The sequence below is a fragment of the Chamaea fasciata genome, unplaced genomic scaffold (assembly GCF_029207755.1).
Source record: "Chamaea fasciata isolate MVZ Bird 193981 ecotype frontalis unplaced genomic scaffold, bChaFas1.0.hap1 SCAF_6, whole genome shotgun sequence".
Lineage (NCBI taxonomy): Eukaryota > Metazoa > Chordata > Aves > Passeriformes > Sylviidae > Chamaea > Chamaea fasciata.
Genome location: NW_027094091.1, coordinates 69344876 through 69414805, shown reverse-complemented (window position 1 = coordinate 69414805; position 69930 = coordinate 69344876). Strand labels below are relative to the sequence as shown.

The 69930-nt window shown below is 49.3% G+C and overlaps 5 long non-coding RNA genes across 7 annotated transcripts in view; 3 read left to right on the top strand and 2 right to left on the bottom strand.

The window, feature by feature from the left end:
- The window catches only part of LOC136291555 (uncharacterized), a 4050-nt gene extending 2540 nt beyond the window's left edge, over positions 1-1510 (top strand). The window contains exon 3 of the long non-coding RNA XR_010721617.1: positions 1432-1510. This is a non-coding gene — a long non-coding RNA (uncharacterized lncRNA). The remainder of the gene's footprint in view (positions 1-1431) is intronic.
- LOC136291554 (uncharacterized) lies at positions 685-1449 on the bottom strand. 2 transcript variants are annotated; one of them, XR_010721616.1, is made up of 3 exons: positions 1365-1449; positions 1103-1225; positions 685-998 (listed from the first exon to the last, which is right to left on the bottom strand). It is a non-coding gene; the product is annotated as an uncharacterized lncRNA (long non-coding RNA). The 2 variants fall into 2 exon arrangements; XR_010721615.1 differs by having other exon boundaries at positions 1361-1447.
- Positions 1511-40427: 38917 nt separating the features above from the next.
- On the top strand, positions 40428-43759 carry LOC136291553 (uncharacterized). Its single transcript, XR_010721614.1, has 2 exons — positions 40428-40555; positions 42453-43759. It is a non-coding gene; the product is annotated as an uncharacterized lncRNA (long non-coding RNA).
- Positions 41701-42792, bottom strand: LOC136291552 (uncharacterized). 2 transcript variants are annotated; one of them, XR_010721613.1, is made up of 4 exons: positions 42720-42792; positions 42386-42524; positions 42124-42246; positions 41701-42019 (listed from the first exon to the last, which is right to left on the bottom strand). It is a non-coding gene; the product is annotated as an uncharacterized lncRNA (long non-coding RNA). The 2 variants fall into 2 exon arrangements; XR_010721612.1 differs by lacking the exon at positions 42720-42792 and having other exon boundaries at positions 42382-42468.
- Positions 43760-56282: 12523 nt separating the features above from the next.
- Positions 56283-59219, top strand: LOC136290747 (uncharacterized). The gene is made up of 2 exons (XR_010721361.1): positions 56283-56418; positions 57602-59219. It is a non-coding gene; the product is annotated as an uncharacterized lncRNA (long non-coding RNA).
- Positions 59220-69930: the final 10711 nt, after the last annotated feature.

Genomic DNA, 69930 nt, shown 5'->3' with positions numbered 1-69930 from the left:
ACACTGTGAGCTCAAATCACAGACTGAGCTGTTCCCCATCCCGAGCGTTGTGCAAGGCAGCAGTTCCAGGGAACAGCAGTGTCCCCATGTCCTGCACCCAAGTGTTGCAGAGACGCGCTTGAACAACCCTGCTCCTCAGGGAAGGAGGACAGCTGCCCACTGCCCAGCCAGGGTAGGTGGTCTTGAGCGAGTTCTGAGTTCTTTAAGTGTGGACAAAGGTGCAGAAAGGCTGGTGTGCACAAGTTCTGCTCCAGCCATAGAGGTGTGGGGAGCAGCAGCTTCCACAGTGACTCCTGTGTTGCAGCCTTCATCTTGCCTAGCAGTGAGTGTAGAAACACACTCTACTCCCTTCCTTCTCCCTCTGCCTGTCCCTTGCACCACCCTTGCAGAAGAGGAAACACAAAAAAATCAAGAGGATTATGTAAAAACAAGCTGGAGCCTGTTTTTTTAACTTGTTTCCAGGTAACTGCACTGACCTTCCTCCTCCCAGGGGCTTTGTTGTAGTTGCTCTTTTAGTGTCTGCCTCTGAGCAGTATCTCACTCCTGGGACTGGGGAGGCTGAGCTTACCTTTATTTTTTGGGGATGAGGTGGAGGGGAAGTCTGCTTCAGCCCCTGTGGGGAAGAGACTGGGCACAGGGATTTATCCTTCCCGTGAAAAGGCACGCACGGTGATTTCTACGCAAAATACTTTATTAGTCAACTAAAAGCAGTGGATCCGCAGCCGGAAAGGGAAGAGGGAGAGGAAAGAGTCAGAGTCCAGCACAGCATGTGGTTTTCACCCTTTTCCCCTGAAATGCCTGTGGCCGGCCATAAAAAGCCCCACCACCAGGCTCAGCTTCTCCCTCCCACACTGGCAGGGTGCAACAGTAGCAAAGAAGCGTGAGCACAGGTACAGGGCAGCTCCGTCTGTGGCCAGGCCCTGCCTGAGCTCCTCTTGGCCCCTTAAATGTCCCTCAGGAGGTGGCAGCAGGTGACACTCACATGGCAGGGGCTGCACCTGGAGAAGGAAGAGGGAAATGAGGAGTCAGAGGGCATATCTGGCTCTGCCCCATGGGCTGTGGGAGAGCTCCCCACAGCCCCCACAGGGACTGCCAGTCTCACCTTTGGCCCTGCGAGCAGATGTCCAGCAGCTTCTTCTGACACTTGGAGGCACCTCAGGCAAGGCTGGAGCAGCAGTCACTTTCCTCCTCCCACGAGCACGTCCCTTCCTTGGCCCTTCAGCTACTGGCGATTGAAGGAGACACAGGAAGACTGATTCAGTGATCAGAATTTGATTTCACTGAGGTTTTCCAAAAGCTTGTATACCATTTCAGGAAGGTTAATAGTTTCTACTACAATAATTAGGTTAAAAGATCATACAAACAGCTCATGCATTTTACAGCATCTTTTTCGTAGGGGGTTGATTGAATCTCTCCTCTTCCCATAAACAGGTTTAATCCCATCTTCTGTAATCTCAAAGTTCTGTTTGTTCCTGCCATGGCATCCTGGTTATCAAGCCAAGCCTGCAAATGAATGGTGAGCGGTCTGGGGCAGATGGAGGGAATGGCAGGGCTGTTTCAGAACTGCAGAGAGAGGACGGAGATGTGGGGGAGCTGCTGGTATTGCAGCATCCCTTCCAGCATCCCCTTCCCAGCGTGCCTCCCACAGCACCTTCCCCTGCAGAATCCTCCCTGCTGCCACCCCTCCGGGCGCCTCACCTGCCAGCAGCACCTGGAACTTGTTGGCCGAGAGCATTGCAGGGACAGCTGTCATTTTCTCACACTCTGTCCCGCACACTGAAGGTCAGGTGCACCACGGGCTCATTGACCTCCTGCAAGTCGCTGGAGCTGAGGGTGTAATCCACGTGCCAGCACACTGAGCCCAGCTGGGTCAGTACGGTGGGGAGTGGGATGGTGTCAGCACCCCGGTTCACTCCAGCATGGTGATTTACACTGACCCCCACACTCCTGTTAAGACCCAACACCCCGCTCACACCTCAGGCTGCAGGCACTGAGCCAGTCCTGGAAGGGGCTCTGCTTCTCCTCAAAGGAATGGCACAAGGCGCTGGCATGCTCTGCTCTTGAGGGGAGACAAGAGAAGAACCCCTCTGCTCACACCAGGCCTGAAGCTGCCAAACTCCACCAAAGCACCTGGGGAGGCCCCAGGGACTGATGGACAGAAGGGAGGTGACAGAGGACAGCACAGCAGCCAGCCTGCCCTCCATCTGGATGTGAAGGCAAGGCTGGGAACTGTCAGCAACATCCCAGCACGCCTGAGGAACCTTTGGGCAGCCCCAGCTGCTGCAGGTCACCTGACAGAGACTCACCATCTACCCAGTGCTTGGCCGCGCTGGAGAGGATGAAGCCGAGGACAGCAATGGTCGCCTTCAAATCCCCCGACTCTGCAGACGGGAGGGGGGGTGAGCTCTGTCACCTTGGAAAGGCATCCCCAGACACACTGCTGCCCATGCCTGGAGCATGGCTCCATCAGGGGATCGTGGTAAGGACAGCAGTGCTCACCTAACTTTGCATCTAAGGGCAGATTCGGGATCTTGTCATACTGTGGGAGAGCAGAGCACCACGGTAAACACCAGCTAACACACTCACTATCAGTGTTAACACTAACAATTCTTACCTAAATATTAATACTAATAACATATGCATAATATACGCATATTATTACTACTAGAAGAGGCCGGTAGTGTTCTTAACGCTGAGGCTTGCATGAAGAACACGAGATTAAATAATGTTGCTGATTATGCCATTGTAGTGTTGAAGCGCTTGACCCCCCCCGCGGTGAGCAGCGGGCCCGCAGCAGGCGGGGGGCGGGCACTTGAGTATCTTGGCCAGGGTGCTGATCCTCCCAGCGCTGATCTCGGCCAGCACCCAGTCGGGGCGGCCCAAGTCCCCGCAGAAGCGGAACCGCTGCGGGGAAAGAGGCGCCCACAGCCGGCAGCGGGCTCTGCACGCCCCCCCCGCTCCCCGCCGCCGACCCCCCTCCCCCCCACGTCGCCGCCGCTCCCTGGCCCGCGCTGCTACCGCAGAGTCCGCCTTGGCGACTCGGAACCGCTCCCGGCCGGGCTGCCGGCTACGCCCCTCCCTGCCCCGAGTGCCGACGGGCGCTCCGGTGGGGGCTCTGCAGGGGCCTTTCAGCCGGGACCGGGGCACAGGGAGGGTCGGAGAAGGGGACGGGGGTCTCGGGAGCGGGACCCCGGGCGACCGCGGACCCCCGAGCGCCCCTGGCTCCGCCCGCCTGAGCGCTCGCGCTCCCATTGGCTGCAGCCTCAGCTGCCAAGCCCCGCCAATGCCGGCCCGCCTTTCTCCGCCCCGTCCAATCACAGCCGCCCTTTCAATCCGGGCGCGGTCCCGCCCAGATCAGCCCGCTCAGTCGCGGCCCGGCCCCTCAGCCCGGTCCCGGTCCCCCGTTCGCCTGAGGCGTCCCTCCCGCCGCCCCGGCTTTGGGAACGAGCGGAGCCGTGCCTCCGCTGCCGCAGCCTCGGCAGGTGCTGCCGGGACCCGGGAAGGGCGGCGGGAGCTCCCCGTTGAGGTCCCGGCCGGGAGTTCTCCCAGGGAAACGGGGAGACGGCGGGGAGCGGGCGGAATGGCGGGAGCGGGGCGTGAGGGGACAGCGGGGGGTCGCGGAGCCGAGGGGGGCGGGAACGGGCGGGCCGGGATTGGCGGGCCGACACTGCGCTGTGATAGGTTGGGCTGGCCCGGCCGCCGCTGCCTCAGGTTGTGATTGGCTGGGGTGGCCCGGCCCTGGGGGATAAATAGCGTGCCCTGAGGGGTCTCGGCGCTAGTTCGGCGGCGGCGCGGAGAGCGACGGGTGGGACTGGGCGGTCGGAGGAGCGCCGCCGGAGGAGCGCGGCTGCGCCAGGACGGGATGTTTGCGGCTTCCGGTCAGGGGAGCGCCGGTGAGCCCGCACGCGACTCCCGCGTCTGTCTGTGCTAGCGTGTGGGGACTGGCGGTGTCCTGGGGCAGCGCTGCCGGCCGTGCCCGGTTCTTTCCGCCGCGCCCTGCGTGACTCGGACGGCCGGAGGCTGGTGCGGGGCTTGGTGCGGCGCGGGGAGACCGGCTGGGGCTACCAGGGGAGAAGTGCTTCCGTGGTTTCTGGATACAAAGTAACGCTTAAGATATCAAAAATAAAGCTGCATTTTTTTCAGTTTTAATGTTTTATTTTGTTTTATTCGAAATAATTATGATTTTTTTCTTTATTACTCCGTTTCAATAATTTCGTCGCTTTATTACATTATTTTGGTTTATTTTTGTTTTCTTTTGCTAGATAGTTGTTGTTACTTCAGTAAAGGTTGTAGGGCTAGGGCTGAAACACCGGTTGCGAGGCCAGTGGAGGCATAAAGCCCCAGGGTGTGGAATAAGGATCTTGGCACTAGAGGCCGGCCCAAAACAATGAGGAGCAATGGGAATGCTGGGGCTGGAGTGGATAAATGCCACGGGAGAAGGGGATGGAGCTGCAGCTCAGGGCCTGCAGGAGATGCCTGGGGGGTTGCCAGCCCTTGCCCTGTGGTACCAAGCAGAGGCTGAGGGTGTGGGGGTTCGGAGGGCACCAGGGCCCGAGAACCAACACAAGGGCACTTTTTGGGATGGGGGAGCAGGGGCCCAGTGGCTCTTCCCAGCCCCCGGTGCTGCCTGGGGGAGGTGAGGGGGGCCTTGGGGCAAGTGCTGGGCTGAGACCCAGCGAGAGGGGGAAGACAGATGTTGGGCTTCAGGTGCCAAGTGTTCCCAGGGCTGGGAACCCAGGAGGATGGGTGGTAGAGCTCCTAAGGACATTGAAGCGATGATAATAACTGACTTGTGGCCTTATCAACAGTCCTGAGCTGCAGGGAGAAGCAGTAGCGGCTTTTAGCGGCAAGCAGCGGGACGCTGAGGAGCTGGAGCTGAGACAGCAGAGCTGGAGGAGACACAAAGATGGTAGGGTTTGGGGTGAAACCCCTGTGGGGCTGGTCTAGGGAGTATGGAGCCGGGACGGGAACTGCGTGACTGGAGCTGAAATCACTGTAAGGGGGGGATAGGGATGGTAGAGCTGTTGCTGCAGTAAGGATTAGTAGGTTGGGGCTGGAATGTGGGTACAAGAGCTGTGCTGAAACAACACAGAGTTAGACCTAAAACAACAACCATACTCTGAGAACCAAAAGCAACGTTATTATGTGCCAGTGCTGGGAAGACATGGAGACAAAAGTGAAACAAGAGCTGGCAGTGAAATAAAGCCTGTGGGTCAAGAGCTGAAATCACTGGGGCAGGGAAGGGGACTCTCCAGGGCTCGAGCTCAAATCACTTTTAGAGTAACATAGGAACTTTAGGGCTGACGAACTGACTGTGAGATTGGTGCGCTGAAATGACTGTAGGCCTGTGATACTGATGTTGTAGCTGGGTACTGAGCCCAGAAATGGGAGAGAGGGTGGAGAGCTGAAAAGGGATTGCTGTAAGATTGCTCCTGAAATGCTGGTGCTGCTGGGATATTGCCCGTGTCAGGGATACCCACTGTAGGGCTGGGGCTGGGATGTTGACTGCGGGGTGGGCATAGACACAGTGGGGTCAGGGCTCAATGGCTGCTCAGCTGGGGCCAAGATGAAGACCCTGCCCCGTGGACGGTGGAGAATTTTCAGCTGCCAGAGTCGGAGAAATGCGCTCGTGGAGCTGGAAGAAGCGAGCTGGCCGTGAAATAAAGCTTGTGGGTCAAGAGCTGAAATCACTGGGCCTGGGAAGGGGATGCTCCAGGGCTCGAGCTCAAATCACTTTTAGCGTGACAGAGAAATTCTAGGGCTGATGTACAGACTGTAGGATTCAGCCCGGCCCCACTCCCCTGGCCCGGGCTCTGCCCCAGTTCCCCAGCATCGGCACCGGCCCGGGCTCTGCCTGTGCGCGGCGTGGGCGCTGCCCCGCATCCCCGTCCCTCATGGTGCGGGAGAGGGCGGCTCGGGGCGGGCGGCAGCCCCGCCGCCTCACATGGTGCGGCCGGTCCCGGCTGGCGCCCTCGGGGCTGCCCTTGCCCCGCGGGCGGAGGAGGAGAAGGGGCAGAGGGAGGGCGAGGGCGGAGCAGCCCTGCCAGCGGCCGCGGCGGGAGCGGGTCCGGCGGGCGCGGGCGCTCGGGACGCGGGGGCGGCGGGGAGGGGACGGGAAGGGACGCGGGCTCCCGGCGGCGCCGTGCCGGGCGCTGCTCTCCGCGCACATCGCGCGGCCGGGCTGACTCAGAGCCGGCTGCACCTCGCCCGCCCTCCCCGGCTCTCCCCACCCCTCTCCGAGCAGTTCGCGCCTCCCTCTGCTCTAGAGGCTCCATCTCACCGTCTCCCCCCATCGTTCTCGCCTGGCAATGGTTGGAGGACTGTCACGGACTTGCGCACACCGCGACTCGTGACCGCGTTTCCCCGCTTGTGTTTTTCCCGAGGCAGGTGCCAGGTGCTCCCCATCACTCCCCGTCCCCCGCAGCCCAACTTCCCTGCCTTGCCTGCTCCAGGCGCCCTCGGCCCTCGTGCCCGACCCTGCCAAGTCTGCCGCTGCAGCCCTTACACCTCGGCTCACGGGTCTCTGAGGGGACCCAGCTGGCACCTACGCCTGTCAGGATCTCTGGGTGGGGGATTTCAGTGGGCAAACAGCACTGACTCTTCCAGGCTGCAAAAGGACCTTCTCTCTTTCCTCACACCGGTGGCACCTCCTTGCCTCATCCCCGCAGCGTTCCGACTCCAGCGGGTCTTGAGTTTGAAGCGTGTAGGCTTGGCTTAAAACCTTCACTGCAAAGTGGGGAAACATCTTGAAGTTACTTTGAGAGAGTTCAAGTTGTTCCCTGTAATCTTTTGTGATACAGAAAAGTGAACCGGTGAGAAGTTCCAACAAATTGTCATTACTACCTGCTAAACTACCTTCAAATGTCATTTGGTGCTTCTTTTAAGGTATGAGGGACTCAAGGGGATAAATCAGGACACTCATTTCCCAGTTCCTGTAAGAGCTGTCCTCAGGAAAGAGAGCTTAGAACCAACTCTGGAAATGGGGAATGAAAGCATCTTTTCTTCCTGGGGCTGTGCTGGGGTGTAAAGTGGGTAAACATGAATATCCAAATGTTTACATCCTGCCATGCATGTTCACACTGATCTTTCTCCTGAAAAAAAAAAATCAACAAAACCCCATGAGTGAGTAGATGAAAGATGATGGAACTGTGAAAAACGAGATTTTTTTAAAATGTAAAATTTAAAAATAAATTTAATAAAGTTATAAGGGAGATTAAAAAAGCAAAATAGGGTTGGTTGGGTGACTTGGCACTCAGCTAAGTCTACACTTTGCTATATTAAAGTTATACTTTAGATACTTTTTTATTGCATTAGTTTGTTGAATATTCAATTTTTTATAAATTAGTTTTTATATTTTAGGAATTGTTTTGTATGGCTTTTTTGGGGGGTTGCTTTTTTAGAGTATGTGGGTTTTGTTTGTGTTTTTGTTATTACTTTTAATTTGGGCTTTGGTTTGTGCTTTTTTTAGATGGTAGATGTTTGATAGTTGGTATATTAATAGTAGAGGGGTTTTTTTGTATGTTTACTGGATGTTGTTTTGACCAAACAGACAGTTTAAGCAAATAGCAGAGTCTTTTTTATATGTTTATTGGATGTTATTTTGGCTAAATAGACAGTTTAAGCATACTATATTAGCGAATATTAATATGCTTAGTTTTCTTTACTAATAGAAGAAATAAAAGAAAAACTTATATTTTTACTACAACATTATTACTTATATAACATACATTTTGCGGAAAGCCAACCCTATAATATAGATTTCTAACAGGACCAAACTAATTGTGTTAAAACTATTCCTCTCCTCCTGTTCCAACTGAAGTTGGAATGCATCCAGATTTGAATTTCCAAAGTCTGGCCCCTCTTTTCAGAGGTTACACTGAACTTTGACCAACTTGGTCTTCGTGTTTGAATCTGAATCCACTTTTATTCCTCACCTTGTCCCTTTTAACACCCAGAAAAACAACGGGGTATCACATATATCAGACTATGCCTCCGTAGTCTTGGGCAGCTGGTTTGATAACCAGGATGCCATGGCAGGGACAAACAGAATTTTGAGATTATGAGAAGATGGGATTAAACCTGTTTAGGGGAAGAGGACGTGCTGTGTCACATCTCAGCATCCCACATGACAACACAAAGTGACTCTGCAAGGCAAAGACTTAATTTTAACAGGTCTCATTGATACTAGGCAAGCCTGATTGTTATCTCAAAAAGCCATTGCCTAATGATTGGCCGTTAATGCCCGTCTCCCAGGCTCTTTCAGGGGTGGGTGGAAATAGTCAAAGCCTGCAAAGGACACTTAATGCAAATTGCTGCAGTCAAACCTTTTCTACTGTCTGTCCCCCGGTTTTGTGGGGGAAGATTCTCTTAACACAGCGGGGTTTTAAAATTCAAACAAATTTTGTGGGCGGTCATTGAAGCGCAATCAATGCAGAAGAATATAGACAGCATCCAAAATCACTGGGAAGTATCCCATTCTTGTGCTTGAAAGGCTTTGAATCAGAAGGTCTGCCAGGGCTGTTGCCTGATGAGTATTTGTGAATCTTCCCAGTGAGATAACGTAACTTTTTCTAGCCTGGTGATGCTGTAAGCAAAAGACCATCCCAAAGCGCAGGAATGAGCCTGGCATTCTTTTGGCAGTGTGCAAGTATAACCCGAAGGCAAAGGCAGTTTCCAAGTGGAATGACTGAACTGGGAGAGGTGTGAAATGCAGGTAACCTCCAGGGAGGTGAAGCGGGGAGGGCTGAAGGACAGCACAGCGCAAGAGGCAGCTGGGTGCTCCGGCTTGTACACATCTTCCAGGGAAGCCTTCCTGTGGAGAAGGAAAACTCACGGACACTGTGGCTGACAGGAACTGAAGACATGCTTTCAGTAGAATGGCACTGAGATATATGTATACACTTTCTTTTTCTTTTCCCGCTGAATGGGGGCTACTTTGCTATTCAACATTAACCTAAAAACCAAGTACCCTAAAATATAAAAAGTATTTTTGCGAATCTCTGCTATCCCCCGTGATGGGTAGTGTGTGAATAGAAAACTTGGAGACAGTAGCATAAAACACAAAGGCAGGAAGGGAGTAAGTGTTTATCACGATGTGCAGAATGCACCTCTCTGCTACAGCCTTGAAAGCTGCTTCTACAAGCTGGCAATATTCAGTTGCTGGAAGACAATATAACTAATCCAGACATGTTCAGCATGTAGAATTCCAGAATCTCAGCCTTGTCCTTCCCTCACGAGCAACAGGAATTGGATTCATTTTTTCCCCAAAGAAAAAAATCACTTGAAAGTCTAGAAGTTAGAATCCAAGAAAGATATCACATCTGCTTCAGTGAGTTTCTCTCTTTTGAACTTGGGGAGGAATGATTTTACTGTGCCAGAAATGCAGGAATTGTGTTGTTACATGGAAGCTTTAAAAAAGCAAAGACAAAATTTGAGCACTTCACTTCTTTTTCTCCTTGATATTCATTTTCCCCTGAATTTCAGCCAAACTGCCAATTCAAAACTCATATCATTGCTTAGTGTATGGAAATTCCGATAAAATTAGTGTGTCAGTTAAGAAGAAAACAATGTGAAATAAAGAAAGTGAATGTGAAAATAGTAATTTGAAATAAAATAGTTCAGTTAGATGGTCTAAAATCTTCTATTAGTGAAAAAAAATCACTAGATCTAATGTAGAATAACAAGAGTTGTCAGAAAAATATCTCAGAAATACTTTTACACACACACACACACACACATTCCTCTGTGTGTGTGTGTACACTTCTCCCCATCCTACTGCTTTTTCTTCCTGCTTTCTCCCCTGTAATTTTTTAAGAGCTGGTATTTGTCATTTTCATTCTATTCGCCCAGAATAAAATTTCCAAGAAGTTCCCTAATGTTCTTTTTGGCTTTTGAGAATTAAAACAAAGAAAAAAAAAAAAAAAAAAAAACAAAAAAAACCAAAAAACACCCCCATAATTAAGAACAAAACCCCAGGCCTTTCCCACATTTTTAAAAGCTTTATATTCCTGCATTCTGACACAGACAGAATCCACAGGACAGTTCAAACAAGTGGGCTGTTATCCTCTCTCTGTTTCTATGGAAATGAGTGTCAGACCACTTAAAACAAAGCACATACCTTACAGTAATCACTACATTTTGATTATTTAAAATAACAGAGCGCAGTTTTCCCAATCCAACCTCTATTTCTATGGATACAAGCTGAAAATCGTTGTAGAGAAGCCTGTTCCATAGTTTTTTCCAATTCTGAATTTGTTTTGGATGCTGTAAGTTCTCACAAGGCGCTATGGATGATACGATCTAACAAGAGCTTCAAGTGTGCTGTAATTTGAACTGGAGAGGACCAATTCTGTGAGCCAGAGTTAGGAAACATTCTTGTGTGTGTAAATAGAAATTGGAATGAATACTGAGTGAAGTACTCCACCCAGCAGGTTTAGAAGGAGGGGAATGATTTGCTGTTTTCTGCTATTTTTTGACTTGCTTCAGAGAGAGTGAGCTGAGCTAAGCAAGTTCTGAGTTTGGTGATCATGAGCTGCTCCTTGGCCAAACTAGTCAAAACACCATAGAGACCCCCACCACTTCACGAGACAGAAGATGTGACCCATGAAGTTTGCAAAGCCAGTCTCCTCACGTTTCATTTGGAATGAAACCTCACTCCATTTCCTCAGGAGAGGCAGCAGAAGGTCCCCGCTCCCCACACCCCTGAATGCTGCCAGTCTTGCTGGCACTTCTCCTGTACGCAGATTGTTTTTTCTAGCAGTGCACCTGGCACTTGTATAGACATGAAGTGAGAGGCATGGCCCATCTCAGAGAGCTTACTGCTGCAAACAAGAGAATGTCCCTGGTCACTTCCCGACATGATGTTTCAAAGACACACTGGGAAAGACTGTGTGTCCTGCCCCTCAGTTAGGAAGGACATTAGGCCACAGTTACTGGGTGGAGCACGGTCAGGGAAATCACCCTCTTTGTCAAAGTGCTTTACTACGGTTTTATGAGCCTGCCTCTGATGGGTCGTTATCATGACACTGTTCCCCTTCCGTAAGTATTTAAGACAAGATTTTCCAAAATGACCAATGACTACGTACTTGAAATTCAAGACAGAAGCTTTTCAAAGCCACAGAATCAATGTCAAAACACTGAAAAAACTGTGGCTTTTCCAAGAGCCTTGAAAAAATCGGGCTTCCAGATGTCTCAAGTTAGGTATGCAAAGGCATGCAAAACTGATGGTGTTTCAGAAAAGAATAGCCCGTATCAATATCTAATCAGTGAGAGTTAATAGTTTTGAGATCCAGACCTCAGGCTAATTCGACCTGAGCACAGTGAAATTAGAAGCATATAACAAAAATTTAAAATGATATTGCAGTGCTTATAAGTGCCTGCTTTTCCCATCAAGACTGTAAGGGCTCCCTGGTAAATTCTGTGACTCAGTGACTTTGTCAAACTCAGACTGGATGATGCTTGAAGATTATTCCATGTGTATAAGGTGGGAAGGATTTCAGTACACAGAAATACCCGAGAATCGCAGTAGATACTCAGAGGTGCTCTCAGCAAATGCCTCCTCTGGCTATGCACAGCCTGCTCATTGACACTTTTCTGTCCTCTTCCCTCTTTTTCTGGTCTTTCCACCCATCTTCAGCACCTGGGCATGCGGCCCAGTTCCAGAGTCTCACCATGCTCTGACTCAAACCCCTGATGCTCATAATGCCTGGTCGGCAGATCCTCCCATATCGACAGGCTCTAATATTCCTCGTGGGAGGAAGATAAATTGCCATTAGTCAGGCTTAAAATGCACTCCTTGCACTCCAGCTGAAATAACTACGGGATTGGAGGAGGAGGAAGAAGAGGAGGAGAGATGATTTTGTTTTACAGCATCTAGAGTAAAAAAAGTTGTGGTTTTACCTCAGCCTTGCCAGCCCACTCGTCTCCTGGGTCCATACACGGACCTTGCACATACCCTGGACTCCTCGATGCCGAACTCCTGGAATTCAAGCTCTGCAATGACTGTGTCCAAGTGTGTGAGCTGGCACTGGGCTGATCCCAGCAAGGATCATGGAGGTGCAGGGCACAGGGCATTTGGACGTGTGATGACAAAGAAGAGATAGTGTTGGGAGCATTCCCTTCTTGGGAGGCTGTGCCGAGGAGGTGGTCCTGTCAGCCCATCCCTGGGCAGCGTCACCCTCTCTCCTTCTGTCATCCCATGCCTCAGGGTGCCAAAGGCTGGAAAGCAGGAAGATTTGACAAAGAGCTCTATATCACACTTGAAATTTGGGGAAAAACTGAAGGAAACTTTTCTGTGTAATAGTTGTGTAAACTGAGAGCGAACACTGAGAGCTACAGTTTTAAGGTGCGATTTTGGATTAAATGCATTCCCTCTGAATGCTTTCTATACTTAATTTATACATAAAAAGAAACATTTATTTTAAGACACTAATGCGTTTCTTACCAAAGGAGTGAAGGGTGGGAGATTGCAACTCACAGATGAAGTGAAGTGAAACCACCACAGGGGTTACTGTAACTGTAAGTGGGGTATCCCAACAGCAGGACAGGTTTGGGCTGGGATTAGCATGGGCTGTATAGCTGGGGTCATGCAAAGGTCTGTCTGCAGCCCTTCTCATAGTCCCTCATCTGCAGGGAGAGGCTGTAGGCCTGGAGATCAGGCTGAGTTTGGGAAGGGTCAGGAGGACACGGTTACGGAGTGATGTAAATGCGTATCAAGAGACTTGAGGGGTGGCAATGTCAGCTATAGAACAGCAAGGATCCATGGCTAACGGCTGGAGATAGGGGCTGCCTGAGGAGGACGGGAGTGCTTAAGGCTGAAATCAGAAGAGAAACCTCGGTGAAGATTTTGTGTTAGAAATGGTCTCATCTGCCAAATCAGATATTTGTCTTCAGGATTGCACGAGTAAGGAATCCCACAGCAAAGAAAAAGGTTCAGGTTTGGGAGCAAAGGCAAGTTGGGCAGGACTGCGGGGCTGGGGCTTGGCTGTTTACCTTCTGTTCAGGACAGTAAAGGCCTCAGAGGACGTAACTGAGGCAGGAAAGGGTCGCTTGGCTCAGTTAGTCTTGTATCTAGAACTGTTCCTTGAACAAGGGGGGGAGCTGAGGTTCATGCAAGGGACCAGGAATTGCTTTTTAGCCTTGAAAATGCCAGAGGGGTGTGTGTAACTTGGATATGATGATAAGTTCATCTGGCAAGAATCACAGAATATTTTGATTTACTGAAAAACCGGGCAGCTCAGAAGTTACTACTCGACTCATTGCTGCTCCCATCTGTTGCACACGTAAGCACAGCAGAACAGATGATTTTTTTCTGAGCCTGAGGTCTTCGACTGACCCTCCGTAAATGCGTCTTGCCAAAAAGCAGACTCGGGGGAGGAAAGTTGTCAGATATAATAGAGAAAGAAAAGGACACAGGCTTCAAAGTCCACTCCAGCAGAACATGGAAGTGACCTGGCTGGAAATGAAACCCGTAGTCTGCTTCCCCAGCCTCCTGGAAGCCTCTAACAGCTCCACAGGCAGTGAGGGGAGAGAATAATTTCACTTCAAGTTGAAATAAAAATAATTTTCAGTAGCATTCTGCAGTACTTTTAAAATACTAGAACCGTGAAATATGGTGTGATGATAACTATCAGGCTTGTAAGCCTGGTAACTAGGACTTTTACCTTGAAGATCTCAGTATGGGTACTTTAAGCCTTTTAAAACAGAGTTAAATCAATTTTTTTTCCCCTAGTTCTGCTAGCACTAGCCTTTCTTTTCACCCCCTCAAAAATAGAGCAACTCCCTCTTGAGGATGTTATTTACTTTCCATATTATGTGCTTACCGATTTCTGGAATTGCCAATGTATTTGGATACCTGCATAAATTTAAGTTTCAAGAAAACTGTAAGGCTGAAACAAAAGAGAGAGACCGCTGCAGATGGGATACTGGGAAGGAATTCTCGTCTGTGAGGGTGCCGAGGCCCTGGCACAGGGCCCAGAGAAGCTGTGGCTGTCCCGGATCCCTGTGGCCTGACTGAACTAGAGGTAAAGCCGCCTGGGTGTCCTGCCCACGGCAGGGGGTGGGAAGGGATGGTGGAACGAGATTGAGGTGAATGTTTTGAGATTAATTCGTGGGTTTTTTAATAATATACTTTATAAGCCTGTGTAGTAGATATTTTAGAGTTAGTTTGTGTTTTACTGGATAACATCACTTTCTTAAGCGTAAAGGAATGCGGGGTTCCTGGAAGACATTCCTCTGCCGAGAGGGAAGATAATCACCCATCGCGGAGAGAAAGGAGGGTGTGACCCCTGGCTGATGGAGCTGAGCACCGCCATCAGCCACCGTCAGCCGAGTGCTCAGCGCCCCACAGCCATCATCCCGACTGTCGTCAAGGACATACATCTCAATACCCGGTTCCAGCAAACCCGGACAAAAGCTTCTGTCTCCCCGGAAAAAACTATTCACCTGACTTGCAACCGTAAAAGACCCTAGATGAATATGAATCAAGAATCATACACACAAAGAACCCATGACGTAATCGGTTGCCCAAGCCCAAAAACTGTATAAAAACGGGCTCTGCACACTCTGAATTTGTGAACCGGAGGGGGACTCTGTGCCGTTCCATGGTAACTATTTTTAACTCTTTTTGCTCACCTGAGCACCGGTCGCTGGGCAGGCCCGACAACTCGGCCGGGGCGGGACCGCGGAAGCACCACCCTGCCCGGGCCGCGATATCTCCGGGCCGCTGCCGCTCCCGCTCCGCCCGCCCCTGCCTGCGGGAGCAGCGGCGATTCCGGGGTGCCGCCGTGCCGGCTCCGAACCGGGCATGGCCGGGAAGCGGAGCGGGGCGCCTGCGGCCCGCGGGACGAGGAGTTCGATGGCGCCCGCCTCACGGCGCTGCTGCGGGACCCCGCGGCCGCCGCCAAAGGTGAGGGGCTCTGCGTGGCGGGAGAGGCGCGCCCTGAGGCGGCCGCGCTGGACAAAGGCGGCCGCGCCGTCCCGGGCTGAGGCGGCTGCGCTGGACAAAGGCGGCCGCGCCGTCCCGGGCGGAGGCGGCCGCGCCGCGCCGCGCCGTCCCGGGCGGAGGCGGCCGCGCCGCGCCGCGCCGTCCCGGGCGGAGGCGGCTGCGCTGGGCAGGGGCGGCCGCGCCGCGCCGTCCCGGGCAGAGGCGGCCGCGCCGCGCCGTCCCGGGCAGAGGCGGCCGCGCCGCGCCGTCCCGGGCTGAGGCGGCCGCGCCGCGCCGCGCCGTCCCGGGCGGAGGCGGCCGCGCCGCGCCGCGCCGTCCCGGGCGGAGGCGGCCGCGCCGCGCCGCGCCGTCCCGGGCGGAGGCGGCTGCGCTGGGCAGAGGCGGCCGCGCCGCGCCGTCCCGGGCGGAGGCGGCCGCGCCGCGCCGTCCCGGGCGGAGGCGGCCGCGCCGCGCCGTCCCGGGCAGAGGGGGCCGCGCTGGACAAAGGCTGCCGCGCCGTCCCGGGCTGAGGCGGCTGCGCTGGACAAAGGCGGCTGCGCCGTCCCGGGCGGAGGCGGCCGCGCCGCGCCGCGCCGTCCCGGGCGGAGGCGGCCGCGCCGCGCCGCGCCGTCCCGGGCGGAGGCGGCCGCGCCGCGCCGTCCCGGGCTGAGGCGGCCGCGCCGCGCCGTCCCGGGCAGAGGCGGCCGCGCCGCGCCGTCCCGGGCAGAGGCGGCCGCGCCGCGCCGTCCCGGGCTGAGGCGGCCGCGCCGCGCCGTCCCGGGCGGAGGCGGCCGCGCCGTCCCGGGCGGAGGCGGCTGTCCCGGGGCACGTCGCAGGGGGTGGGTGGCACCGGTGCTGCTGCTGGCGGGGCTGGCGCATATGGCACCGCTCGGCCCCTCAGGGTCGCGGCCGGGCCGGAGCGGGCCCTGCACGGGGCGCCGGTGCCCCGGGTTGACGCTGCGCCTTTGCAGGGCTGGAGACGTTCGTGTCCGTCGCCAGGACGCTGCCATCGGCCCAAGTGTACGATGTCGTGGAGGGATACGTGAAAATTTCCATGGAGTGTGCTGAGATATTCAAGCTTCTCGATGGAGAAAGGAAGCCTGAAAGTGAAGTAAGTTGGACAGGGGGCTTGTAATTCAGGGACTGGCGGCTGCAGTCCCAACAATCCCACCCTGGAGAAGAAGCGACAAAAGGTTGCCAGAAAATGGTCACAGTGGCCAAGGCTGCCAGAGCTCCAGGAAGGTTTGGGCAGCGCTGTCAGGCGTGGGACTGTTGGGGTGGCTGTGCAGGACCAGGAGTTGGACTGGATGATCCTTGTGGGTCCAGCTCAAGATACTCTGTGGTTCTGTGAATAAATGCTTTGTGGTGTAGATAACTCTGATAATTGATTATGGCTTTGGTTTGGTTTTTTTCTTTTTTTTCTGGAAGTAGCAGTGGCAGAAGCACCTACCGAGTGGGAGATGCTCTTTTCAGTTCATAGATGTTCCTGGATTTAATGACACACACAGCCAATCGTCCCGTCCAAATCAAGCTGTTAAGGTTCTTTAAATGTTATCAAAAGATCTTTTAGGAAATAAGGGGATCAATAAAAGCAGTTAAGTAAGCAAAACAATAGTCTGGTGAAAGTAAATGTTCTTAGGTATCTCCCTGATATATCAGTATTTCTAGGAAGCCGCTGGTAAAGTTGACCTCATTTTTCTTATTTTAGCTGGACACAATTTATCCTCATCAGAATATGACGAATGAACAAAGAGTTCAATAATTTTTCACTCTGAATGCTGGTGCAGCATTGCTGACTGCTTACAACATAGTACTGTATTGTGTGGCTTTTTAACCATCGCCTGCTATTCTTTGTCTTCCAGTATCATTTTTATCTGTGTCGTGTTCAGTGACAGCCTTCCCTCAATATCCCATTGCTCACAGGGGCTGGTGTTTGTAATGGGCGCAGCCCAGTGCTGTGTGGTTTCCGGATTCCTCTGCAGGGAAATAATTGCAAGACCGGAACAGCCCCAGTGTTTTTCTCGGGGACATTTTGTTTTTCGTCGTCCACTTAGGAGCAGCCGTCTCTTAAAGCAATGATTCCTTGAAACTACATGCTCTCCAAAGTGATCTTTTCCGAGAGGAAGCGTTAATTTGGGAGAGAATCTAAAAGTTAATGTCACTTTCGTGTGTGGAAGCTTTCCTCTTGGGGTGGGGTTACCCTTTATCGATGGTGGTTATTACTATTTGCTCAGCTAATAATTTCAAGTCTTACCTGATATTGTCAGATGCTAACATACTTTTTTATCCGGCAGATGCTGTTAGTCTTTCAAGCCCTAGAAGCCATTTTACTGAGGACAGCCAGCGACCGCTCACATTTGTGGGAATGAACATCGTCAGAAAGTTGATTCATTCCTATATGAGACTGGTCTATGCTGCTTTGTATTCTGAAAATCACAAGTAAGTCTTCTTGGTGCTCTGCTGGAGAATCTCTGTCAGTTGATCTGGAGGGACTGTACGGGACGTTTCAAAATTCATCTTGAGTTATTGCTAATAATCCACCTTTATTTAATAATCCTTTTCCACTTGTCATAAAATAATTGCCTGTGGAAGTCTTTGCAAAGTGAAAGCTCTGATGCATCATACAATCCAGTGCTGTAGGATAATTTCCTGAAGGTGTAGTTTTCATCGGTTGGGCCTGCCCTGGTGAGAGCTAACACTGGTGGTACCTTGAGTCCTCTTACTTTATTGCTGCTTGATTTGTGGGGTGGAATGTACTGCGTGGAACAGGGCTGGGCAGTCTTCCTGTGACAGCAAAAAGAGCTGCTCTTGAGTTCTTTGTTTTCCTGTATTTTTTTTGGAGTCAGGTTGCCATGTTTATAATAGATTTTTCTCTTTCAGACTGGCTTTTTCTGTAATTTTTTCAGTCTCCTAAAACTGAGGTCATTTTAGGTTGCTCAATAACTGTTGTTATTTAGTCCAGACCAAACAATTTCTCATGCTCCTGTGGATGGGGAAAAAAGTTGCAAATGCCAGAGACATTTCAGTACAGACCTGGGAGGAAGAGGGAAGCAGAGAAAAAATCAGACTGAAATTGACTTGGCCGAGGCAAATGACTCATCTTTCAGTCTTTGAGCAGAACTGGAAAACCTTTTCTCTGCTTGCCTAGTTCATAGGCACAGCTGTGCTTCCTGAGCTGTGCAGTTGATCTTATTGCAGCAGGCTTTTTAACCTGACAAAGAATCTCAAATGTGTAAACTGGAAACAAATTTTGAGGCTGTGCAAGATGTGCACTTCTGATGAAATGTTTAAAGATTGCAGGTTCTGGAGGAATCCTTCTAGAACCTGCACAGAGGGGGCTGCAGATTTCTGGTGGGAGATGCTCTGCATTTTCTGTGCAACCTCTTTGCTGTGCAGAGGGATTTTCTTTATTGCATGTCTAGATGGGATCTCTGCTTGAACCACACGGCTTTTTACAGATTGTCCATGACAGATGCACGATGGACAGGTTACAAATCTGTTCATGGTAGTGGCTGTTCAGATGATGGAGGTCTGCTGTCCTCTTATGTATTCCTGTTGAAATAAATGGCAGACCTCTATGAATTTAGGAGTTCATAGAATCATAATTAAGGCTTGCGTAGTCCAGCCCCACTGCCATGAACAGGTCATCTTAAAGTTGTTCGTTTTGGCACTTTCACCCTTTTAAACTACTTGATAAAGGGAATATCCAGCCTCACCTTATGGCCTAATTTTGGGGAAGAATATGAAAAGGCATTTCCTTCTCCCTTCCTCCCTCACCCCTCTTTCCCAGCTGCTGTTATTACTACCTAAAATAATTGCTTTGATTATTTAACTTCCCTTCTATTTTCTCTTGAAGTTTTAATCTGTTGGTTTGGTGATTAGTATAACCATGATCCTGGAAATAACCTGCAGGTTTTCCCTCTGCTTTGTCTTTTTAGGATGAGCCAGGGGTGCCTTACACTGCTGTCAGCAATGGTGGCTCAGGGCCCGGGTTCAGCAAGGGATCTATATAGTCATTTCGATTTCAATGAAATACCTGCCTGGATTGTTGGAAAGAAGATGCAAGAAGGTAAATTAAGGTCCTGCATGCAATGAAATGCTATGCCATGGCTCCACCAGCATTTTTAGCTAACTGTTGGGAACAAACTGTTGCCAATGTTTGTTGTATTTTCATCTGCAAGAGCTTAACTCTCCCTTCCTGTCCTGTGTCAGGCTGAAGTCCTTGACTGTGCCTAACTGGACACATGAAAATGCCTTACGTGTTGCCAACGAGCTGTGGAGAAACATAAATGTACAGTTTCTGTGAACTGTCCTTCTGGTGTCTAAAACAGAGTGAAAGCGATAGTACACTCCTGGAAACTAGTCAGTCATTTTGTGGTTTGGTCCCACTGAAATAAATGGAAGTTGGAGAGGGGATATTGCTCAGTACTAATACAGGGTAATTGTGTTTGAAAGCATAAACAGAATAATCCAAATTATCTCTAACTGGAAATCCTTAAGAGGAATATGTGAGTGAGGGGAAGAAGTCACTCCTCTTTTTCCTGAAGAAACTATCTCTTGTTTCCTCCCTGTTTGCTAAAAATAGTCAGGATTGACACAAACCAGAACAAGAATATCTAAGTGTCATTCCAAATGCAAGTATAAAATTAATCCAGTATTGTTTGCAATGTTGACATATTGTTTCTAGATTTTAAAGATTACTTGCAGAGTGAATGTGTAAGTTTGTGTTAGGTCTGTGCCATGTGAGGTGAAAATTCAGACGTTTTCTTTATTAAGCAGTCAAATGGAAGGCAAAAAACCAAACATCCCTTTTTCCCTGGAACCACCTTTTATAGTTCTGGAACTGTCAGATTCCTCGAGTTTTGACCTCACTGCAGGAGTTGGCTGCAGGAGTACCTCCACCCTTAATTTTGAGTGCTTGGGTGTAGTCTTTTGACCACAAGCTGCTCAAGTGCTCCAGTAAGGTACAAGGAAACAAGCATCCAAAAGGTCTTACTCTTGTACAGCTTTCCATGAAATTGTGTCACAGCTGGTTATCAGAGGTGAGTTTTTAACACAAAAATACCAGGCCCAAAGCTTCCAGCAAAATTTTGTTTGTTTCTATATTTCTTCTTTCAGCCTTTTCATGAGTCCCTGCTGCCTTATCTTTTGCATACACAGAATCATCTTTACATGCAGATTATTTTGCACAGCAGGTTTAAAAAAAATTGTAAACCGTGGGGGGACTCTGTCAGGGAGTGTAGTGATAGGATGAGGGATGAGGTTTTTTTTAAAAGAGGGTGTATTTACATAGGATATTGGGGGGAGATTCTTGGCCATGAGGGTGGTGAGACGCTGTCCAGCACAGGTTGCCCAGAGAAGCTGTCACTGCCCTGTCCCTGGAAGTGTCCAAGGTCAGGTTGGACAGGGCTTGGAGCACCCTGGGATAGTGGAAGCCATCTCTGCCCATGGCAGGAGGTGAATGAGGTGATCCTTAGGATCCTTTCCAACTCGAACCATTCCGTGATCCGTTGTTCATATCCTGTGGTGCTGTTACAGGTCAGGGTGTCGCTGCTTCCACTGTGCCTGAGTTGGTAGTTTTATACTTGCCCCTTTTAATGGGCATTTTTGTGACCTGACCAAGCAGGGCACAAGTGAGGAGGTTCAGTGACGCAGGGTTTGGCATGAAACTGCTGTTAATGTTTCCTTTTTCTTTAGATCTGTGGCCTGGTCTCATATCTCTGGAATTGAAGAGCACGTGAACTAGCACATTTTCCTTTTTAGGTAAAAGTGATCTGCTTCATGCCAGAAGCGTTTTAGCTGAATACACTGTGGATGTATTGCATGTAAATGTGGCTCTGTGGCTGCATGCAGCATGTTTACAGAAGTTGTTTCATTTACCCATTTGTGGCACTGGTACAGGTAATCAGCAGTTGCAGTATTGATTCTGCAGTTGGGTACCGCCTGTGTGCTGACAGCTTTTTTTTTAATTTTATATTTACATTTTTATGTTTCCAGGGGAGAACAGATGCCCGCATGGCCTGTATTCAGTTTGCTCTCTCCTTTCTCATTGCTGGTGGCAATGCAGTCTTGGCACAGGTGCTGGAATTAAAAGGTACTTCATAATTGCATTTGGGTTTTTGTTTTCTAAGGCACGGTCATTTACATGACCTAATTAAAATGCAAACCAGGTAGAGAGCACTAATGGGGCAGCAAAATGTCAGCACTGACAGTCCAAGGCTTGGAAACCAGTGGGGCAGCTAGGTTCTGTAGGACTGCAGCTGTAGTTCCTCAGCATTCTGTGGTCATCATGCTGTCACTTACTCCCAGTTCACCTTTAACAGCTTTATTTGCATTGTGGCCTCTAGAGAATTCCTTTCTAATGGGAGCTGAGACTCAGGCAAACAAAGTTTATTTGTGGCATTCATCCAGTTCTTTCTAGCTCCCTGAGGGAGATGAAGTTAACAGGGAAGAGTTAGGTGCTGATTGTTTTGGTCCATGTGCTTTGCTTGCTTTCATTAATGGCTGGATAACAAGTAGCTTTTATGCCTCCTCCTGTTACAACTGAAACCTGAGATGGCTTTTCCTAGGAAGTGAACAGTTGCATTAAGTGCTACTGCTGTTTCTCTCAGACAGGTATTAGTTGTCTGCCTCTTGCCAAAAGCTTACGCTCACAAGTCTTATTTTGAAAGGGGAAAGGGAAAGAGAGAAATTTTTAAGTGAAATAATAAATTTGCCACAAACTGTAGTGTACTGTCTCGTGCACTTCCCCAGCCAAACCTACCTGACATTAGCTAAAAGTAGCGCGCCCAGAAATCGGCAGCACGACCATATCCTTTCCTTCGCTTTTTCCTGTTGTTCAGCCCTGCACTGAACAGCAGTGGGACTGGTGGGGTTCTTACAGGGAGTATTCAGATGCTCAGGTTGTGCTTTATATGTGTGAGCACTTGTGAGTCAAATTAGAAACGGCAGCTCTCGATCTAAGCACCGAATAAGTGGATTTAGTTTTGAAAGTATTCATACAGGAAGGTGTGGGGAAGGAAACTGGGGATTCCGTGGGTGTTTTTCTCATTCCTGTTGGGAAGACGGCAGGTCATTTCCTAGGCAAGCGTGCTGGAAATAAAGTTGCTAATGCTTGTGCTGGGTAATGGAGGTGCGACACTCCACTCTTGCTGTGAAGGAAGGAGAAGCCAATTATGGAAATATTTTGTTTAGGTTCAGATGATGCTGAGATGCTGCTTCTGAAAGCTGCACTGCTTCAGGTCATGTCTTTATCAGAAGGTTGTGCCCCACTTGGTAGCACAGAGCAACTTTGATTTTAGCAAGCTGCTAAAAGGTATGTGATGGGGGTTTGTATTTCCTCCAGTGTTTTCTCTGGCTGTTTACAAAGTCCACAGCAGAAGGGAAGGTTTGCTTTTCTATGGAGATAAAGGAACTGTTTTCTAAAAGTAGCCCATTTTAGTTTCTCTGTTCTGTTTTTATTATTTATTAAGTTTTTGTTGTTTGGTCTTACTGTTGGATTGCCTGGGTGGTGACTTTTTAAAATGTGTTGTTGTTTCTCTGATGAGGGCCACAAAGATCCTACCCAGGCTCCGAGAGGCTCAGACACCAGTGCTTTGTGCTGCTGATGTCAGGTCAGATGGGGGCAGCTCAGGTTCTGATTGCACTGCGAGAGCTCCCTGACCTGTCACAAGAATAAGTGAGGTTATTCATGAGCTGGTGATAGCAGGGATGCAGGGAGAGACATGAGTGTGAAGTTCCATTGTCTGGAGCAAGTATTGTCGTGGTATAAGCATTTGTTGAGTTAAATTCTGTATTTTGCTCTCCAGTTTGTCCTTTGTCCTGCCTGTAGGTCACAGCTTTTCAAGGTTGCTGAGACTGATAGAAGAGATTTTATATTTCCATGCACGACCAGTGCTTTGTGCTGGGGTTAGGTGATGAAATCTCCCTCTGAGGGCTGGATTCCCGCCTTGGGTTGGCCAGCCTTCGCTGCAGTGTGTCTGGGGATCCCATGACATGAAGATCTGTGAATTGCCAGCTTGTCTCACAGTTGTGTTCTAAACCCTAAAACAGGAATGTTCTGAAGTCTCAGGCAGATGGACCGATGTGAAGTTTGTTTCTTGCGTTCACACCTCAGGTATCGTCACTGGAAAGGGCCTGCGGGAGGAGGTCCCTCCTCTTCTGCAGCACCAGATCCTGAAAGTGGCTTTGGAACTTCCTGCCAACAAGTTTGCCTGGTTCAGAGTACAGGTAAGAGGCTGGTGCAAAGTTATGTTTGCTTGCTCTGTTGTCCTCAAATGTTTTCCTCTGGCATCGCCTTGTTTTAAATTAGTCCAGACATTTTAGGGGTGACCCTTTTGTAAAGCAGCAGGAATTACAGTCTTAGCAGTAGTGAAAACTCCCTTCTGAGCTGGAAGGTTTTTTACAGGGAAAACATTTTTTGCCTCCCTGATGAACGGAGGAGGATGTTGCTGTAGCTCTTTGTGTCTCTGGAGATGTTCCCTCACAAGAAAGAGTGTGCTGGATTCCACTTGTCTGGAAAGCCTGAGCTGCAGACCAGGGAAATGAGCTACTGATGGGAGCCGTCCCACCCCTTCCCAAGGAGGATTCCAACATTTTTTAATGCTCTCCATAATTGGTGGAAGCCATCAGGGCCCCAACTCTATTTTACTGCAGGCTTGTCAAATAAGAACTCTGTCAAGACTTGGCTTGTCATGTCAGGAGAAAAGAGTGGACCTGGCTTTGAGGAGGTAGCAGGGATAGACATGGAATGATTAGGGAATGAAATATGATTGATGAGGGAAGTTGCTTTGTCTCGGGCCCTTTCAATAGTTGGGGGTTTCTGTTACTACGGTCTTCTTCCGCTTTTCGGGCAAACATTTTGCAAATGAATGCAACGATGCTGGCTCATTGACTGCAAAGTAGTGTGAATGATCCCACTGGTTTCTGGCCTTGGGACTTTTGGGCAGGTCTATAAAGTAACACGCTTACCTTGCGTATCATTGTCAGTGCAACATAGTCCTATACAGTGTTGCTGTAGCAGAGGAATTCTAATACATTTTTCTTGTAGGACATCTCTGAAACAGAGAAGCTATCTGGTGAAAAATCAGTCTTCTATTTACTGATGAAAATGTTTGTTACAAGTACCCACTCTCATCTGAAAACTTCCAGCAAACAATTAATCTTCAGGGTACGTATTTGAATTGAAATATCGGGATATTCACTATATCCCACAGGTCTGAAATGCCAGGATGGTAAAATTTGTTCTTGAAGCAGCAGATACCTTTACTGCATGATTGTGTGGTCGACACCGGATTCAGGTTTAATTTAGCGATGATTTTCTTTGTTAGATCAGTAGTTTTCTAAACTGTCCTACAGGCTATTTGTAAGGCGCACTTTTTTTCTGCCTGTGATGACATGAAGATGTACAACCCTCTGAAAGCAGTATAACCTGCTTTCCAGAAATTATAGAGGTAAGGTTTTTATTGTCCACTATGCAGTTGACAAGTCCCACTAGTGAGTGGAAAGAAAAGGCCTCTTGAGTTGAGGGGGTGAGGAGAGTGGCAGGTACTTCTTTTCATCGACCTGCGCTTCCTCTTTCCTTTCCCAAAAGAAGGGATCATGAAGTTACTGTACAAAAAGATCTGCATCTCTTGGAGTTTTGTATTTGAGGTGTTTTGAGGTTTATTTACACACCTCCCCCTTTGTTTCCTGGACAGGTTTTACGTGACAGTGGCGTGTTTGAGTACACATGGAAGGGAACTTTCAGTTTGGCTGGAACATTTGGATAATGCAAAAGAAGACCAGAAGGAAGCAGTGATTCAGTTTTTGGAAAGGGTAACAGTGTTCAAATTAGCTGGATGAACAATGCAAAGAATAATGTTGGTGGGAACTAGAGATCTTGTTCTGTTGTTGAGAAACCTGTCAAAGACCAGTGAATGGATTCTCAGAAAAGCATTGTTTGGGGTTCTTTATACAGAGGTGGCATCATTCTTGTCTCAAATGGGAGGACAGGAAAATTATTTGCAGGAAAATGCAATCCAAAAGGATCAGTTCTTATTACAGCATTGTTGGTATAAGTGTAGAGAGCCGTATGTGTGGTACCTTTTATCTCCTCTTTAGGTGCCAAAATTATCAGACCTCAGTGAATTGTGGTCTTTTACAAGGAAAGCTGACACTTGCTGTTACTCTTCAGGATGTTGAATGCCCAGTGCTTCATTTCCAGTGCGGTCTCCCCAGGGACTCAGTCTGTGGTAGCAATCTGGATGCCAAATTGCAGTGGACCTTTCTTTTTTCCACTCCCATGCAGAGAAGGAACCGTAGACAGAATGCTGCAGAAGTGATATGGAAGTTGTCCTTCTAAAACCTGCCCATCTTCCAACACCTTTTTGCACACGGTCTTTCTTAGCAGCATATGCTTCCCCTGCGCTTGACAGCCAGCGCACTTACCTTCCTCTCCACCTTTGCTGACAGATCCTGCTGAAGCTGGTGCCAGAGCCCTGCCCCTGCACAGACAAGGCAGCAGACCTGGTTCAGGAAGCCAGCATGCTCCAGGTCACCGTGTTTAATTAAACAGGACTCTGATAACATCAGCATCCCCGTCTCTCACATTGCTGGTATGTGGTGACTCCTCAAACACAATTTCACGACTTGGGGCTACATTTTCTATCCCCAGTAAGCAAACTGGGGATGGATAACTATAGAAATCCTGTTAAGTAAGGACCTCCAGGACTCAGCCCTCCATGTGAACTTGGTATCAGAAGTAGAAGTTGGAGTTGCAGTTACCACTTTAACCCCCAAAAGTAATTTCTGATGTGGTTGTGCCACTTTAACAGTATTTGAAGTCTCTATTCATGCTCTTGCAGCAGCATTTTTGAACTCAAATGGAAATTTAGTCCTTCTGCCTGGGGCTGTTCATAGAATTGTGGAATCCCAGAATGGTTTGGATGGGGAGGCCCCTTAAAGCTTGTCAGTTCCACCCCCTGCTATGGACAGGGAGACCTTTCAGTAGCCCAGGGTGCTCCAAGCCCCATCCAGCCTGGCTTTGGGCACTGCCGGGGATCCGGGGGCAGCGACAGCTTCTCTGGGCAGCCTGTGCTGGACAGCAGCATTGACAGGCAGAGTGAAGTTCAGCTGTGATTTTTGTGTTGCACTTAACAATGTATTGCGTGACAAATGGGGCTTTCATCCTTTCTTTGATTTTTTTTTTTTTTTTGGAGGGATTGAATTTAAAAAAAATGCCTTATATTCCTGGAGTGTTGCGTTCTGCCTCTGTTGTTTTCCCAGTTAGTCTAGATCCTCTGCTTAGATTTTTTTCTTCACTTATTAGATGTCCTGATTATATGGTGGATGTCCTGAGCGAGGGCAGTGATGGCTTAGATGAAGAAATTGGGCTCTCTTTAAATGAAGATGTGATTGTCCAAACATTTCCCTTCAGTGCTGTTGTTTCTGCTGCGTTGGAAGCCAGGAATATGCTGTTGCTTCAGTCTGAAACTGGAACAGGTACAGATTTTTTGGTTTAATGTGTCATTTCTACCAGTGGAGTGAGAAGTGGCATCATTTTTACCCATTTTTAATAATTTTTTTACCATTTATCGTTTTTTAGCTTAAGACATGACATTATCTTCCCTGCAAGCAGAAGGAGATTCAAATCCATGGTGTTTCTTGCTCAAGAGAGGCATTGAAGCTCTGTAGGTGCCTCTGCCACTTTTCCCTGACCTTGAAGAGAAGAGACACTGTCCCTGCATGGACAGTCTGGGTCTGGAGGTAGTTGGCTTCAGTAACACAGTGTTTTAAAGGACAGAGTGTGGAGACCAGGAGAGGAAAGTGGTTTCCATGGCTGTAGGCAGCTCTTCCGAGATCAGGGAGAGAGGACTGCGCTGTTAAATAGGAAATGGATGCATTTTCCAAAGAAAACTATTTCAGAAATGAAGCTCTGGTGGCAAAGTTCTGCCACCTCCTTGAAGAAAGCGCTGGAGTCCCAGGGGCATCAGGCGGGCTTGGAGCAGGACTTGCCAACTCCACAGCACCTCACTGCGTTCTCTGGGTGTATTTGGCGATCGAGTAGCACCGGGGGTGGACTGGAAGTCCCAATTCTGAAAGAAAATTCTATTTAACTTGCACACGTTCACTGGGGTGCGTGCCCCCGGTGCAAATCAGCTCTTCGCTGAGGTGGGGCTTGGCAGGGGTGTTTTGCTGTTGAAATACAGGCATATTTAGCACAACACAGTGAGGGTGGATTATTTACTTCAGCAAGTACTGATGTGTGGAGGATTTTTCAGGTATCTCAGTGGTCAGGAACATTTGTCTAGGTCACTACAAACACTTCTTGATCTTATTCAATACTTTTCTGAGTGATGCTTTGTGGGCTGCTGCCGAGGCCCAAAGGAATGAGGGTTGCCCCAGTGTCTGTGCTCATGTTAATAGTTTAATTTATTTTTACTTTTCTAGGAGCACGCATCGTGGAGTACCTTGTTGCTGTTTTCACTGACCTCCTGCCCTCTCAGAGAGAACCACTTGCTCTCTGCTTGATGTTCCAGCCCTATGATAAAGATCTCAAGTCCCTGAAAGTTGTTAAGTATCCTCAGCTCTACCAGTTCAGCCAATACTATAAACTCTGGATGCCCAAGCAATCTCAGGATCATGTGGTATGGAATACCTGAAGTTACTGAATTCTTGAGACAGTATTCCTATAAAAACCTTGCAGTTTCTAGAGGTGACATTTCCATCAGAAAAGTGCGGTTTTATTGAGCTAATTCTGTATTTGTTGTTAATCGTGTTAGGACACAAAATTTTGTGTTGGGACACAAGGACTAAAATGAAACAAAAGGTGTAAAAAAAAAAAACCCAAAATGATTTCAAGAGGGGAGATAGTCTGCAAAAAAATGTCCACTTAGGCCTGGATGCTGACTGCTATTGCTGGTCAATGATAGCAGCTGACAGGTCAGATTTCAAACTGTTTTGTTTAACAGGAGACTGGTTTGTTCCTTCTTGTGAGTAGGATCATTAGTTTTGCATGGGCAAAGCACCTCCAGATTTTCCATCTAGGAAAAGTAGTTAGGGAGCCATTTAAAAACATAATCCTGGAGGTGAACAGCTTGGCTTGGTATTACTGTGTGGAAAGGGAAGAATATATGTTCTGATTTTTCTCTCAACTTTCTTCCACAGCTGTTTTTGTGTTCCTGACTTCCGTTGACATCGGGGACACGTGGCTTGGAGCCCAGGAGCCGGATATGTCACTTACCCGTGTCAGATGGGTCTGCACTCGTGCAGGTTAGGAATTACAGGATCGCTCGGGGAACTCAGAAACAAGGAGAGGAAACTATTGTGTCTCTTTGCAAAAGAATTTATCTCCATCAGGGCATTAATTCAGGGAACTAACATTCCATCTTTAATGTTCTGTGCTCTGCCATTATCACACTGAGCCATGAAAGCCTCCTCAGCTGTTTTCATACAGACCTAACTTGTTTGATCAAAAAAATCGGTATTTTATTTCTGTGTGCAAACTCAGGGGACAGATTTTATTCAGCGTCTCTCAGGAGGACATTAAAGCTCGAACTTCCACTTTCTTAAACAATCTGAGACACAATATTACTTACCATTTTTATTACAGGCATTATTAACTTTTTGAAGAACCGTAAAGACTGTTTGTGGACGTGTGTGTCATTACTATCCATCCTCTTTCCAATACAGAATGGCAAAGAAAGGCTGCAGAGCGTCCTACAATATGCTCTCAGTGTAAATAACGAGGAGCCAGAGGCAGCACTGGTTGGACAGTGGCCTTGGGCTCCACCCCGGCCCCCCCCCAGGCCGCGCTGTAGTAGATTTCTGTTTGGTTTGTGTCCAAGAAGTGGGATTTGTGCTGGAGAGGTGCTTTTGGGAAGAAAGGATGGAGTAAATCTGCTCCAGGGAAGTGCAAGGAAGAGCTACCTACCAGGGGAGGGCAGTATCTATAAACTGTCTCCGTATTTGCCTGTAATTCTGGGTGTTTGGATTTAGCCTGGGATTGTCAGCTAAGTTATAAACAAGCCAACCCAGCTACTGAACTCCCAATGAACGTTTGGAACCCTTGCACAGAAAGACAAGGTAGTGATGATTCCAAAGGAGAAAATGTAAATGAAGGGTAACGATTGCTGGGAAATTTCCTTAGGAATTGTGAACCTCACACAAACGGAATTTAGGAGGTGGAATCCCAGTTTCAGCCTTGGGCACGTGCAGGAGCAGAGGGATCCTTATTCACAGCAAGGAAAGCCCGGTGCCCCAGCGTGTCAGTGCACACAGTGCAATGTCCAGGAAATGAGCAGCTGGGACTGGCAGCAGCTGCAGGTGAGAGCTGTCACAGGATGATTGAGGGGACAGAGCAGCCCCAGGTGAGAGCTGTCACACTGATGAGGGGACAGGTGGAAGCTGTAAAGGATAACGAGGGGGCGGGTCCTGCCAGCACTGCTTTAAGAGGGGAGCCCGAGCTGAGTTTGGCACGGAGCTGCGGGAGGAGAGGGGTTTATGCTGGGCTCCCAGGTGAGGCTCATGGAAGGATGGTGAGTTCATCTCACAGGGGCTGGGGAAGGCCTTGGACGTGGAACATTACTTCAGGAGGTGCTGAGGGACAAACCTTTGTGCCGAGCAGCAGCAGCAGCACAAAAGGTTGAAATAAGTTTTGGTTTGGCATGTAGTGATGGGATTGGCGTCTATGGTGTGCTAGTGTTGTCTAAAGGTTTAAACTTTAATGTTTATTTTTAAAGTTTTAAGTTAATGAATTAATATAGGTCGCAAGACATGGGCTTTTTCCTTTTTATTTGGCTAGGGGGAAGTCTTTAACTTTGGGGGGGCTCTGAGTATATGTTCTGGAGTATTATTAAGGGGTTTGGACATGGTGTTGTTTTTATTATATTCAGTAGTTTGACTAGGGGTGATAAGAGTTGGCTTTTTTTGCTGGAATTTTTTTGGGGTTGTCTGTTTGAAAATTTATATATTTATGCAGTTAAGTGTGGTGGTGTTTCTGATGTAACTCTTCAGCATATGTTATTGTTTGTGTGTTTTAGGTGGTCCACTTCTCTTACGCCCTGACCGATTGGCCAACAGATCTGCTGAGATCATACATCGATGTTTGTTTTATTTCTTGTAGCCGAATAAGAGACAGCAGCCCGGTGACAGCAGGAAATTCCCAGAGGGCAAGGCGGCATTCTGTGGCACCCGGCGTGGATTCTCATCCCCAGACGTCCAAGAGATAAGTGGAGGGTTCAGAGCCACAGAGGGGATGAAAGTGGAGTGCTGGGTCAGGACTTGTCAGGAGGGGTTTTTGAGTCAGGTGTGGAGATAGGGATGTCCAAGATGTGCCAATTGAGAGTACAGGTGTACCAGCCCGACCCCACCCCTACCCCAGACCCGAAGGAGTAGCCCTAAAGACATGCCCGTTTCCCTGAGTGCAGGTACAGGCAGGAGCCCTTATGCAGGACAATGCCAGAAGGCCTGGCTGCGAGGTGCAGGGCTCTAAAGAAGTTGGGTTTAGAAGGGGGGAGGTGTAGCCACACACACAGAGGCTGAGGTAAAGGACTCGAGGACTAGAGGACACACGGTGAAACTCAGGGGAACAGGCTAGGATACAAGTCAGAGTACAGGTGTAGCGGCCCTCACAGCACTGCTACCAGCACACTTCCCCTGAGAGCAGGTGCAGGCAGCAGCCCTAGTGCAGGAACACACCAGAAGCTCTGACCTGTGCAGACACAGTCAGGCTAGGGCCAGGCAGGAAGCGATAGTGGGGAGCAGGATCCAACAGGGCTGGGGATAACGGGGGTTTCCCGCCCCACCCACCCTGGGATTCCCTGTCTCTCCGCAGCCGGTGGAAGTGCTCCTGATTCCCTCTCGAGGCGGCGGTTGGTAAGGCTTCGTGCCTTTTGCCACCGCAAAGAGTTCGGCTCTGTCAGCCTCTGCCCTGTCTCAGGGCCACGTTTCTTAGGGTAGGCAGGGAACAACTGTGGATGTACCTGTCCTGCGTGCGGGACAGCTCTTGGGACCCTAACGGTGCAGAGCGTCCCCGGCTGCAAGGTCTAGGGCTCTGAAGAAGCAGGGTTCAGAAGGGGGGAGGTTACAGTGATACACACAGAGGCTGAGGTAAAGGACTCAAGGACTAGAGAACACACAGTGAAAATCAGGGGTACAGCCTAGGATACAAGTCAGAGTACAGGCATCCCGGCCCTCACAGCGCTGCTGCCAACACCGTTTCCCTGAGAGCAGGTGCCGGCAGCAATCCTAACGCAAGACAAGGCCAGAAGTCCTGAGAGGTGCAGGCAGTAGCCCTAAGCTAGGGCCAGGCAGGAAGTGACAGTGGTGGGGCAGAGTCCACAGGGTTGAGGTTCACCGGGGATGTCCACCCTGCGTTCCTGTCCTGCTCTAACCGGGGATGCTCACAGCCCTAATGGAGGCCACGGTGGGTGGGCTCGGTGCCAGTAACGCCTCTAAGGCTTTGGCGCTGCGAGCGTCGGCCTCCGAGCTCAGCTGACGCACGCACGGGGCCCGAGGACCCGGTGCTGCTTAAGAGACGGTGAGTAGCAGAGCTGCTGGGTTTTGGCTGATGTGCAGCTAAGATTATGCTTTGATATTTGGTTTTCTTTATCGTAGCTGACTAGGAGACAGCAGCCCAGTGACGGGAGGAATTTTTCTGAGGGAGAGGCAGCCTTCTTTGGCACCCGGCGTGGATTCACCTCCCCAGACATTTGAGAGATAAGTGGAGGGCTTGGAGCCACAGAGGGGATGAAAGCGGGGTACCAGGGCAGGGGTCAGCGGGAGGGATTTTTTTGAGTCGGGTTTGGAGATGGGGATGTCCCAGATGTGACCCCTTAGGCTACGTGAAGGAAAAGTCTCATTTTTCATGTCAGTGCTGAGGTGTGCAGGGCAGAGCAGTCCTGGTGTGTGTTGTGTCACTTGTCTCTTGTGCACTCTGTCTGTTTGGTGTCTTGTCTTTTCCTTTAGTCCTTTCGGGGGCCTGTCAAAACCCCTGGCATCAGTCTTAGCATTTCTGATCTCTGTGCTCCTCAGCCAGGTGCCTTTGTCTCAGCTGCTCGGACACTCATCAGAATCCATCTCTCTTCACAAGCATCCAGTCCGATGCCTTTTCAGGTCTTGTTCTGAGCTGTACTGACAGCCGTGCACCGCCCTGATCCATTCCGGCGGGTTAGGTCTTGTGAGAATGCAAAGACAGGTGGAGGATTCTGACCGTAGGATTCTCGGGCATCCATCTCTGCGTCTCTTGGGATAAGTCATCCCGATGGCATCTTGTTCCTGCAGGGTTCTCTGAGCCTGGCCAGCTCACCTTCCGTCTCACCTCGGTCATCTCATTCCGAGTTCTCTGGACCCTCAGGGTCATTCTTCTTGCCCAGCGTTTTCTGTCCCTGTTGCGTCCCCTCGTTTGTCCTGTGCTGTGTCACGGGTGTTGGTGTGTGTTTGGCCCGGAGCTGCTCTGCCTTGCTGCTCAGTCTGGGTGTAGGGGTACGAGGGTAATAGTGCCGGGGGCTTGAAATTTGTGATGTGGGGTGTGGTTAGACTGTAGAGGGTATTCCTAGATTGCCACAAGATGTGTGGAGCTGTCAAGGTATCCTGCAGCACTCTGACTTTTGTCCTGACTCTGTTTCAGATGCAGAGAGATGAAATCTGTGGCAGAGCCCCCCATCCTGGGTGAGGGGGCTCCCCTGAGAAGGTCAGTCCCTGTTTCTGTTTGCAGGGGAGGTGTAAATGATGGCTGTGTTACAGCTCTGTTCTTTGTCTTTATTTTTAGGTGGTGAAGCCGGATCTCAGCAGTCAAGCTGACGTGGGCGAGGTGAGCAGTGACGGGTGGACAGAAGCCGTTGCTATTGTTCAAGCCTCACTCGCTGGTGCAACTCTAAGCCTCAGTTATTGTGCGTTTTAGGGAGTCCACTCGCAGGAGGCCGAGCTCCCCTCTCACCAACGGGACGACAGACCCGCGTCACCTCACCCGTGAGCCCTCCGGGAGCATTCCAGGAGTCTGTGATGGAGCCTTGATCTTCTCCTTGGGAAGGCCCCATCCAGGTAGGCTTGGATAACGGCCGAGGAGTTGAGGTGAGTCAGGGAGGAGAAGGAGGGAGGGTCCCCTCAAGTTCCAGCGCTGCCACGTCACCTTGTCTGCTCTTTACCCAGGCAGACCCTGCGACGCCGGCGTTGGCCTCTGAGCGCAGCTGAAGCGCGGGGCCGAGGACACAGGCAAGCTTAGGAGACGGTGAGTAGCAGAATTGTCGGGTTTTGGGTGATGGGCTGCTAAGATCACGCATTCATGTTTGGTTTTTTTTGTTGTAGCTGACTAAGAGACGACAGCCCGGCGACAGCAGGAATTTTCCTGAGGCAGAGGCGGCCTTCTTTGGACCTGGCAGGGATTTGCCTCCCTGGATGCCTGAGAGATAAGTGGAGGGCTGTGGCTCACAGAGGGGATGAAAGCAGGATGCCAGGGCAGGGATCACCGGGAGGGGTTTTTTAAGTCAGATTTGGAGTTGGGGGCACCAAGATGTGACCCCTTAGGCTACATGAAGGGAAAGTCTCATTTTTCATGTCAGTGCTGAGGTGTGCAGGGCAGAGCAGTCCTGGTGTGTGTTGTGTCACTTGTCTGTTGTGCACTCTGTCTGTTTGGTGTCTTGTCTTTTCCTTTAGTCCTTTCGGGGGCCTGTCAAAACCCCTGGCGTCAGTCTTAGCATTTCTGATCTCTGTGCTCCTCAGCCAGGTGCCTTTGTCTCAGCTGCTCGGACACTCATCAGAATCCATCTCTCTTCACAAGCATCCAGTCCGATGCCTTTTCAGGTCTTGTTCTGAGCTGTACTGACAGCCGTGCACCGCCCTGATCCATTCCGGCGGGTTAGGTCTTGTGAGAATGCAAAGACAGGTGGAGGATTCTGACCGTAGGATTCTCGGGCATCCATCTCTGCGTTTCTTGGGATAAGTCATCCCGATGGCATCTTGTTCCTGCAGGGTTCTCTGAGCCTGGCCAGCTCACCTTCCGTCTCACCTCGGTCATCTCATTCCGAGTTCTCTGGACCCTCAGGGTCATTCTTCTTGCCCAGAGTTTTCTGTCCCTGTTGCGTCCCCTCGTTTGTCCTGTGCTGTGTCACGGGTGTTGGTGTGTGTTTGGCCCGGAGCTGCTCTGCCTTGCTGCTCAGTCTGGGTGTAGGGGTACGAGGGTAATAGTCCTGGGGGCTTGAAATTTGTGATGTGGGGTGTGGTTAGACTGTAGAGGGTATTCCTAGATTGCCACAAGATGTGTGGAGCTGTCAAGGTATCCTGCAGCACTCTGACTGTTGTCCTGACTTTGTTTCAGATGCAGAGAGATGAAATCCGTGGCAGAGCCCCCCATCCTGGGTGAGGGGCTCCCCTGAGAAGATCGATCGCTATTCAAGGTGAGAGTCACACATTTCACATTTATTGGCACTCCAGTGCAGGCCACCTGCGTTTACAGCTTCAAACAGGTGAGTCCCTTGGTAACCCCCCTGGGCAGCAGCTGGAGCCTGCTCCGGACTGGGCTGCGGGAGCAAACACTTGTGGCTGACACAGCTCCACACTGAGGGTACTTGGGAAAACACCTGCCTTGTCCTGGAATTTTTTTTTTTGAGCTTTTGACAAGGTTTTAATCATCACCTTGGTAAAAATAAATGGTAAGGACTGAAAACATGAGAGGCTGGCAGGTTATACGCACGAAAGACAACTTTTTTTTTCTTAAATATTTGTGCAGCCTATATCTTAATTTTGAGACTCTTTTTTGGTCAACTTTATTGTAAAAACCCCTTATTTTCAAGTTAGCTGCTTCAATAATGAATTTGTTTTACAAATACCCGCTAATGTCCGAAGGTTAAAGCACTAACACCAACATCCCACCTCTTTTATTTTTGCAGCAAAATTTTATCTTTACTAAACTTGAAACTTGATGTTTTTGCAGGTAGTAAGTTAAAGGTGTTTATCTGCCCATCACTGATAGTCAGGGTCATGAAGAAATTGCTCTAGTGTTCTAAAATAAATGCAGATTTTTAGGCCTCTCCCATTCTCTCTGACTAGCAACATGTGAATTGATTTTTGATCTCCTTTCTGTTGGTGTCTGTGGGTTTTAAGCTGCATGGAGAAGGTGTCTGTGGACATGGCACCCAGGGAATGGTGCTGGGAAGGGCAGGATGGAAAGGAGCTGCTCAGGAATCCAGAGCAGCAGTGGAGTGGGAGCTGGTGCTGCTGCCTCAGTCACACCCTCCTGGACAGTCTGTGCAGTGATAATATTCCTACTTTCCTTCCTGAACCTGGGGTTGGAGGAGAACACGAGTCTTGGCATTGATGGAAAGGGGAACTCGAGGGAAAAACTGCTGTTTGTGTCCTTAGAGAGCAGTGGGAAGAGCCTGGGAGAAATCCTGGCTGGCTGAGGGATCCTTGTGTCCCCTCAGGAATAAATCCCTGCGTCTCCTCAGACCTGCTGGTTTGCAGTAGCGTTTGTACACCTTTCGCTGCAGCTGTGGTTCTTAATAACTGGAAGTCCAGGGATTCTGGGCGATTCCCATAAGTTCTCCTGTTTTGTAGGAGCTGCACGGTGAGGTCAGCATTCTGAGGGAGGCCCTGGCACAGCTGCCAAGGGCAAGGAACGTGGAGCATCCCGGGGCTTCTCCCGCCCGAGTTTCTCCCGGAGCGTGCTGCGTGTCGTGCCGGATGTTTAACCCGGGTTTGGGGTGTTCTCCTGCAGTCCCAGCTCTAACTGCTGCCCCCGAGCCCTGGCCTTGCTCTGTCCCAGCACTGAACCTGGCAGGTGGGTGTGCTTTTCCAGCCCTTGAATCCCACGGGCAATCCCAGATTCCCGGAGCTCCCCGAGGCGCAGCCTGGCCTCCCTCCCTGGGAGCTGCACCTCAGTCTGCCTGGACCAAGGCCATCCTGTTTGAGACTTTATTCCTGTTGCTTTTCCTCTTGCAGGTAGCTGGCGAAAAGGAGAGAGCCAGTAGGAAGTGAAGCCACTGGAAGGCCTTATCCCAGTCCAAGGTTGGATGGGAGTAACTGGACCTGTTGAATTCCCACTTCCCTTTAAATCAGAGCAGAGGAAGCAGATTTTAAATCATCATTCCATGAACTTTCACCAACTTCATGACTCTTGCAAAAGTTTTCAATGTTAGAAATTCCTGAGCTTGTTTTCCAGGCAGGCTTGGATTTGGATGTTATTCCTTCCTTTTAATTGAAGGAATAACTCTGATTTTCTCTCTGATTTTAGTAAGGGAATATTTATTTATTCCAATTTTCCATCCTAATTGGAATTTTTGTACCTTGTAGAGCACATTTCTAAGGAAATTTACCCAATTAATGTTGGTAAATCAGCAATTGTCCAGCACCATCTCCACAAAATTCTGTGATTTCCCAAGAAAACTTTGAAGTATTTATTTGCCACGATTCGTCTCTTTGTAAAGTTCAATTTACTGCATTTTTAATTACATAAATGCCATTAAAACCTGAATCCAGGCCTAGCTGCTGTTCCTTGGACACAAGGGGCTGGTTCTTTCCTACCTTGGCACATTTGGATGTTTGTCCAAAATGAGCTTCCCACTAAAATAGAATTTGTTTCCAAGCAGAAGTGGGAATTGTCTAGAAAACCTTCTGTTCTGGGGGGCACTGGGTTTGTTTCCCTTATTGCTGCATAATTGAGGAAAGCCATGGCGCTTTTTTAGGCAGTGGCAGGAGGTGAGAGCTGCGTTTATTTAATTTTGTATTTTATTTTTTGTTATTTTTGTATTTTTGTGCTCTTTTGTTGTGGTTTTTCATGTTGCGTTTTGTGGTTTTTCAAAGACTTTTTCTTCAGTTTTTTAATTTTTATTTTTTTTCTTTAGCTATTTATTTACTTGTTAAAACTACTTTTCGTTTTTTAATTTTTTGTTTAAATTTTTTTTCCACTTTTTTGTTACTTTGAAATTTTTTTCTTTTGGTATTTTAATTTTATTTATTATTTTCTATAGTTTTGGTTTATTTTTTCATGTTTTCTTTGTTCCTTTTTTTTTTTTCCCCATACTCTTTCTTCCCCCGGGCGCCTGGGGGTTTGGCTGTTGGCAAGAAAGATGAGAAATGACCTCGGTGCCCGCTGGACGTCGGGATGTCATAGAGAGCGCAGTTGGCAAAAGCTCTGTATTTTCTGCTCCATAAAACTCCTGAAGGGAGAAAGCTGTGACCACCGTGGTGCCCTTTTTTCCTTCCCAGCCCCGACCAGGTCTCCTCCTACCCGTGCACAGTGTTACCAGCAGCAGCCTGCTGTCCAGGCTGTCGAGGCGTATTTCAGAGGGAGCAATAAAAACAAAGTAGACGTTTTATTTTGTAACTCTCCGACCCTGCTTGTTTATTAGCAAAGAAATCCAAAACAAAGCGAACAAAAAAAGAAAACCCCCAAAATAAAATCCCCCGCAACCCACCAAAAAAACCCCATACAGATAGAGAAAATATGCCCATATTATCTAAATAAAGATTAAAACTTTACCCCTTAGAAAACCAGGCTCATTTAATTCAAATTAATTGTGTTTCTGATGTGTTAGGTTCATGAATTCATCTAGTGTAAAATATCGTTTAAAATATAAACAAACGAATTTAAAAAATAATGAAAAAGAAAAATAACAAAAAGTATAGGATATGAAAAATAATACCAATAAAAAATACACAATATATTATTACATACTACACGTTTTATAAATATATTTAATATACATAATATAAACATCTATAATGTACATAGTCATATTTAAATGAAATGTATTATTATTTATAACATTACATAATAAATAATAAATTATTTTATATATAACTTTCTATATTTAATATCTATAATAATATAATAGTATAATAAACATAATACATGATGTATAATGTACATAATATAAAAGATGAATTGTAATGATGAATGTAAATATCAGAATCACAAAGATAAAAAATATTGAAATAGAGCCTGAACGAAAGGCTGTTTTGTTTCGGTCTGGTTGCTGGCAGGGCTCTCGCAGGTGTGCTCGGGGGTCTTTTGGGCCATTTATTCCGGAGGCTGTTCGCCAGGGCATTCCTGGGCACGTTCGTTTATGCCTCCGCTCCGCGCCGCCGCGCGGCAGTGCTGCCACCGTGTGGGCAGAGAGCGGTAGTGCAGCTGTCCCCCGTGCCCGTCCCTCATGATCTGTGAGGCAATGCTGCCACCCTGTGGGCAAACAGCGGTAGTGCAGCTGTCCCCCCCGCCCGTCCCCGACGCGCGTGGCAGCCCCGCACTGTGAGCTCGGGGGCGGCGCTGCCGCCCGCCCGCCCGCAGCTCGGGGCCGAAAGGGAGGGAAAAAGGCAAGGAGCCCGGGCGCGTGGCAGCCGGCTGCCTGCGCGCGCCACCCGGACCACAGAGCCGTCCGGGCGCGATTTTCCGCGGCGTTTGCGGGTGTGCGGACACGGGATGGGGGCGCAGCGGCGCCGCTGCCGGCGGTCCATTGAGCCAGGCGCCTGTGCCAGCAGCGGGGGGGCACCCCAGCGAGTGCCCGCACTGAAGATGACGGTTCGACCGGAAGTGGCTTCAGCCTCAACCAGTATGGCGGCGAGGAAGGGCGGAAGTCCTGGCACGCTGCTCGCAACCTATTGTAACCGAGTGCAGCCGAAAATAGCCGAGGCTTGACGAAAATCGCCGACTTTCGGCCAGCAGCCGGACTCAGCCGAGGGCAGTTCGGGGTGATCCCGGACCGGTGCCCGCCCTCCCTGTCGCTTCCTCGGCCGGCGGTTCGAAGGCGATGTCGGGGGCCGCTGTGCCCGGAGCGGGAGCACTCGCTGTCGCTGCTGGAGCCGGGCGGCGGCCGGCCCGACCAGCAGCAGCGGCTGCTTTCTGTTCACACCCAGAAAGTCATTCCTCACCCCAGTTATGCTATCACAATTACTTCATTTTTGATCTGCAGTTACAGCCACATTTCTTGAAAGCTGCCCGGAAAACCTGGCTGGGACTCAGGTAAAGAAAGGGAGACTGACCGGTCACACCCCGCGGGGCCGCCGGCAGCGGCTCGGGAGCGCCGGGCGCGGGCCCCGGCTGCGGCAGTGGCGGCCGTGAGGGCTGTGCTGACAATGGAGGAGGGCGGGAGCTGCCGCAGCGCGGTTGAAGCGGAGCGGAGAACGGCCGGTCCCGGGAGAAGCCCCGAGGACGGCGGTGGCAGCCGCGGGGGGCGGCCCCGAGCGGAGCCGGGCCGGCAGCGGGCGGCCGGGGCTGCGTGGGGCGAAGGCGGTCCCGACGCGGGCACGGAGCCGGGGAGGAGCAGCGGGGCCGGCTGGGGCCGCCCGGCGGAGCCTTTCCTGGGAAGCAAAACCTGCGGTTTCTCCCACCTCGGCCCCGTGGCGAGGGGCAGCGCAGCAGAAGGGAGCAGCACCTGAGCGGGTGGGGCAGTGCTGGGGCGCAGGGAAGATGCGGCTGGGGCAGAGCTTGCAGGCTTCTTACATTTAAATGAACGTGGAAAGCTGAGAGAGAGGTAGTATAAAAGCTCTGTGGGTGCTCGGACAGGTGAGACGTGACTCAGGGGAGGGAGTCGCTTTCCTGAGCTCCTGAAGTTCCATTTGTCTCTCTCAGGAGCAGATGTGAGAAGTTTCCTGTTTGGAATTGGGCTCCAAAAGGAAGGAACCTGAAGCTGCTTCTTTTGATAAATCCATAAGCATGGGAGGCTGTATGAAGCACACTGTTTTAAGTAGCCAGTAACTTCCATGGATATTTTAACTTTTAAAAATGGTGACTTTTAATTCCTCTGCACACTGATGTCCCACACAGGTTTCACTGAGGCTGTGAATTGCAATCCCGACCATCTTCCGGTTTCTGGTGCTTAGGGCTGTGGCATTTGGTGTGCAGAAAACATCCCAGGCTGTCCACCTAGGAACTGTATGGGCATTTCCACAGGTCCTCAGAGTGGGAAAAGGCCAAGAGGGTCGTAGTGGGACCTCTCTTTCTCCCAGGCCTGGGCATCCTCAAGACACCTCTAGATTGGTTTTTAAGTGTTTGTTGTTTTTTGTTTTCCAGCCCAGGACTAAGCTGGAGAAAAGGTGGAGAGTAGCAAGTGGGACTGCCATGTTAAGATCCATCCTTGGATTCCAGGTTCTCCCAATGGGTTTGTCCAAAGAAAGGAGGTGTTTGCGGTACCTGTTTGTTCACCTGTTGAGCTTGGAAGAGATGCGGAGCATGAAATTCCAGGGAAGCTGCACTTGTGTAGTGGCTGGAGTGAGAAGCATCTTGCCTGTCTTTCCCCACTGGTGTGCTGTGGTCATTTCCTCTCTGGGTCCTTGTTTCCCTCTTTGTCTCTGTATCCCTCTGTCCTTGCCATGTGTTTGGCACTCTCTCTTTTTCTCCATCTTTCTCCACGCCTCGTGTTCATGCTTATTCTCTGTGGCTTTGTGGTGCTCCCCGTGCCACTGTTTCCCATGGGATCCTTGTGTCCTGTTTGCTGTCCCTGTTCTTTTTTAATCCCTCTCCGTCGTGCTGCCCATCAGTGTACAGAGGCTGACTGGAGGGAGGTTCTTGTGCTGCAGGTTCCCTTCAGGAGGCTGGTGTGATTCAGCAAGCCCACAGTTTGAATTGCCCCCTCCATGTGGTCCAGCCAGCTGTGCCCAGTGCCCATCCTGGAGTGCCTTTTCTGTCAGCTCACGCGCCATCGTGCTGGAGACTGTCAGGCAGGTGCTGGGGTGGACGAGGGGAGGGCAGGGGGGCTGAGGTGCTGTTGTTGGGCAGGGCTTGCTCTTTCACCCACACCGAGTGGTGGCCAGGCTCAGCTGAGCACAGCAACTGGTGTTGGAGAGATGATGCCTGTCTCGTCTGTCTGAGCTGCCCCAAAGGCCGAGGACAGGGCTGAGGCTCTGGTGGTTTGGCTGTACGAGGCCCATGGCAGCACAGTCACCGCCCGGCTCCAGGCCTCCCTCCCCGTTACGGAGGCGATGCTGTGAGTCCCTGCAGAAGGGCTGGGGCATGTGGCGATGGAGATCAGTCCCTTCAGCCCTGTGCTTTGTCCCCCAGCTGTGACCTCCTGGAGCATCTGGCTGTGTGGGGCCACCTGCTGCTGGAGCCACAGGGCCTGAGGCTTTCCTTTGCAGCCTTCGTGTGCTCTCTGACCTCCTGGTCCTCCTGCAGCCACCCAGGCCAACACTGTGAGCTCAAATCACAGACTGAGCTGTTCCCCATCCCGAGCGTTGTGCAAGGCAGCAGTTCCAGGGAACAGCAGTGTCCCCATGTCCTGCACCCAAGTGTTGCAGAGACGCGCTTGAACAACCCTGCTCCTCAGGGAAGGAGGACAGCTGCCCACTGCCCAGCCAGGGTAGGTGGTCTTGAGCGAGTTCTGAGTTCTTTAAGTGTGGACAAAGGTGCAGAAAGGCTGGTGTGCACAAGTTCTGCTCCAGCCATAGAGGTGTGGGGAGCAGCAGCTTCCACAGTGACTCCTGTGTTGCAGCCTTCATCTTGCCTAGCAGTGAGTGTAGAAACACACTCTACTCCCTTCCTTCTCCCTCTGCCTGTCCCTTGCACCACCCTTGCAGAAGAGGAAACACAAAAAAATCAAGAGGATTATGTAAAAACAAGCTGGAGCCTGTTTTTTTAACTTGTTTCCAGGTAACTGCACTGACCTTCCTCCTCCCAGGGGCTTTGTTGTAGTTGCTCTTTTAGTGTCTGCCTCTGAGCAGTATCTCACTCCTGGGACTGGGGAGGCTGAGCTTACCTTTATTTTTTGGGGATGAGGTGGAGGGGAAGTCTGCTTCAGCCCCTGTGGGGAAGAGACTGGGCACAGGGATTTATCCTTCCCGTGAAAAGGCACGCACGGTGATTTCTACACAAAATACTTTATTAGTCAACTAAAAGCAGTGGATCAGCAGCCGGAAAGGGAAGAGGGAGAGGAAAGAGTCAGAGTCCAGCACAGCATGTGGTTTTCACCCTTTTCCCCTGAAATGCCTGTGGCCGGCCATAAAAAGCCCCACCACCAGGCTCAGCTTCTCCCTCCCACACTGGCAGGGTGCAACAGTAGCAAAGAAGCGTGAGGACAGGTACAGGGCAGCTCCGTCTGTGGCCAGGCCCTGCCTGAGCTCCTCTTGGCCCCTTAAATGTCCCTCAGGAGGTGGCAGCAGGTGACACTCACATGGCAGGGGCTGCACCTGGAGAAGGAAGAGGGAAATGAGGAGTCAGAGGGCATATCTGGCTCTGCCCCATGGGCTGTGGGAGAGCTCCCCACAGCCCCCACAGGGACTGCCAGTCTCACCTTTGGCCCTGCGAGCAGATGTCCAGCAGCTTCTTCTGACACTTGGAGGCACCTCAGGCAAGGCTGGAGCAGCAGTCACTTTCCTCCTCCCACGAGCACGTCCCTTCCTTGGCCCTTCAGCTACTGGCGATTGAAGGAGAGACAGGAAGACTGATTCAGTGATCAGAATTTGGTTTCACTGAGGTTTTCCAAAAGCTTGTATACCATTTCAGGAAGGTTAATAGTTTCTACTACAATAATTAGGTTAAAAGATCATACAAACAGCTCATGCATTTTACAGCATCTTTTTCGTAGGGGGTTGATTGAATCTCTCCTCTTCCCATAAACAGGTTTAATCCCATCTTCTGTAATCTCAAAGTTCTGTTTGTTCCTGCCATGGCATCCTGGTTATCAAACCAAGCCTGCAAATGAATGGTGAGCGGTCTGGGGCAGATGGAGGGAATGGCAGGGCTGTTTCAGAACTGCAGAGAGAGGACGGAGATGTGGGGGAGCTGCTGGTATTGCAGCATCCCTTCCAGCATCCCCTTCCCAGCGTGCCTCCCACAGCACCTTCCCCTGCAGAATCCTCCCTGCTGCCACCCCTCCGGGCGCCTCACCTGCCAGCAGCACCTGGAACTTGTTGGCCGAGAGCATTGCAGGGACAGCTGTCATTTTCTCACACTCTGTCCCGCACACTGAAGGTCAGGTGCACCACGGGCTCATTGACCTCCTGCAAGTCGCTGGAGCTGAGGGTGTAATCCACGTGCCAGCACACTGAGCCCAGCTGGGTCAGTACGGTGGGGAGTGGGATGGTGTCAGCACCCCGGTTCACTCCAGCATGGTGATTTACACTGACCCCCACACTCCTGTTAAGACCCAACACCCCGCTCACACCTCAGGCTGCAGGCACTGAGCCAGTCCTGGAAGGGGCTCTGCTTCTCCTCAAAGGAATGGCACAAGGCGCTGGCATGCTCTGCTCTTGAGGGGAGACAAGAGAAGAACCCCTCTGCTCACACCAGACCTGAAGCTGCCAAACTCCACCAAAGCACCTGGGGAGGCCCCAGGGACTGATGGACAGAAGGGAGGTGACAGAGGACAGCACAGCAGCCAGCCTGCCCTCCATCTGGATGTGAAGGCAAGGCTGGGAACTGTCAGCAACATCCCAGCACGCCTGAGGAACCTTTGGGCAGCCCCAGCTGCTGCAGGTCACCTGACAGAGACTCACCATCTACCCAGTGCTTGGCCGCGCTGGAGAGGATGAAGCCGAGGACAGCAATGGTCGCCTTCAAATCCCCCGACTCTGCAGACGGGAGGGGGGGTGAGCTCTGTCACCTTGGAAAGGCATCCCCAGACACACTGCTGCCCATGCCTGGAGCATGGCTCCATCAGGGGATCGTGGTAAGGACAGCAGTGCTCACCTAACTTTGCATCTAAGGGCAGCTTCGGGATCTTGTCATACTGTGGGAGAGCAGAGCACCACGGTAAACACCAGCTAACACACTCACTATCAGTGTTAACACTAACAATTCTTACCTAAATATTAATACTAATAACATATGCATAATATACGCATATTATTACTACTAGAAGAGGCCGGTAGTGTTCTTAACGCTGAGGCTTGCATGAAGAACACGAGATTAAATAATGTTGCTGATTATGCCATTGTAGTGTTGAAGCGCTTGACCCCCCCCGCGGTGAGCAGCGGGCCCGCAGCAGGCGGGGGGCGGGCACTTGAGTATCTTGGCCAGGGTGCTGATCCTCCCAGCGCTGATCTCGGCCAGCACCCAGTCGGGGCGGCCCAAGTCCCCGCAGAAGCGGAACCGCTGCGGGGAAAGAGGCGCCCACAGCCGGCAGCGGGCTCTGCACGCCCCCCCCGCTCCCCGCCGCCGACCCCCCTCCCCCCCACGTCGCCGCCGCTCCCTGGCCCGCGCTGCTACCGCAGAGTCCGCCTTGGCGACTCGGAACCGCTCCCGGCCGGGCTGCCGGCTACGCCCCTCCCTGCCCCGAGTGCCGACGGGCGCTCCGGTGGGGGCTCTGCAGGGGCCTTTCAGCCGGGACCGGGGCACAGGGAGGGTCGGAGAAGGGGACGGGGGTCTCGGGAGCGGGACCCCGGGCGACCGCGGACCCCCGAGCGCCCCTGGCTCCGCCCGCCTGAGCGCTCGCGCTCCCATTGGCTGCAGCCTCAGCTGCAGAGCCCCGCCAATCCCGGCCCGCCTTTCTCCGCCCCGTCCAATCACAGCCGCCCTTTCAATCCGGGCGCGGTCCCGCCCAGATCCGCCCGCTCAGTCGCGGCCCGGCCCCTCAGCCCGGTCCCGGTCCCCCGTTCGCCTGAGGCGTCCCTCCCGCCGCCCCGGCTTTGGGAACGAGCGGAGCCGTGCCTCCGCTGCCGCAGCCTCGGCAGGTGCTGCCGGGACCCAGGAAGGGCGGCGGGAGCTCCCCGTTGAGGTCCCGGCCGGGAGTTCTCCCAGGGAAACGGGGAGACGGCGGGGAGCGGGCGGAATGGCGGGAGCGGGGCGTGAGGGGACAGCGGGGGGTCGCGGAGCCGAGGGGGGCGGGAACGGGCGGGCCGGGATTGGCGGGCCGACACTGCGCTGTGATAGGTTGGGCTGGCCCGGCCGCCGCTGCCTCAGGTTGTGATTGGCTGGGGTGGCCCGGCCCTGGGGGATAAATAGCGTGCCCTGAGGGGTCTCGGCGCTAGTTCGGCGGCGGCGCGGAGAGCGACGGGTGGGACTGGGCGGTCGGAGGAGCGCCGCCGGAGGAGCGCGGCTGCGCCAGGACGGGATCTTTGCGGCTTCCGGTCAGGGGAGCGCCGGTGAGCCCGCACGCGACTCCCGCGTCTGTCTGTGCTAGCGTGTGGGGACTGGCGGTGTCCTGGGGCAGCGCTGCCGGCCGTGCCCGGTTCTTTCCGCCGCGCCCTGCGTGACTCGGACGGCCGGAGGCTGGTGCGGGGCTTGGTGCGGCGCGGGGAGACCGGCTGGGGCTACCAGGGGAGAAGTGCTTCCGTGGTTTCTGGATACAAAGTAACGCTTAAGATATCAAAAATAAAGCTGCATTTTTTTCAGTTTTAATGTTTTATTTTGTTTAATTCGAAATAATTATGATTTTTTTCTTTATTACTCCGTTTCATTAATTTCGTCGCTTTATTACATTATTTTGGTTTATTTTTGTTTTCTTTTGCTAGATAGTTGTTGTTACTTCAGTAAAGGTTGTAGGGCTAGGGCTGAAAGACCGGTTGCGAGGCCAGTGGAGGCATAAAGCCCCAGGGTGTGGAATAAGGATCTTGGCACTAGAGGCCGGCCCAAAACAATGAGGAGCAATGGGAATGCTGGGGCTGGAGTGGATAAATGCCACGGGAGAAGGGGATGGAGCTGCAGCTCAGGGCCTGCAGGAGATGCCTGGGGGGTTGCCAGCCCTTGCCCTGTGGTACCAAGCAGAGGCTGAGGGTGTGGGGGTTCGGAGGGCACCAGGGCCCGAGAACCAACACAAGGGCACTTTTTGGGATGGGGGAGCAGGGGCCCAGTGGCTCTTCCCAGCCCCCGGTGCTGCCTGGGGGAGGTGAGGGGGGCCTTGGGGCAAGTGCTGGGCTGAGACCCAGCGAGAGGGGGAAGACAGATGTTGGGCTTCAGGTGCCAAGTGTTCCCAGGGCTGGGAACCCAGGAGGATGGGTGGTAGAGCTCCTAAGGACATTGAAGCGATGATAATAACTGACTTGTGGCCTTATCAACAGTCCTGGGCTGCAGGGAGAAGCAGTAGCGGCTTTTAGCGGCAAGCAGCGGGACGCTGAGGAGCTGGAGCTGAGACAGCAGAGCTGGAGGAGACACAAAGATGGTAGGGTTTGGGGTGAAACCCCTGTGGGGCTGGTCTAGGGAGTATGGAGCCGGGACGGGAACTGCGTGACTGGAGCTGAAATCACTGTAAGGGGGGGATAGGGATGGTAGAGCTGTTGCTGCAGTAAGGATTAGTAGGTTGGGGCTGGAATGTGGGTACAAGAGCTGTGCTGAAACAACACAGAGTTAGACCTAAAACAACAACCATACTCTGAGAACCAAAAGCAACGTTATTATGTGCCAGTGCTGGGAAGACATGGAGACAAAAGCGAAACAAGAGCTGGCAGTGAAATAAAGCCTGTGGGTCAAGAGCTGAAATCACTGGGGCAGGGAAGGGGACTCTCCAGGGCTCGAGCTCAAATCACTTTTAGAGTAACATAGGAACTTTAGGGCTGACGAACTGACTGTGAGATTGGTGCGCTGAAATGACTGTAGGCCTGTGATACTGATGTTGTAGCTGGGTACTGAGCCCAGAAATGGGAGAGAGGGTGGAGAGCTGAAAAGGGATTGCTGTAAGATTGCTCCTGAAATGCTGGTGCTGCTGGGATATTGCCCGTGTCAGGGATACCCACTGTAGGGCTGGGGCTGGGATGTTGACTGCGGGGTGGGCATAGACACGGTGGGGTCAGGGCTCAATGGCTGCTCAGCTGGGGCCAAGATGAAGACCCTGCCCCGTGGACGGTGGAGAATTTTCAGCTGCCAGAGTCGGAGGAATGCGCACGTGGAGCTGGAAGAAGCGAGCTGGCCGTGAAATAAAGCTTGTGGGTCAAGAGCTGAAATCACTGGGCCTGGGAAGGGGATGCTCCAGGGCTCGAGCTCAAATCACTTTTAGCGTGACAGAGAAATTCTAGGGCTGATGTACAGACTGTAGGATTCAGCCCGGCCCCACTCCCCTGGCCCGGGCTCTGCCCCAGTTCCCCAGCATCGGCACCGGCCCGGGCTCTGCCTGTGCGCGGCGTGGGCGCTGCCCCGCATCCCCGTCCCTCATGGTGCGGGAGAGGGCGGCTCGGGGCGGGCGGCAGCCCCGCCGCCTCACATGGTGCGGCCGGTCCCGGCTGGCGCCCTCGGGGCTGCCCTTGCCCCGCGGGCGGAGGAGGAGAAGGGGCAGAGGGAGGGCGAGGGCGGAGCAGCCCTGCCAGCGGCCGCGGCGGGAGCGGGTCCGGCGGGCGCGGGCGCTCGGGACGCGGGGGCGGCGGGGAGGGGACGGGAAGGGACGCGGGCTCCCGGCGGCGCCGTGCCGGGCGCTGCCCTCCGCGCACATCGCGCGGCCGGGCTGACTCAGAGCCGGCTGCACCTCGCCCGCCCTCCCCGGCTCTCCCCACCCCTCTCCGAGCAGTTCGCGCCTCCCTCTGCTCTAGAGGCTCCATCTCACCGTCTCCCCCATCGTTCTCGCCTGGCAATGGTTGGAGGACTGTCACGGACTTGCGCACACCGCGACTCGTGACCGCGTTTCCCCGCCTGTGTTTTTCCCGAGGCAGGTGCCAGGTGCTCCCCATCACTCCCCGTCCCCCGCAGCCCAACTTCCCTGCCTTGCCTGCTCCAGGCGCCCTCGGCCCTCGTGCCCGACCCTGCCAAGTCTGCCCCTGCAGCCCTTACACCTCGGCTCACGGGTCTCTGAGGGGACCCAGCTGGCACCTACGCCTGGCAGGGTCTCTGGGTGAGGGATTTCAGTGGGCAAACAGCACTGACTCTTCCAGGCTGCAAAAGGACCTTCTCTCTTTCCTCACACCGGTGGCACCTCCTTGCCTCATCCCCGCAGCGTTCCGACTCCAGCGGGTCTTGAGTTTGAAGTGTGTAGGCTTGGCTTAAAACCTTCACTGCAAAGTGGGGAAACATCTTGAAGTTACTTTGAGAGAGTTCAAGTTGTTCCCTGTAATCTTTTGTGATACAGAAAAGTGAACCGGTGAGAAGTTCCAACAAATTGTCATTACTACCTGCTAAACTACCTTCAAATGTCATTTGGTGCTTCTTTTAAGGTATGAGGGACTCAAGGGGATAAATCAGGACACTCATTTCCCAGTTCCTGTAAGAGCTGTCCTCAGGAAAGAGAGCTTAGAACCAACTCTGGAAATGGGGAATGAAAGCATCTTTTCTTCCTGGGGCTGTGCTGGGGTGTAAAGTGGGTAAACATGAATATCCAAATGTTTACATCCTGCTATGCATGTTCACACTGATCTTTCTCCTGAAAAAAAAAAAATCAACAAAACCCCATGAGTGAGTAGATGAAAGATGATGGAACTGTGAAAAACGAGATTTTTTTAAAATGTAAAATTCAAAAATAAATTTAATAAAGTTATAAGGGAGATTAAAAAAGCAAAATAGGGTTGGTTGGGTGACTTGGCACTCAGCTAAGTCTACACTTTGCTATATTAAAGTTATACTTTAGATACTTTTTTATTGCATTAGTTTGTTGAATATTCATTTTTTTATAAATTAGTTTTTATATTTTAGGAATTGTTTTGTATGGCTTTTTTGGGGGGTTGCTTTTTTAGAGTATGTGGGTTTTGTTTGTGTTTTTGTTATTACTTTTAATTTGGGCTTTGGTTTGTGCTTTTTTTAGATGGTAGATGTTTGATAGTTGGTATATTAATAGTAGAGGGGTTTTTTTGTATGTTTACTGGATGTTGTTTTGACCAAACAGACAGTTTAAGCAAATAGCAGAGTCTTTTTTATATGTTTATTGGATGTTATTTTGGCTAAATAGACAGTTTAAGCATACTATATTAGCGAATATTACTATGCTTAGTTTTCTTTACTAATAGAAGAAATAAAAGAAAAACTTATATTTTTACTACAACATTATTACTTATATAACATACATTTTGCGGAAAGCCAACCCTATAATATAGATTTCTAACAGGACCAAACTAATTGTGTTAAAACTATTCCTCTCCTCCTGTTCCAACTGAAGTTGGAATGCATCCAGATTTGAATTTCCAAAGTCTGGCCCCTCTTTTCAGAGGTTACACTGAACTTTGACCAACTTGGTCTTCGTGTTTGAATCTGAATCCACTTTTATTCCTCACCTTGTCCCTTTTAACACCCAGAAAAACAACGGGGTATCACATATATCAGACTATGCCTCCGTAGTCTTGGGCAGCTGGTTTGATAACCAGGATGCCATGGCAGGGACAAACAGAATTTTGAGATTATGAGAAGTTGGGATTAAACCTGTTTAGGGGAAGAGGACGTGCTGTGTCACATCTCAGCATCCCACATGACAACACAAAGTGACTCTGCAAGGCAAAGACTTAATTTTAACAGGTCTCATTGATACTAGGCAAGCCTGATTGTTATCTCAAAAAGCCATTGCCTAATGATTGGCCGTTAATGCCCGTCTCCCAGGCTCTTTCAGGGGTGGGTGGAAATAGTCAAAGCCTGCAAAGGACACTTAATGCAAATTGCTGCAGTCAAACCTTTTCTACTGTCTGTCCCCCGGTTTTGTGGGGGAAGATTCTCTTAACACAGCGGGGTTTTAAAATTCAAACAAATTTTGTGGGCGGTCATTGAAGCGCAATCAATGCAGAAGAATATAGACAGCATCCAAAATCACTGGGAAGTATCCCATTCTTGTGCTTGAAAGGCTTTGAATCAGAAGGTCTGCCAGGGCTGTTGCCTGATGAGTATTTGTGAATCTTCCCAGTGAGATAACGTAACTTTTTCTAGCCTGGTGATGCTGTAAGCAAAAGACCATCCCAAAGCGCAGGAATGAGCCTGGCATTCTTTTGGCAGTGTGCAAGTATAACCCGAAGGCAAAGGCAGTTTCCAAGTGGAATGACTGAACTGGGAGAGGTGTGAAATGCAGGTAACCTCCAGGGAGGTGAAGCGGGGAGGGCTGAAGGACAGCACAGCGCAAGAGGCAGCTGGGTGCTCCGGCTTGTACACATCTTCCAGGGAAGCCTTCCTGTGGAGAAGGAAAACTCACGGACACTGTGGCTGACAGGAACTGAAGACATGCTTTCAGTAGAATGGCACTGAGATATATGTATACACTTTCTTTTTCTTTTCCCGCTGAATGGGGGCTACTTTGCTATTCAACATTAACCTAAAAACCAAGTACCCTAAAATATAAAAAGTATTTTTGCGAATCTCTGCTATCCCCCGTGATGGGTAGTGTGTGAATAGAAAACTTGGAGACAGTAGCATAAAACACAAAGGCAGGAAGGGAGTAAGTGTTTATCACGATGTGCAGAATGCACCTCTCTGCTACAGCCTTGAAAGCTGCTTCTACAAGCTGGCAATATTCAGTTGCTGGAAGACAATATAACTAATCCAGACATGTTCAGCATGTAGAATTCCAGAATCTCAGCCTTGTCCTTCCCTCACGAGCAACAGGAATTGGATTCATTTTTTCCCCAAAGAAAAAAATCACTTGAAAGTCTAGAAGTTAGAATCCAAGAAAGATATCACATCTGCTTCAGTGAGTTTCTCTCTTTTGAACTTGGGGAGGAATGATTTTACTGTGCCAGAAATGCAGGAATTGTGTTGTTACATGGAAGCTTTAAAAAAGCAAAGACAAAATTTGAGCACTTCACTTCTTTTTCTCCTTGATATTCATTTTCCCCTGAATTTCAGCCAAACTGCCAATTCAAAACTCATATCATTGCTTAGTGTATGGAAATTCCGATAAAATTAGTGTGTCAGTTAAGAAGAAAACAATGTGAAATAAAGAAAGTGAATGTGAAAATAGTAATTTGAAATAAAATAGTTCAGTTAGATGGTCTAAAATCTTCTATTAGTGAAAAAAAATCACTAGATCTAATGTAGAATAACAAGAGTTGTCAGAAAAATATCTCAGAAATACTTTTACACACACACACACACACACATTCCTCTGTGTGTGTGTGTACACTTCTCCCCATCCTACTGCTTTTTCTTCCTGCTTTCTCCCCTGTAATTTTTTAAGAGCTGGTATTTGTCATTTTCATTCTATTCGCCCAGAATAAAATTTCCAAGAAGTTCCCTAATGTTCTTTTTGGCTTTTGAGAATTAAAACAAAGAAAAAAAAAAAAAAAAAAAACAAAAAAAACCAAAAAACACCCCCATAATTAAGAACAAAACCCCAGGCCTTTCCCACATTTTTAAAAGCTTTATATTCCTGCATTCTGACACAGACAGAATCCACAGGACAGTTCAAACAAGTGGGCTGTTATCCTCTCTCTGTTTCTATGGAAATGAGTGTCAGACCACTTAAAACAAAGCACATACCTTACAGTAATCACTACATTTTGATTATTTAAAATAACAGAGCGCAGTTTTCCCAATCCAACCTCTATTTCTATGGATACAAGCTGAAAATCGTTGTAGAGAAGCCTGTTCCATAGTTTTTTCCAATTCTGAATTTGTTTTGGATGCTGTAAGTTCTCACAAGGCGCTATGGATGATACGATCTAACAAGAGCTTCAAGTGTGCTGTAATTTGAACTGGAGAGGACCAATTCTGTGAGCCAGAGTTAGGAAACATTCTTGTGTGTGTAAATAGAAATTGGAATGAATACTGAGTGAAGTACTCCACCCAGCAGGTTTAGAAGGAGGGGAATGATTTGCTGTTTTCTGCTATTTTTTGACTTGCTTCAGAGAGAGTGAGCTGAGCTAAGCAAGTTCTGAGTTTGGTGATCATGAGCTGCTCCTTGGCCAAACTAGTCAAAACACCATAGAGACCCCCACCACTTCACGAGACAGAAGATGTGACCCATGAAGTTTGCAAAGCCAGTCTCCTCACGTTTCATTTGGAATGAAACCTCACTCCATTTCCTCAGGAGAGGCAGCAGAAGGTCCCCGCTCCCCACCCCCCTGAATGCTGCCAGTCTTGCTGGCACTTCTCCTGTACGCAGATTGTTTTTTCTAGCAGTGCACCTGGCACTTGTATAGACATGAAGTGAGAGGCATGGCCCATCTCAGAGAGCTTACTGCTGCAAACAAGAGAATGTCCCTGGTCACTTCCCGACATGATGTTTCAAAGACACACTAGGAAAGACTGTGTGTCCTGCCCCTCAGTTAGGAAGGACATTAGGCCACAGTTACTGGGTGGAGCACGGTCAGGGAAATCACCCTCTTTGTCAAAGTGCTTTACTACGGTTTTATGAGCCTGCCTCTGATGGGTCGTTATCATGACACTGTTCCCCTTCCGTAAGTATTTAAGACAAGATTTTCCAAAATGACCAATGACTACGTACTTGAAATTCAAGACAGAAGCTTTTCAAAGCCACAGAATCAATGTCAAAACACTGAAAAAACTGTGGCTTTTCCAAGAGCCTTGAAAAACTCGGGCTTCCAGATGTCTCAAGTTAGGTATGCAAAGGCATGCAAAACTGGTGGTGTTTCAGAAAAGAATAGCCCGTATCAATATCTAATCAGTGAGAGTTAATAGTTTTGAGATCCAGACCTCAGGCTAATTCGACCTGAGCACAGTGAAATTAGAAGCATATAACAAAAATTTAAAATGATATTGCAGTGCTTATAAGTGCCTGCTTTTCCCATCAAGACTGTAAGGGCTCCCTGGTAAATTCTGTGACTCAGTGACTTTGTCAAACTCAGACTGGATGATGCTTGAAGATTATTCCATGTGTATAAGGTGGGAAGGATTTCAGTACACAGAAATACCCGAGAATCGCAGTAGATACTCAGAGGTGCTCTCAGCAAATGCCTCCTCTGGCTATGCACAGCCTGCTCATTGACACTTTTCTGTCCTCTTCCCTCTTTTTCTGATCTTTCCACCCATCTTCAGCACCTGGGCATGCGGCCCAGTTCCAGAGTCTCACCATGCTCTGACTCAAACCCCTGATGCTCATAATGCCTGGTCGGCAGATCCTCCCATATCGACAGGCTCTAATATTCCTCGTGGGAGGAAGATAAATTGCCATTAGTCAGGCTTAAAATGCACTCCTTGCACTCCAGCTGAAATAACTACGGGATTGGAGGAGGAGGAAGAAGAGGAGGAGAGATGATTTTGTTTTACAGCATCTAGAGTAAAAAAAGTTGTGGTTTTACCTCAGCCTTGCCAGCCCACTCGTCTCCTGGGTCCATACACGGACCTTGCACATACCCTGGACTCCTCGATGCCGAACTCCTGGAATTCAAGCTCTGCAATGACTGTGTCCAAGTGTGTGAGCTGGCACTGGGCTGATCCCAGCAAGGATCATGGAGGTGCAGGGCACAGGGCATTTGGACATGTGATGACAAAGAAGAGATAGTGTTGGGAGCATTCCCTTCTTGGGAGGCCGTGCCGAGGAGGTGGTCCTGTCAGCCCATCCCTGGGCAGCGTCACCCTCTCTCCTTCTGTCATCCCATGCCTCAGGGTGCCAAAGGCTGGAAAGCAGGAAGATTTGACAAAGAGCTCTATATCACACTTGAAATTTGGGGAAAAACTGAAGGAAACTTTTCTGTGTAATAGTTGTGTAAACTGAGAGCGAACACTGAGAGCTACAGTTTTAAGGTGCGATTTTGGATTAAATGTATTCCCTCTGAATGCTTTCTATACTTAATTTATACATAAAAAGAAACATTTATTTTAAGACACTAATGCGTTTCTTACCAAAGGAGTGAAGGGTGGGAGATTGCAACTCACAGATGAAGTGAAGTGAAACCACCACAGGGGTTACTGTAACTGTAAGTGGGGTATCCCAACAGCAGGACAGGTTTGGGCTGGGATTAGCATGGGCTGTATAGCTGGGGTCATGCAAAGGTCTGTCTGCAGCCCTTCTCATAGTCCCTCATCTGCAGGGAGAGGCTGTAGGCCTGGAGATCAGGCTGAGTTTGGGAAGGGTCAGGAGGACACGGTTACGGAGTGATGTAAATGCGTATCAAGAGACTTGAGGGGTGGCAATGTCAGCTATAGAACAGCAAGGATCCATGGCTAACGGCTGGAGATAGGGGCTGCCTGAGAAGGACGGGAGTGCTTAAGGCTGAAATCAGAAGAGAAACCTCGGTGAAGATTTTGTGTTAGAAATGGTCTCATCTGCCAAATCAGATATTTGTCTTCAGGATTGCACGAGTAAGGAATCCCACAGCAAAGAAAAAGGTTCAGGTTTGGGAGCAAAGGCAAGTTGGGCAGGACTGCGGGGCTGGGGCTCGGCTGTTTACCTTCTGTTCAGGACAGTAAAGGCCTCAGAGGACGTAACTGAGGCAGGAAAGGGTCGCTTGGCTCAGTTAGTCTTGTATCTAGAACTGTTCCTTGAACAAGGGGGGGAGCTGAGGTTCATGCAAGGGACCAGGAATTGCTTTTTAGCCTTGAAAATGCCAGAGGGGTGTGTGTAACTTGGATATGATGATAAGTTCATCTGGCAAGAATCACAGAATATTTTGATTTACTGAAAAACCGGGCAGCTCAGAAGTTACTACTCGACTCATTGCTGCTCCCATCTGTTGCACACGTAAGCACAGCAGAACAGATGATTTTTTTCTGAGCCTGAGGTCTTCGACTGACCCTCCGTAAATGCGTCTTGCCAAAAAGCAGACTCGGGGGAGGAAAGTTGTCAGATATAATAGAGAAAGAAAAGGACACAGGTTTCAAAGTCCACTCCAGCAGAACATGGAAGTGACCTGGCTGGAAATGAAACCCGTAGTCTGCTTCCCCAGCCTCCTGGAAGCCTCTAACAGCTCCACAGGCAGTGAGGGGAGAGAATAATTTAACTTCAAGTTGAAATAAAAATAATTTTCAGTAGCATTCTGCAGTACTTTTAAAATACTAGAACCGTGAAATATGGTGTGATGATAACTATCAGGCTTGTAAGCCTGGTAACTAGGACTTTTACCTTGAAGATCTCAGTATGGGTACTTTAAGCCTTTTAAAACAGAGTTAAATCAATTTTTTTTTCCCTAGTTCTGCTAGCACTAGCCTTTCTTTTCGCCCCCTCAAAAACAGAGCAACTCCCTCTTGAGAATGTTATTTACTTTCCATATTATGTGCTTACCGATTTCTGGAATTGCCAATGTATTTGGATACCTGCATAAATTTAAGTTTCAAGAAAACTGTAAGGCTGAAACAAAAGAGAGAGACCGCTGCAGATGGGATACTGGGAAGGAATTCTCGTCTGTGAGGGTGCCGAGGCCCTGGCACAGGGCCCAGAGAAGCTGTGGCTGCCCCGGATCCCTGTGGCCTGACTGAACTAGAGGTAAAGCCGCCTGGGTGTCCTGCCCACGGCAGGGGGTGGGAAGGGATGGTGGAACGAGATTGAGGTGAATGTTTTGAGATTAATTCGTGGGTTTTTTAATAATATACTTTATAAGCCTGTGTAGTAGATATTTTAGAGTTAGTTTGTGTTTTACTGGATAACATCACTTTCTTAAGCGTAAAGGAATGCGGGGTTCCTGGAAGACATTCCTCTGCCGAGAGGGAAGATAATCACCCATCGCGGAGAGAAAGGAGGGTGTGACCCCTGGCTGATGGAGCTGAGCACCGCCATCAGCCACCGTCAGCCGAGTGCTCAGCGCCCCACAGCCATCATCCCGACTGTCGTCAAGGACATACATCTCAATACCCGGTTCCAGCAAACCCGGACAAAAGCTTCTGTCTCCCCGGAAAAAACTATTCACCTGACTTGCAACCGTAAAAGACCCTAGATGAATATGAATCAAGAATCATACACACAAAGAACCCATGACGTAATCGGTTGCCCAAGCCCAAAAACTGTATAAAAACGGGCTCTGCACACTCTGAATTTGTGAACCGGAGGGGGACTCTGTGCCGTTCCATGGTAACTATTTTTAACTCTTTTTGCTCACCTGAGCACCGGTCGCTGGGCAGGCCCGACAACTCGGCCGGGGCGGGACCGCGGGAGCACCACCCTGCCCGGGCCGCGATATCTCCGGGCCGCTGCCGCTCCCGCTCCGCCCGCCCCTGCCTGCGGGAGCAGCGGCGATTCCGGGGTGCCGCCGTGCCGGCTCCGAACCGGGCATGGCCGGGAAGCGGAGCGGGGAGCCTGCGGCCCGCGGGACGAGGAGTTCGATGGCGCCCGCCTCACGGCGCTGCTGCGGGACCCCGCGGCCGCCGCCAAAGGTGAGGGGCTCTGCGTGGCGGGAGAGGCGCGCCCTGAGGCGGCCGCGCTGGACAAAGGCGGCCGCGCCGTCCCGGGCGGAGGCGGCTGCGCTGGACAAAGGCGGCCGCGCCGTCCCGGGCTGAGGCGGCTGCGCTGGACAAAGGCGGCCGCGCCGTCCCGGGGCTGAGGCGGCCGCGCCGTCCCGGGGCTGAGGCGGCCGTCCCGGGGCACGTCGCAGGGGGTGGGTGGCACCGGTGGTGCTGCTGGCGGGGCTGGCGCATATGGCACCGCTCGGCCCCTCAGGGTCGCGGCCGGGCCGGAGCGGGCCCTGCACGGGGCGCCGGTGCCCCGGGTTGACGCTGCGCCTTTGCAGGGCTGGAGACGTTCGTGTCCGTCGCCAGGACGCTGCCATCGGCCCAAGTGTACGATGTCGTGGAGGGATACGTGAAAATTTCCATGGAGTGTGCTGAGATATTCAAGCTTCTCGATGGAGAAAGGAAGCCTGAAAGTGAAGTAAGTTGGACAGGGGGCTTGTAATTCAGGGACTGGCGGCTGCAGTCCCAACAATCCCACCCTGGAGAAGAAGCGACAAAAGGTTGCCAGAAAATGGTCACAGTGGCCAAGGCTGCCAGAGCTCCAGGAAGGTTTGGGCAGCGCTGTCAGGCGTGGGACTGTTGGGGTGGCTGTGCAGGACCAGGAGTTGGACTGGATGATCCTTGTGGGTCCAGCTCAAGATACTCTGTGGTTCTGTGAATAAATGCTTTGTGGTGTAGATAACTCTGATAATTGATTATGGCTTTGGTTTGGTTTTTTTCTTTTTTTTCTGGAAGTAGCAGTGGCAGAAGCACCTACCGAGTGGGAGATGCTCTTTTCAGTTCATAGATGTTCCTGGATTTAATGACACACACAGCCAATCGTCCCGTCCAAATCAAGCTGTTAAGGTTCTTTAAATGTTATCAAAAGATCTTTTAGGAAATAAGGGGATCAATAAAAGCAGTTAAGTAAGCAAAACAATAGTCTGGTGAAAGTAAATGTTCTTAGGTATCTCCCTGATATATCAGTATTTCTAGGAAGCTGCTGGTAAAGTTGACCTCATTTTTCTTATTTTAGCTGGACACAATTTATCCTCATCAGAATATGACGAATGAACAAAGAGTTCAATAATTTTTCACTCTGAATGCTGGTGCAGCATTGCTGACTGCTTACAACATAGTACTGTATTGTGTGGCTTTTTAACCATCGCCTGCTATTCTTTGTCTTCCAGTATCATTTTTATCTGTGTCGTGTTCAGTGACAGCCTTCCCTCAATATCCCATTGCTCACAGGGGCTGGTGTTTGTAATGGGCGCAGCCCAGTGCTGTGTGGTTTCTGGATTCCTCTGCAGGGAAATAATTGCAAGACCGGAACAGCCCCAGTGTTTTTCTCGGGGACATTTTGTTTTTCGTCGTCCACTTAGGAGCAGCCGTCTCTTAAAGCAATGATTCCTTGAAACTACATGCTCTCCAAAGTGATCTTTTCCGAGAGGAAGCGTTAATTTGGGAGAGAATCTAAAAGTTAATGTCACTTTCGTGTGTGGAAGCTTTCCTCTTGGGGTGGGGTTACCCTTTATCGATGGTGGTTATTACTATTTGCTCAGCTAATAATTTCAAGTCTTACCTGATATTGTCAGATGCTAACATACTTTTTTATCCGGCAGATGCTGTTAGTCTTTCAAGCCCTAGAAGCCATTTTACTGAGGACAGCCAGCGACCGCTCACATTTGTGGGAATGAACATCGTCAGAAAGTTGATTCATTCCTATATGAGACTGGTCTATGCTGCTTTGTATTCTGAAAATCACAAGTAAGTCTTCTTGGTGCTCTGCTGGAGAATCTCTGTCAGTTGATCTGGAGGGACTGTACGGGACGTTTCAAAATTCATCTTGAGTTATTGCTAATAATCCACCTTTATTTAATAATCCTTTTCCACTTGTCATAAAATAATTGCCTGTGGAAGTCTTTGCAAAGTGAAAGCTCTGATGCATCATACAATCCAGTGCTGTAGGATAATTTCCTGAAGGTGTAGTTTTCATCGGTTGGGCCTGCCCTGGTGAGAGCTAACACTGGTGGTACCTTGAGTCCTCTTACTTTATTGCTGCTTGATTTGTGGGGTGGAATGTACTGCGTGGAACAGGGCTGGGCAGTCTTCCTGTGACAGCAAAAAGAGCTGCTCTTGAGTTCTTTGTTTTCCTGTATTTTTTTTGGAGTCAGGTTGCCATGTTTATAATAGATTTTTCTCTTTCAGACTGGCTTTTTCTGTAATTTTTTCAGTCTCCTAAAACTGAGGTCATTTTAGGTTGCTCAATAACTGTTGTTATTTAGTCCAGACCAAACAATTTCTCATGCTCCTGTGGATGGGGAAAAAAGTTGCAAATGCCAGAGACATTTCAGTACAGACCTGGGAGGAAGAGGGAAGCAGAGAAAAAATCAGACTGAAATTGACTTGGCCGAGGCAAATGACTCATCTTTCAGTCTTTGAGCAGAACTGGAAAACCTTTTCTCTGCTTGCCTAGTTCATAGGCACAGCTGTGCTTCCTGAGCTGTGCAGTTGATCTTATTGCAGCAGGCTTTTTAACCTGACAAAGAATCTCAAATGTGTAAACTGGAAACAAATTTTGAGGCTGTGCAAGATGTGCACTTCTGATGAAATGTTTAAAGATTGCAGGTTCTGGAGGAATCCTTCTAGAACCTGCACAGAGGGGGCTGCAGATTTCTGGTGGGAGATGCTCTGCATTTTCTGTGCAACCTCTTTGCTGTGCAGAGGGATTTTCTTTATTGCATGTCTAGATGGGATCTCTGCTTGAACCACACGGCTTTTTACAGATTGTCCATGACAGATGCACGATGGACAAGTTACAAATCTGTTCATGGTAGTGGCTGTTCAGATGATGGAGGTCTGCTGTCCTCTTATGTATTCCTGTTGAAATAAATGGCAGACCTCTATGAATTTAGGAGTTCATAGAATCATAATTAAGGCTTGCGTAGTCCAGCCCCACTGCCATGAACAGGTCATCTTAGAGTTGTTCGTTTTGGCACTTTCACCCTTTTAAACTACTTGATAAAGGGAACATCCAGCCTCACCTTATGGCCTAATTTTGGGGAAGAATATGAAAAGGCATTTCCTTCTCCCTTCCTCCCTCACCCCTCTTTCCCAGCTGCTGTTATTACTACCTAAAATAATTGCTTTGATTATTTAACTTCCCTTCTATTTTCTCTTGAAGTTTTAATCTGTTGGTTTGGTGATTAGTATAACCATGATCCTGGAAATAACCTGCAGGTTTTCCCTCTGCTTTGTCTTTTTAGGATGAGCCAGGGGTGCCTTACACTGCTGTCAGCAATGGTGGCTCAGGGCCCGGGTTCAGCAAGGGATCTATATAGTCATTTCGATTTCAATGACAAATACCTGCCTGGATTGTTGGAAAGAAGATGCAAGAAGGTAAATTAAGGTCCTGCATGCAATGAAATGCTATGCCATGGCTCCACCAGCATTTTTAGCTAACTGTTGGGAACAAACTGTTGCCAATGTTTGTTGTATTTTCATCTGCAAGAGCTTAACTCTCCCTTCCTGTCCTGTGTCAGGCTGAAGTCCTTGACTGTGCCTAACTGGACACATGAAAATGCCTTACGTGTTGCCAACGAGCTGTGGAGAAACATAAATGTACAGTTTCTGTGAACTGTCCTTCTGGTGTCTAAAACAGAGTGAAAGCGATAGTACACTCCTGGAAACTAGTCAGTCATTTTGTGGTTTGGTCCCACTGAAATAAATGGAAGTTGGAGAGGGGATATTGCTCAGTACTAATACAGGGTAATTGTGTTTGAAAGCATAAACAGAATAATCCAAATTATCTCTAACTGGAAATCCTTAAGAGGAATATGTGAGTGAGGGGAAGAAGTCACTCCTCTTTTTCCTGAAGAAACTATCTCTTGTTTCCTCCCTGTTTGCTAAAAATAGTCAGGATTGACACAAACCAGAACAAGAATATCTAAGTGTCATTCCAAATGCAAGTATAAAATTAATCCAGTATTGTTTGCAATGTTGACATATTGTTTCTAGATTTTAAAGATTACTTGCAGAGTGAATGTGTAAGTTTGTGTTAGGTTTGTGCCATGTGAGGTGAAAATTCAGACGTTTTCTTTATTAAGCAGTCAAATGGAAGGCAAAAAACCAAACATCCCTTTTTCCCTGGAACCACCTTTTATAGTTCTGGAACTGTCAGATTCCTCGAGTTTTGACCTCACTGCAGGAGTTGTCTGCAGGAGTACCTCCACCCTTAATTTTGAGTGCTTGGGTGTAGTCTTTTGACCACAAGCTGCTCAAGTGCTCCAGTAAGGTACAAGGAAACAAGCATCCAAAAGGTCTTACTCTTGTACAGCTTTCCATGAAATTGTGTCACAGCTGGTTATCAGAGGTGAGTTTTTAACACAAAAATACCAGGCCCAAAGCTTCCAGCAAAATTTTGTTTGTTTCTATATTTCTTCTTTCAGCCTTTTCATGAGTCCCTGCTGCCTTATCTTTTGCATACACAGAATCATCTTTACATGCAGATTATTTTGCACAGCAGGTTTATAAAAAATTGTAAACCATGGGGGGACTCTGTCAGGGAGTGTAGTGATAGGATGAGGGATGAGGTTTTTTTTAAAAGAGGGTGTATTTACATAGGATATTGGGGGGAGATTCTTGGCCATGAGGGTGGTGAGACGCTGTCCAGCACAGGTTGCCCAGAGAAGCTGTCACTGCCCTGTCCCTGGAAGTGTCCAAGGTCAGGTTGGACAGGGCTTGGAGCACCCTGGGATAGTGGAAGCCATCTCTGCCCATGGCAGGAGGTGAATGAGGTGATCCTTAGGATCCTTTCCAACTCGAACCATTCTGTGATCCGTTGTTCATATCCTGTGGTGCTGTTACAGGTCAGGGTGTCGCTGCTTCCACTGTGCCTGAGTTGGTAGTTTTATACTTGCCCCTTTTAATGGGCATTTTTGTGACCTGACCAAGCAGGGCACAAGTGAGGAGGTTCAGTGACGCAGGGTTTGGCATGAAACTGCTGTTCATGTTTCCTTTTTCTTTAGATCTGTGGCCTGGTCTCATATCTCTGGAATTGAAGAGCACGTGAACTAGCACATTTTCCTTTTTAGGTAAAAGTGATCTGCTTCATGCCAGAAGCGTTTTAGCTGAATACACTGTGGATGTATTGCATGTAAATGTGGGTCTGTGGCTGCATGCAGCATGTTTACAGAAGTTGTTTCATTTACCCATTTGTGGCGCTGGTACAGGTAATCAGCAGTTGCAGTATTGATTCTGCAGTTGGGTACCGCCTGTGTGCTGACAGCTTTTTTTTTAATTTTATATTTACATTTTTATGTTTCCAGGGGAGAACAGATGCCCGCATGGCCTGTATTCAGTTTGCTCTCTCCTTTCTCATTGCTGGTGGCAATGCAGTCTTGGCACAGGTGCTGGAATTAAAAGGTACTTCATAATTGCATTTGGGTTTTTGTTTTCTAAGGCACGGTCATTTACATGACCTAATTAAAATGCAAACCAGGTAGAGAGCACTAATGGGGCAGCAAAATGTCAGCACTGACAGTCCAAGGCTTGGAAACCAGTGGGGCAGCTAGGTTCTGTAGGACTGCAGCTGTAGTTCCTCAGCATTCTGTGGTCATCATGCTGTCACTTACTCCCAGTTCACCTTTAACAGCTTTATTTGCATTGTGGCCTCTAGAGAATTCCTTTCTAATGGGAGCTGAGACTCAGGCAAACAAAGTTTATTTGTGGCTTTCATCCAGTTCTTTCTAGCTCCCTGAGGGAGATGAAGTTAACAGGGAAGAGTTAGGTGCTGATTGTTTTGGTCCATGTGCTTTGCTTGCTTTCATTAATGGCTGGATAACAAGTAGCTTTTATGCCTCCTCCTGTTACAACTGAAACCTGAGATGGCTTTTCCTAGGAAGTGAACAGTTGCATTAAGTGCTACTGCTGTTTCTCTCAGACAGGTATTTGTTGTCTGCCTCTTGCCAAAAGCTTACGCTCACAAGTCTTATTTTGAAAGGGGAAAGGGAAAGAGAGAAATTTTTAAGTGAAATAATAAATTTGCCACAAACTGTAGTGTACTGTCTCGTGCACTTCCCCAGCCAAACCTACCTGACATTAGCTAAAAGTAGCGCGCCCAGAAATCGGCAGCACGACCATATCCTTTCCTTCGCTTTTTCCTGTTGTTCAGCCCTGCACTGAACAGCAGTGGGACTGGTGGGGTTCTTACAGGGAGTATTCAGATGCTCAGGTTGTGCTTTATATGTGTGAGCACTTGTGAGTCAAATTAGAAACGGCAGCTCTCGATCTAAGCACCGAATAAGTGGATTTAGTTTTGAAAGTATTCATACAGGAAGGTGTGGGGAAGGAAACTGGGGATTCTGTGGGTGTTTTTCTCATTCCTATTGGGAAGACGGCAGGTCATTTCCTAGGCAAGCGTGCTGGAAATAAAGTTGCTAATGCTTGTGCTGGGTAATGGAGGTGCGACACTCCACTCTTGCTGTGAAGGAAGGAGAAGCCAATTATGGAAATATTTTGTTTAGGTTCAGATGATGCTGAGATGCTGCTTCTGAAAGCTGCACTGCTTCAGGTCATGTCTTTATCAGAAGGTTGTGCCCCACTTGGTAGCACAAAGCAACTTTGATTTTAGCAAGCTGCTAAAAGGTATGTGATGGGGGTTTGTATTTCCTCCAGTGTTTTCTCTGGCTGTTTACAAAGTCCACAGCAGAAGGGAAGGTTTGCTTTTCTGTGGAGATAAAGGAACTGTTTTCTAAAAGTAGCCCATTTTAGTTTCTCTGTTCTGTTTTTATTATTTATTAAGTTTTTGTTGTTTGGTCTTACTGTTGGATTGCCTAGGTGGTGACTTTTTAAAATGTGTTGTTGTTTCTCTGATGAGGGCCACAAAGATCCTACCCAGGCTCCGAGAGGCTCAGACACCAGTGCTTTGTGCTGCTGATGTCAGGTCAGATGGGGGCAGCTCAGGTTCTGATTCCACTGCGAGAGCTCCCTGACCTGTCACAAGAATAAGTGAGGTTATTCATGAGCTGGTGATAGCAGGGATGCAGGGAGAGACATGAGTGTGAAGTTCCATTGTCTGGAGCAAGTATTGTCGTGGTATAAGCATTTGTTGAGTTAAATTCTGTATTTTGCTCTCCAGTTTGTCCTTTGTCCTGCCTGTAGGTCACAGCTTTTCAAGGTTGCTGAGACTGATAGAAGAGATTTTATATTTCCATGCACGACCAGTGCTTTGTGCTGGGGTTAGGTGATGAAATCTCCCTCTGAGGGCTGGATTCCCGCCTTGGGTTGGCCAACCTTCGCTGCAGTGTGTCTGGGGATCCCATGACATGAAGATCTGTGAATTGCCAGCTTGTCTCACAGTTGTGTTCTAAACCCTAAAACAGGAATGTTCTGAAGTCTCAGGCAGATGGACCGAAGTGAAGTTTGTTTCTTGCGTTCGCACCTCAGGTATCGTCACTGGAAAGGGCCTGCGGGAGGAGGTCCCTCCTCTTCTGCAGCACCAGATCCTGAAAGTGGCTTTGGAACTTCCTGCCAACAAGTTTGCCTGGTTCAGAGTACAGGTAAGAGGCTGGTGCAAAGTTATGTTTGCTTGCTCTGTTGTCCTCAAATGTTTTCCTCTGGCATCGCCTTGTTTTAAATTAGTCCAGACATTTTAGGGGTGACCCTTTTGTAAAGCAGCAGGAATTACAGTCTTAGCAGTAGTGAAAACTCCCTTCTGAGCTGGAAGGTTTTTTACAGGGAAAACATTTTTTGCCTCCCTGATGAACGGAGGAGGATGTTGCTGTAGCTCTTTGTGTCTCTGGAGATGTTCCCTCACAAGAAAGAGTGTGCTGGATTCCACTTGTCTGGAAAGCCTGAGCTGCAGACCAGGGAAATGAGCTACTGATGGGAGCCGTCCCACCCCTTCCCAAGGAGGATTCCAACATTTTTTAATGCTCTCCATAATTGGTGGAAGCCATCAGGGCCCCAACTCTATTTTACTGCAGGCTTGTCAAATAAGAACTCTGTCAAGACTTGGCTTGTCATGTCAGGAGAAAAGAGTGGACCTGGCTTTGAGGAGGTAGCAGGGATAGACATGGAATGATTAGGGAATGAAATATGATTGATGAGGGAAGTTGCTTTGTCTCGGGCCCTTTCAATAGTTGGGGGTTTCTGTTACTACGGTCTTCTTCCGCTTTTCGGGCAAACATTTTGCAAATGAATGCAACGATGCTGGCTCATTGACTGCAAAGTAGTGTAAATGATCCCACTGGTTTCTGGCCTTGGGACTTTTGGGCAGGTCTATAAAGTAACACGCTTACCTTGCGTATCATTGTCAGTGCAACATAGTCCTATACAGTGTTGCTGTAGCAGAGGAATTCTAATACATTTTTCTTGTAGGACATCTCTGAAACAGAGAAGCTATCTGGTGAAAAATCAGTCTTCTATTTACTGATGAAAATGTTTGTTACAAGTACCCACTCTCATCTGAAAACTTCCAGCAAACAATTAATCTTCAGGGTACGTATTTGAATTGAAATATCGGGATATTCACTATATCCCACAGGTCTGAAATGCCAGGATGGTAAAATTTGTTCTTGAAGCAGCAGATACCTTTACTGCATGATTGTGTGGTCGACACCGGATTCAGGTTTAATTTAGCGATGATTTTCTTTGTTAGATCAGTAGTTTTCTAAACTGTCCTACAGGCTATTTGTAAGGCGCACTTTTTTTCTGCCTGTGATGACATGAAGATGTACAACCCTCTGAAAGCAGTATAACCTGCTTTCCAGAAATTATAGAGGTAAGGTTTTTATTGTCCACTATGCAGTTGACAAGTCCCACTAGTGAGTGGAAAGAAAAGGCCTCTTGAGTTGAGGGGGTGAGGAGAGTGGCAGGTACTTCTTTTCATCGACCTGCGCTTCCTCTTTCCTTTCCCAAAAGAAGGGATCATGAAGTTACTGTACAAAAAGATCTGCATCTCTTGGAGTTTTGTATTTGAGGTGTTTTGAGGTTTATTTACACACCTCCCCCTTTGTTTCCTGGACAGGTTTTACGTGACAGTGGCGTGTTTGAGTACACATGGAAGGGAACTTTCAGTTTGGCTGGAACATTTGGATAATGCAAAAGAAGACCAGAAGGAAGCAGTGATTCAGTTTTTGGAAAGGGTAACAGTGTTCAAATTAGCTGGATGAACAATGCAAAGAATAATGTTGGTGGGAACTAGAGATCTTGTTCTGTTGTTGAGAAACCTGTCAAAGACCAGTGAATGGATTCTCAGAAAAGCATTATTTGGGGTTCTTTATACAGAGGTGGCATCATTCTTGTCTCAAATGGGAGGACAGGAAAATTATTTGCAGGAAAATGCAATCCAAAAGGATCAGTTCTTATTACAGCATTGTTGGTATAAGTGTAGAGAGCCGTATGTGTGGTACCTTTTATCTCCTCTTTAGGTGCCAAAATTATCAGACCTCAGTGAATTGTGGTCTTTTACAAGGAAAGCTGACACTTGCTGTTACTCTTCAGGATGTTGAATGCCCAGTGCTTCATTTCCAGTGCGGTCTCCCCAGGGACTCAGTCTGTGGTAGCAATCTGGATGCCAAATTGCAGTGGACCTTTCTTTTTTCCACTCCCATGCAGAGAAGGAACCGTAGACAGAAGGCTGCAGAAGTGATATGGAAGTTGTCCTTCTAAAACCTGCCCATCTTCCAACACCTTTTTGCACACGGTCTTTCTTAGCAGCATATGCTTCCCCTGCGCTTGACAGCCAGCGCACTTACCTTCCTCTCCACCTTTGCTGACAGATCCTGCTGAAGCTGGTGCCAGAGCCCTGCCCCTGCACAGACAAGGCAGCAGACCTGGTTCAGGAAGCCAGCATGCTCCAGGTCACCGTGTTTAATTAAACAGGACTCTGATAACATCAGCATCCCCGTCTCTCACATTGCTGGTATGTGGTGACTCCTCAAACACAATTTCACGACTTGGGGCTACATTTTCTATCCCCAGTAAGCAAACTGGGGATGGATAACTATAGAAATCCTGTTAAGTAAGGACCTCCAGGACTCAGCCCTCCATGTGAACTTGGTATCAGAAGTAGAAGTTGGAGTTGCAGTTACCACTTTAACCCCCAAAAGTAATTTCTGATGTGGTTGTGCCACTTTAACAGTATTTGAAGTCTCTATTCATGCTCTTGCAGCAGCATTTTTGAACTCAAATGGAAATTTAGTCCTTCTGCCTGGGGCTGTTCATAGAATTGTGGAATCCCAGAATGGTTTGGATGGGGAGGCCCCTTAAAGCTTGTCAGTTCCACCCCCTGCTATGGACAGGGAGACCTTTCAGTAGCCCAGGGTGCTCCAAGCCCCATCCAGCCTGGCTTTGGGCACTGCCGGGGATCCAGGGGCAGCGACAGCTTCTCTGGGCAGCCTGTGCTGGACAGCAGCATTGACAGGCAGAGTGAAGTTCAGCTGTGATTTTTGTGTTGCACTTAACAATGTATTGCGTGACAAATGGGGCTTTCATCCTTTCTTTGATTTTTTTTTTTTTTTTTGGAGGGATTGAATTTAAAAAAAATGCCTTATATTCCTGGAGTGTTGCGTTCTGCCTCTGTTGTTTTCCCAGTTAGTCTAGATCCTCTGCTTAGATTTTTTTCTTCACTTATTAGATGTCCTGATTATATGGTGGATGTCCTGAGCGAGGGCAGTGATGGCTTAGATGAAGAAATTGGGCTCTCTTTAAATGAAGATGTGATTGTCCAAACATTTCCCTTCAGTGCTGTTGTTTCTGCTGCGTTGGAAGCCAGGAATATGCTGTTGCTTCAGTCTGAAACTGGAACAGGTACAGATTTTTTGGTTTAATGTGTCATTTCTACCAGTGGAGTGAGAAGTGGCATCATTTTTACCCATTTTTAATAATTTTTTTACCATTTATCGTTTTTTAGCTTAAGACATGACATTATCTTCCCTGCAAGCAGAAGGAGATTCAAATCCACAGTGTTTCTTGCTCAAGAGAGGCATTGAAGCTCTGTAGGTGCCTCTGCCACTTTTCCCTGACCTTGAAGAGAAGAGACACTGTCCCTGCATGGACAGTCTGGGTCTGGAGGTAGTTGGCTTCAGTAACACAGTGTTTTAAAGGACAGAGTGTGGAGACCAGGAGAGGAAAGTGGTTTCCATGGCTGTAGGCAGCTCTTCCGAGATCAGGGAGAGAGGACTGCGCTGTTAAATAGGAAATGGATGCATTTTCCAAAGAAAACTATTCCAGAAATGAAGCTCTGGTGGCAAAGTTCTGCCACCTCCTTGAAGAAAGCGCTGGAGTCCCAGGGGCATCAGGTGGGCTTGGAGCAGGACTTGCCAACTCCACAGCACCTCACTGCGTTCTCTGGGTGTATTTGGCGATCGAGTAGCACCGGGGGTGGACTGGAAGTCCCAATTCTGAAAGAAAATTCTATTTAACTTGCACACGTTCACTGGGGTGCGTGCCCCCGGTGCAAATCAGCTCTTCGCTGAGGTGGGGCTTGGCAGGGGTGTTTTGCTGTTGAAATACAGGCATATTTAGCACAACACAGTGAGGGTGGATTATTTACTTCAGCAAGTACTGATGTGTGGAGGATTTTTCAGGTATCTCAGTGGTCAGGAACATTTGTCTAGGTCACTACAAACACTTCTTGATCTTATTCAATACTTTTCTGAGTGATGCTTTGTGGGCTGCTGCCGAGGCCCAAAGGAATGAGGGTTGCCCCAGTGTCTGTGCTCATGTTAATAGTTTAATTTATTTTTACTTTTCTAGGAGCACGCATCGTGGAGTACCTTGTTGCTGTTTTCACTGACCTCCTGCCCTCTCAGAGAGAACCACTTGCTCTCTGCTTGATGTTCCAGCCCTATGATAAAGATCTCAAGTCCCTGAAAGTTGTTAAGTATCCTCAGCTCTACCAGTTCAGCCAATACTATAAACTCTGGATGCCCAAGCAATCTCAGGATCATGTGGTATGGAATACCTGAAGTTACTGAATTCTTGAGACAGTATTCCTATAAAAACCTTGCACTTTCTAGAGGTGACATTTCCATCAGAAAAGTGCGGTTTTATTGAGCTAATTCTGTATTTGTTGTTGATCGTGTTAGGACACAAAATTTTGTGTTGGGACACAAGGACTAAAATGAAACAAAAGGTGTAAAAAAAAAAAACCCAAAATGATTTCAAGAGGGGAGATAGTCTGCAAAAAAATGTCCACTTAGGCCTGGATGCTGACTGCTATTGCTGGTCAATGATAGCAGCTGACAGGTCAGATTTCAAACTGTTTTGTTTAACAGGAAACTGGTTTGTTCCTTCTTGTGAGTAGGATCATTAGTTTTGCATGGGCAAAGCACCTCCAGATTTTCCATCTAGGAAAAGTAGTTAGGGAGCCATTTAAAAACATAATCCTGGAGGTGAACAGCTTGGCTTGGTATTACTGTGTGGAAAGGGAAGAATATATGTTCTGATTTTTCTCTCAACTTTCTTCCACAGCTGTTTTTGTGTTCCTGACTTCCGTTGACATCGGGGACACGTGGCTTGGAGCCCAGGAGCCGGATATGTCACTTACCCGTGTCAGATGGGTCTGCACTCGTGCAGGTTAGGAATTACAGGATCGCTCGGGAACTCAGAAACAAGGAGAGGAAACTATTGTGTCTCTTTGCAAAAGAATTTATCTCCATCAGGGCATTAATTCAGGGAACTAACATTCCATCTTTAATGTTCTGTGCTCTGCCATTATCACACTGAGCCATGAAAGCCTCCTCAGCTGTTTTCATACAGACCTAACTTGTTTGATCAAAAAAATCGGTATTTTATTTCTGTGTGCAAACTCAGGGGACAGATTTTATTCAGCGTCTCTCAGGAGGACATTAAAGCTCGAACTTCCACTTTCTTAAACAATCTGAGACACAATATTACTTACCATTTTTATTACAGGCATTATTAACTTTTTGAAGAACCGTAAAGACTGTTTGTGGACGTGTGTGTCATTACTATCCATCCTCTTTCCAATACAGAATGGCAAAGAAAGGCTGCAGAGCGTCCTACAATATGCTCTCAGTGTAAATAACAGGAGCCAGAGGCAGCACTGGTTGGACAGTGGCCTTGGGCTCCACCCCGGCCCCCCCCCAGGCCGCGCTGTAGTAGATTTCTGTTTGGTTTGTGTCCAAGAAGTGGGATTTGTGCTGGAGAGGTGCTTTTGGGAAGAAAGGATGGAGTAAATCTGCTCCAGGGAAGTGCAAGGAAGAGCTACCTACCAGGGGAGGGCAGTATCTATAAACTGTCTCCGTATTTGCCTGTAATTCTGGGTGTTTGGATTTAGCCTGGGATTGTCAGCTAAGTTATAAACAAGCCAACCCGGCTACTGAACTCCCAATGAACGTTTGGAACCCTTGCACAGAAAGACAAGGTAGTGATGATTCCAAAGGAGAAAATGTAAATGAAGGGTAACGATTGCTGGGAAATTTCCTTAGGAATTGTGAACCTCACACAAACGGAATTTAGGAGGTGGAATCCCAGTTTCAGCCTTGGGCACGTGCAGGAGCAGAGGGGTCCTTATTCACAGCAAGGAAAGCCCGGTGCCCCAGCGTGTCAGTGCACACAGTGCAATGTCCAGGAAATGAGCAGCAGGGACTGGCAGCAGCTGCAGGTGAGAGCTGTCACAGGCTGATTGAGGGGACAGAGCAGCCCCAGGTGAGAGCTGTCACACTGATGAGGGGACAGGTGGAAGCTGTACAGGATAACGAGGGGGCGGGTCCTGCCAGCACTGCTTTAAGAGGGGAGCCCGAGCTCAGTTTGGCACGGAGCTGCGGGAGGAGAGGGGTTTATGCTGGGCTCCCAGGTGAGGCTCATGGAAGGATGGTGAGTTCATCTCACAGGGGCTGGGGGAGGCCTTGGGCATGGAACATTACTTCAGGAGGTGCTGAGGGACAAACCTTTGTGCCGAGCAGCAGCAGCAGCACAAAAG